This window comes from Lathyrus oleraceus, chromosome 4 (assembly GCF_024323335.1).
Source record: "Lathyrus oleraceus cultivar Zhongwan6 chromosome 4, CAAS_Psat_ZW6_1.0, whole genome shotgun sequence".
NCBI classification, from domain to species: Eukaryota; Viridiplantae; Streptophyta; class Magnoliopsida; order Fabales; family Fabaceae; genus Lathyrus; species Lathyrus oleraceus.
In genome coordinates this window covers 94,985,799-95,057,887 of record NC_066582.1, presented here as the reverse complement: position 1 = coordinate 95,057,887, position 72,089 = coordinate 94,985,799, and the positions used below count along the sequence as shown (strand labels likewise).

Sequence of the window (72,089 nt, the reverse complement as noted above, 5' to 3'; positions counted from 1 at the left end):
TTCTATCTAGTCCCTGAGCATTTATCTTCATCCCTTTCCCACCCAACTTTTTAATCTCTACATAAGTTAATGTTTCTTCTAATGTTTACTTTTCCTCCACTGACAATTCTTGAATTATATGTCTTTCATTATAGGTCTGTTGTGATTAACTTCTCTAAATCTTTCTTCAAAGAATCTATTTACTTCCCCTTTCACTTATTCTACTTTTTCAACCATTCTCATATTTGTATTAATTGTAACAATGACATTCCTCCTCCTTCTTGATCTCATTATTGAGTGAAAATATCTAGGGTTGAGGTCACGCTCTCTCACCCACTTGTGCTTGGACTTTTGTCTTATCAGAAATTGAATTGGATGCCTTCTTCCTTTCTTCCTCCCATTCATCATTAATTGTCATTTTATTATTTCCTATCAGTATGTCAAGCTCATTTATTTCCTTAACTTCTTCCTCAAACTTTAGTCCAAGTGAATTTCTTTCCAATCATCTGAACATTCACCACTTTTATGAATTCAATTAATTCATTAAATTCTTGAATTTATCCTAACTTTGTTTGATTACTAAATTTGTTTCTTTCCCTTTTGTTTCTAGTAGCATTAAAGCCACCTTCTAGACAACACTCATCATGCACCCATTTTCCTTTTAGGTTTATAAGTTCTTCCCACATCTTTATCTTTCTCTCAATGGTAAATGAGTAATTAATATCGACAAAATAGCATACCTTCACTTTCCAATATGCGCAGACTCCAATGTATCATTTCCTAATGAAGCTGGATTATGGTGAGATTGTTCCTAGTTTCCATAATATCATCATGCCTTCTGACATTCCTTGAAATCCTTTTGCATACCAATTAACATCTTTGTTTCCCTGCATACTAGCTTTACAACATCATTCATGACTTGTATTTTTGTCTCATGAAGACAACACATGTCTACTTTTCCCTTTTGAAGGATTTGTTGAATCCTCTTCCTCTTTGACAAGTTCTCACCCCTTATAATATTGAAAGACATAATATTCATTGTGTTTTTTTTGTTTGTCGTCTCCCTTCTTCCCTTTCATTCTTGATCTCTTGACTTCATTCCATGAATAGCTTCCTTATAGACTCCATCTATCTTCTTGCCTACTATACACATTGTTATGATTTCCTTCCATACTTTCCCCACTACATTTATCTCTATATTTTCTCATAAATGCCTATTACCTTGGACTATATCTAAATTTGTTGTCGAGTCAAAACATAAGATTGATCCTCCTAAATAACGGCCTTTAAACTCCTTCGAATTTGAGGGTGATTGAATATTTTTTGGTGGGACCATATTTTTTCTCGTTGAGTTAGGTTTGGTTGGAAGAAGAGCTACATAATAAGAGCATTAAGTTGCATAATTTGATTCATTTTCATCTTGGATTTGAATTTCATTGTGTTTGACTATTTCTTGGTCTGGGCCTTTGTGTTTTGGCCCACTGAGTTGTTATTGCTTGAGATAAGTGTTTTCCTCTGATCCCCTCCATTACTTTATCATATAGGAACAACACAACAAAGGACCAAGTAGAAGAAGTGACAATATTTTCCATAACATCTAATCCAAGTCACTTTTTTCGTTATCCATATCTTCAGGTTGTCAATGTCTTATCTCAGTAAACCATTATCCTAGCCAATCTCGTACTTCCACCGCTAGAGTCTTTAGTTCACCCCCTCACTCTCTTTCCTTTAGTAGGCATAAGTTTTCTCCAAGTGGAGTGATGTTTAATGAAACATATCCTTTTATGTTGAATGCTTCTTGGATATTGTATGTCATACCTGAATTCTCTATCACTCATACAAAATGAGTTTTTGAATCTTGTTAGGTCTTCTTCCTCCACGTTGTACTCTAGATGTGCAAATGGAGCTTTGCTTTTCCTTTATCTTCTGGCTTTTGGTTTTCTCTCATTATGGTGGTTTCCCATAACTTGTGCATATGATCATTTCCATCGTCTTACATTCCGTGGCATTTGGTGTTATGTTATTTTTCATGGCCTTGCATTCTTCACATCAACTTCACTCTTTTTTGCTCTAATAGTTTGATTTCCTACACTAGTTATCCCTTTCATTTCATATTTCCCCCTCTGAAACTTGGTATATTTGCATGGATTTTCCTACTCTCATGAAGATGTTATCTAATCTTGTTGCCAACACCCTTTCCTCTTACACATTGTTGAACCTAACAAAAATGTATATCTTCCCTCTCTTATCCCACTTTAGTAGAATCACCACTTCTTCAATCTCCACGTAATCCTTAAAGATAGAGTACATCTATTTTACACCAAAGTCACTATAGACTTTTGGGAAGAAGTATGAGGTGACATTCTTGAAATTCTTCACTCTTCTCACGTACCCTATATGTGTGTCTCATTTGGTGTTTACGTTTCTTCTATACCTTCCTTGTCTTGTTATCGTTTGTGAATTTGTTGTTGTTACAAATTTTGTTGTTGTTGATGAGATGAATAAATGTTGATGAAAGTGCATTACAAATGATGGTCAATGAAAACAACAACAATAATAATGTTATTATTGTTGGTGGTTCTGTTTTTGGTCTTTACAAAAATGTGTTTCGTGTTGGAACATGTTCTAACTAGGGATAACAAAAGAACTCGTATCCGCAAGTATTCACGGATAAAATCAGTCACGAGTACGGAGCGGGTAGTTTAACGGATATCCACATATTAAAAGAATGGATATTTAAATACTTGTTTTTTAATGGATCCAGATGCAAGTTTAATGATACACATGCCCATGGATATTCGTATCCTTTAGTAAATTATAAAAATTATTTTACCATCATTAGTTTATTATACTATATCTTTTTATCTTCTAAAAATTAGTCTTCTCTTTTTTTCAAAAGTTTTCTTTGCATTAAAATATTTTGCATTCCATACAAATCTTATTTAGTCCTTTCATATTTAAGCTTTTTTTATACTTCAGACCTCACTTCAACAATTTCTTCGTCCAACCAACCAATAACACCCTTCCTTTGTTCAATCATTGTTCAACCAGTGTCTCAGCGTCTCCCTTCCTACTCCTATGTCGTTCACGCTTCCACCATACCTCACAATCATAATATCTTTCATTTATTTTGATTAAAAATAGAATGTATAGATATTATTATATTTGGGTGTTATTATCTTTTTGTGAAAAAGAAGGAAATTAACATGATCAAAATCTTTGTTAATAAATTGACAAAAAATTGAATGGATGTTATGTAATCATAACTTTTTGTCTGTTTAAAAGAAACTATAAATATTTTTTTCTAAAAATAATTTTATAAAAAAAATGTTATTTATTGATATCGGTAAATATTAGCGAGTATTTTAAAATTTGCGGATTATCCATTTAATGGATACTTGCACGAATATGAGGATATGAGACAAATACATATATCATATTTATCCAATAAATAGAACATGAATTTCATACTAACCGCCCCGTAGATATCATTTAAATCCCTAGTTGCAACGTTGCTTTATTTTCAATAATTTTTAAATAATGATGTTTAAAACAATATATAGTAAAAAATATGATAAGCCATAGAAAAACAAAAACAAAAAATTAAGAGTTGACATTGTATATGATGATAATCTATGTATGTTATAAATTTATGTTATTTTAAAAAAAAAAATGTAAATTATAGTCCAAATAAAAACTAGATAGTTGAACTAACACAAGAGTTATTATTAAAAATTCTAATAAATAATAAATGTATAAAATACAAAAAATTAAATTAAAAGGTAAAATATATTTAAAGTTCTTATCGGGGTCGTCCCAATCAATTTGGAGGTCATGTTCTATTTTAAAATTAGATATTTAATAGATGAAAACACAACAAATTAAAAAAAATATATTTTATTTAATTGTAAATAAAATTAAATATATAGAGACAAAGATGATAAAAAATACTATGTAAAAATTTGATTTTTCATAAATCTATAAAATATATTAATAAAAAAAATTGATTAGGTTAATTGCGATATTAAATTTTAAATAAATTTAAATATAATTTATTTAGATTATAGGCCGATGGATAGGATATACTTTAATATATTAATAAAAGAAAATATTTATTAAATTAATTGCAACATTAAATTAAATTTAAAAACAATATAGTGGCGTTCTTTTATAAAAGTAAAAATATACATAAACCAAAACTTTCTTCTTCAACTTGACCATCGAATCCAAGTTGCATTACTACCAAAATAATATAGCCACCACTCAGCTACACTACAATCATATATTAAAATGGAATTAGTGATATATATTCGTTAATATTATATTTATATTGACCCTATCTATCAAATTCGATATCCTAAAAAGTCAGAGACCCTGTGCGGTAGTACTCCTCGCACCCCATAGGGCCTCCCCTGGTTCTTATATGTACAATATTAGAGTCAAATTCAATATATTCTTTAAAACTTATTCATTAACAAAATTATTATCAAAATTGTTATTTTTTATTTATTAAAAAATTCATCTCTCTTTATAACTAATATATTTTAGTTATTCATTTATCAATTAATTGCACTGAAGTTACAAAGGTACCGAATCCATTCCCATAATTTACCTAGTTTAAAGTTAAATAATATGCAAAAATGAACCGAACAAATTATACCACGCAATCGATAAAACATTCCACACACAAAAATTAATAAAATCAAGTTTAGTAATCTTTTTTGTTGTAGGTTCTGCAAGTACCATAATTTTTTAGTTAAATTATTTGGAAGAACATAAGGCATCAAAATGAAATTTCTTTTTGGAGTCATAACATCAATCACGTTGAGTCACACTAATGGTGATACACATTACAAGAGTTTTCAGATGAATTGCAAATAATTTTTGACAGTGGCTTCCTATCAGATGATCATTAACCAAGACTTTCTTCTTCAACTTGACCATCTACAAAAAAAAATGGTCTCAGTATTGTTTCAAAGAGTTATCTAAATGGAGATATATCAATTAAAATAGAAAACCAAACAAAACCAAAGGTGCTTTTTGGTTTCAATGCAATTCTCAATAATCAGAAAATCAAAGAATCAAACATTAAGTAAACCTGTAGAAACTCAGAAAACTCATTAAGTCTAACCTCCGAGATCAATAGCCTGGTTTGCTAGAGAATCAGCTGTAGTGTTATAGCTCTTTAACCATAAAAAAAACAGAAACATATTTGTTAACCGTGAGGCAGATACATAAAGAGTTGTTCTTAAATCAAATAGATAAAAAATCATAACAAAAAGTATGACTAAATAAACACCTCAGGAATGTGTCGCATGCGAAATGATTGAAAGCTATTCTTCAACTTCAAAGCCTCATCGCGTAGCATCTTTATATCTGCGTCACAGATTGTCCATAATCCCTGAAACTGTTGTTTAGAAAAGAAAATTGTATAAAAAGTGAAAACTAGCAACGGGTAAATCTCAACAATTTAGTGAAAAATTGGACTATGTATTCATTTTATCAACATTCACATGCAGTTTTAAGTTCAAGTAATGAAGTTGAACTCTCTGTTTTGCTATATAATAGAACGTACCTGATTGATAACAAGTGGTCCGTCTCCTTCAGCAATAATGTTCTTATATCCTTTCTTAATAGCTTGTTTCATTCCTAAAATCAATGCGTAAAACTCAGCAGCATTATTTGTTTGATGTCCCAATCCTTCGCGGAATCGATATAGCTACCAATAAAAGAAACATGAGAGTCAGCTACATCTGGTAACTAAATAATATAACATAATGCTCAGTTGAATTGTTGCATAAATTTGATACCACTTTCCCATCTTTAGCAAACAGTAAAGCTCCTGCACCAGCTGGTCCAGGATTTCCATCGGACGAACCATCGAATCGAAGGATATAAGAAGTCTGCAAATAAGATGTAAAGCGTTAAAATCAATCTCACTTGAAAATCAAAATCAACATCACTTGAAAATCAAAATCAAAAGCTACTCGATGCGTGTGTTCAAATTGCATTTTTCAGTGAAGGAAGAAAATAGCATAATAGCGTATGAAGAAGAAGATGAACCAAACTCACCTGATTTACACTGCTCATTTTCTCTATCTGATTTTCACTTCTTTTTTTAACTCTATTGTTTGAAAAAGTCATCTTACTAACTATTTATACATACTCATGAAGTTTATTACCACAAAAAGCGAATCGGCTACGGATTGTTGTAACAGAATGTAACAAGATTTCAAGTGTTTCAATAAAAAAAATAGTATTTGCTTTAGTTTTGATTTAAGTTTTAAAAGAGACGCATTAATAAAATAGAAGTAGAAGATTCTAGAGAAAAGGTTTGTAACAAATTTATTACTGTGCATAACAAATTCTTAAAAAGTAACTACGGTAAAGTAAAAACTAATTAGGTTAACTCTAGTTTGTACTATGGATGGTAGAAGTAATTAAAATTAACCTCAGTAACTGTAATGATTATTATGGTAGTAATCATACTAAATTAATTATTATAACTAATTTGTAAAGAAAAAGTGATTATAATAATTATTATTATAATTATTATTTGTTATAAATTATTTGGTAAAATTGGCAGTGTGTTATTTACATGGAAATGAAGTAGGGGGTTTAATGGGGAAAATTTTGGCGCAAATGAATGCTATTTACATGGAAACGTAACAATGAGTTAGGGGTTTACTTTTTCAGGTTTTAACGGGTATTTTTTATTATTTAATTTTTTTTATTATAAAAAGTAATTAAGGAGGGATCAATTATACTATTATTAGAGATGAGTTTATCATAACCATTTTTATAGGATATTATTTAGACTATTATTTTTTTCCCCTTTTATCTCTTGGGTTACTTAATATAAACACTGAATTGTAATCTTTATTTCATGAGAAACATAGATGAATAAATGTCTATAGTTAATCTTCAATATGACATTCGGGAATGGTCATTCCGATGATGATCAATCTGAGCACGAACTTCAATCCACCATCATCCCACCCAACCCTGCATACACTCTGAATAATTCTGATAATCCAGGAATCCCTCTTGTTTCTTCAATCTTGAATGACAGCAATTATCGTACATGGCTTCGAACCATGAAACTCGCTTTGCGCGCGAAGGTGAAACTCAGTTACGTTTATGGTTATATCAAGAAACTTGCCTGCAATTTTGCAGATTTTTACAGCTAGGAGAAAGCAGATTCCATGGTCATGGTCATGGATTATCAATGTGGTCGATCCAAATCTAAATGGAAGTATCTCGCACGTATCAACTGCCCACAAAATTTGGATTGATCTTGAAGAAAGATTTGTCCAGATCAACACACCATGCATTCATCAGTTATGGCGCACCATATGTCTTCTGCTGAAAGATTCTGACATGAGTATAACATAATATTACACCAAATTCAAGAGTCTTTTCTACGAACTTGATGAACTCCAACCGATACCGGAGTGCAACTGTGGAGCCTCCAAATCTTTAACCAAAAGAGATGATGAACAATGTGTGCATCTGTTTCTTGGTGGTTTTGACAACGACCAATTTGCTCAAATCAAGGGCATCACCCTCAACTTTGATCCCCTCCCACCGTTGTGACGTGTTTTCAACCTTATACAACGAGAGGAATCGCGGTTAACAACTGATACAGCAAGAATCGTTAACACCAATACAGGTTCAGCTTTTCACTCTTCCAAACATGACAAATCAAAATGGTGTGAATACCTGAAAGTCAAGTGTGATCATTGTGGTAAAAGTGGTCATGTCAAAGAAGAATGCTTTGAAATTATCGGTTATCCTTAACATTGGGAAACCAGAAGAACTCCAAGAAGAGACCACATCGCATTAGTTGAAAAATGTGATGTTGCAGAAGGTTCAACAACAAGGCATGCTTTACATGACACTCGCACCAAAAATCCAGTTCCTCATCTCGATAACATGAGCAATAATGTACATGCAACTCATACATGAATACTTGATAGTGGTGCATCTCATCACATGACTTTTTTACCATCTATTTTGCATAATATTAAGAAATTGTCAAAGTCTTTCCAAATCATTACAACCACTAGAACATCCACCCCTGTTAATTGCATAGGAGATGTACTTGTGTCCCCTAATTTCATACTACATAATGTGCCTCTAGTTCCTTCACTCAACTGCAACTTGATTTCCATTCATAGATTGACTCGTGATCTATCTTGTACGGTAACTTATGACCAAAATTGATGCATAATCCAGGACCCTCTAACAAAGAAGAGTATTGGATTCGGTAGCATGTATGAAGGTGTTTATATGTTCACAAAGTCATCTCAACATGGATTCTTAGGGGTAGCTAAGAAAGACTTAACTACTTTATGGCACACTAGAATGGGACACCCATCTCCTCAATCTTTACCACAAATTTCGTATCATCTTAAATGTACTTTTGACTCACATAAATCAGTCTGTTGTGATATATGTCATAAATCAAAACAATGTAGAAACTCATTTCCTTCTAGTAATAATAAAGCTATTGCAGCTTTTGATTTGATCCATTGTGATCTTTGGGGTAAATACAATACTGCTGCACATAATGGAGCATAATATTTTCTCACAATTATTGATGATTACACTAGAGGCACTTGGGTGTACCTAATGAAATCAAAAACTGAAACACTGCATCACTTGACTACTTTCTATAACTTGATCAAGCGACAATTCAATAAAACTATCAAGAAAATCCGCAACGACAATGGTACAGAATTTGTTAACTCCAAATTCTTAAATTTCATTCACCAAGAGGGCATAATTCATGAAACTTCTTGTGTTTACACCCCACAGCAAAATGGACGCGTAGAACGTAAACATAGACATATATTGAATATAGCGCGAGCATTACGCTTTCAAGCCAACCTTCCACTACAGTTTTGGGGTGACTGCATTTTGACTGCAGCATACTTAATCAATCGTACCCCCACTGTTGCTAATAAAGGCCTCACTCACTATGAGCTTCTTTTCAAAAAGGCACCCCAATATGATCATCTACGCAATTTTGGATTTTTATGTTACATGAAGAATGTCTCCAAACCACTAGACAAATTTGATCCACGAGCTAACAAATGTTTATTCCTTGGATATCCACAAGGACAAAAAGGCTAGAAAGTTTATAATCTTCAAACTCATACTTTCCATATATCACGAAACATCTTCTTCTATGAGGATACTTATCCCTTCCATCAAACCCATCTTCCACCAACATTGTTCACAATTCTGCAGAATACTATAGTGATGAAGAACCACAAATTGATTTGATTCCATCTCTTGTAGATATTTCTCCTATCAATTCACAAGAACTTAACACTACATTGATAAATCCTGACACTCCTGCTATTGACAATTTGCAATAGGACCATGCAAATCACTCACCAGAATCTCCTAGTAACACTCCTGCACAAGATGATCATAATCCAACCAACCCAATTTCAGCTTCCCAAATTTCATCCAATGAGGATGATGCGACTGAGGGGGAGCACACTAAGGACCATAATCATGCTGCAATAGAATTACCACAAAGAATACGACAACCACCACAACACCTCAAAGACTTCCATTGCTACAATGTGCATCCCAATATCAAATATCTTATTTCAGATTTTGTCAACTATGACAACTTCTCCCAGAATCACAAAGCTTATCTTCTCCCAGAATCACAAAGCTTATCTTGCAGCAATTAGTAACACTGAAGAACCGACATCATACACTCAAGCAAGTGTGGAGAAATGCCATGGCTCAAGAACTTTAAGCATTGGCAAACAATCAAACATGGGAACTAACCACTCTGCCACCAAATAAAAAGTTAATAGACTATCGATGGGTGTACAAGATTAAGCACAAAGCCACGGGATAAATTGAGAAGCATAAAGCTCGTTTAGTTGCAAAAGTATTTACTTAAACTGAAGGAGATGACTTCTATGAAACCTTTGCACCCGTTGCAAAAATGATAATTGTTCGATGCTTAATAACTGTTGCAGCCACTAAACAATGGATCCTCCATCAAATGGATGTTAGGAATGCTTTCCTTCATGGTGATTTAGATGAAGATGTCTATATGAAACCTCCACACCACTACAAAACTACACATCCTAACATGGTGTGGCGGTTGAAGAAGTCATTGTATGGGTTACGCCAAGCCTCTCGAAACTGGTATTCAAAATTATCAAAAGCTTTGATTAAATATGGTTTCCAGGAGAGCCATGTTAATCACAGCCTCTTCATGTTCACCCAACCATCCATTTTCATAGTTGTCGTCGTTTACATTGATGACTTAATCATTGTTGGAAACCACGAAGAAGCTTGTGTTAAACTCAAGCACTACTTGAGTCAATGTTTTCATATGAAAGATCTTGGCAAACTTAAGTACTTTCTCGGTATCGAACTAGCATACGGCCAAGAAGGCTTATTTATTTGTCAACAAAAATATACACTTGATATTCTCACTGAATGTGGCATGCTTGGTTCCAAGCCTTCCCCATTCCCTATGGAGGCCAATCACAAACTTGCATTGGCTAATGGACCACCCTACTATGATTCGTTAAAATATAGACGACTCATTGGTCGCCTCATTTACCTCACAATCACAAGCCAGAGTTAACATACTATGTCCATGTGTTGATCCAGTTCATGCAAACACCCCTCCAAGATCATTGGGACACAACCATGAGAGTCCTTCGATACCTTAAATCCTCCCCAAGTTAAGGCACTGCTTACCTAAAAACAATAACCTCCAATTGGTTGCCTTTTGTGATTCGGATTGGGCATCATGTCCCATAACACGAAAATCTACATCAAGATATTTGATGAAACTTGGAAACGCCCCCATTTCATGGAAAACAAAGAAACAAGTGACCATCTCTCACTCCTCTAGTGAAGTTGATTATAGAGCCATGGCACATGCTACAGGTGAAATTATTTGGCTTCGCAACTTACTGAATACTCTTCAAGTCCCTTGCACACATCCTACTCCATTATATTGTGATAATCAAGCATCCATTCACTTATCTGTCAATCCTGTCTACCACGAAAGAACTAAACACGTTGAAGTCGATTGCCATTTCATCAGAGATCATATCCAATCAGGCACCATCACTACGGCTCATGTTCCAACTCAACACCAACAAGCTGACATATTCACCAAATCTTTAGGAGCTAATATTTTCCATGACTTCTTGTCCAAGTTAGAAGTTCATAATCCCCACTCTCCAACTTGAGGGGGAGTATTAGAGATAAGGTTTATCATAACCACTTTTATAGGCTATTATTTAGGTTGTTATTTCTTTTCCCCCTTTATCTCTTATGCTAGTTAGTTTGTTACTATTTTTTAGGTCCAATAGCTTATATAAACAGTCAATTGTAACCTTTATTTCATGAGAAACATAGATGAATAAATCTCTATAGTTAATCTTCAATAATTATACTCTGAATCTTATGTCAGCTGTGCTATTGTTATTTTTGAAACTTGGTGTTGGTGTGTACTACTACCATTCGTGAGACCATTTTGCTTATTTAATTTAGGTGTTTTCATATTGAAAATTGCAAATAATGGTGTTTTCATATTAATATAATATAATTTTATCATGATATATATTTTTTGGTTATATTATCAAACTTGCATTAATACAATTTTTGTTTACATCATTTATAAGCGAATTTTATTTTTAAATTTATTAAATAATTGATGTATATGCTGTATAGATCAAATATATTTATAATATATGATTGTGTTGTTTTAATAAATATAATTGATATACAAAGTTAATTAATTATAGTTAACAAATTTTTAATTATGTATGAGTTAAATATATTTTAAGTCCTTCTAAATATAGGTTATTTCACTATTAGTTCTTCAAAAAAAAATCTTTAAATAATCGATCTTATAATATTTATCATCCATATTTTTTTTGTCTCTAACGCTTAAATGTTGGACTGAAATTGGTTAATGTTGGCTTAATATTTGGCATAGTAGCACTTTAATGTTTAACACTGAAATGTTGGCTTAATCATTTGAAACTTGTTATCATATTACAAGATAAATATACAACCACTCAATATCACAAATTCGGTAAGAACTAAATATAACATTGATGGTTTAATTTCATACATAGAGTACTAGAATTTTGATAGTACACAAAATACTTATAGTACCAAAAAGGATACAACCCAAAATGCTTATAGTATACAAAGCTGCTTAGAGTATAGAAAAGGTCTAATGATGATACATCATACTTAGAGTACAAACTAGATCACTATTAGAGTATGTAACTAGTAGAGGCTCAAGACTAACACATGTTAGTCTGAGCACTGTTCAAAACCTGTTATTGCAGGTCAATTAAATATGCAATATAAAAGCAGACAGTTGTAATGATTTGTAATTAACCAAAACAGAAATAAAAGTTAGTTAGACTGAAATGGAATCTCTCTCTCTCTCTCTCTCTCTCTCTCTCTAATATGGTATCAGATTAGCTCTGGTTGCGATCTAGCCTTAGATCATGGTGTCGCATCCGCGAAAAACAACCGGCGGGCTAAAACAAAACAACACAGAGCCGCCACCGTGCGTTATTTATCCCAAAAGAGGGAAAGGAAACACTCAGAGTAAACCTGGAAAAAAGCATGGTCTCGTGACCAAAGAGAATGGGATCGGGAGTCGGTTATGCGAAGGGAAGGTATTAGCACCCCTACGCATCCGTCGTACTCGACGGGATCCACGCTCTAAAAGATAGGTTAAGGTTGCTAAAACAAACATCACACACACACACACTGAAAACAACACAGGTGGAGGAAAGGGGAGAGGGCTCGCTAGGACGTCGCATCTTATGCCTACGTATCTCGTCTGGAACGAGAATCAGAGCTGCCGTAGTTCGGCTCACGCACGCCGAAACAAACACACGCAAAAACACGGGCAAACTTGGAATCCGAACGCCAATCGCTAGACTTACATCGGCTTCCGAACCAAACAAACACACTCAGGATACGGACAGCCAATCGCTGGTCTTACATCCATATCCTGGCACACGAGAAGAAACAAACAACAAGTTACTAAGGAGTCAGGCACTCGAGCCTAGCAACTGTCAAGCAAACACGCACAAAAAAGCAAAAGATTTTGCCCGGAGAGACCTCGCACGGTCTCCTGCCTACGTACCTCATCTGGTATGAGGATCAGGGCGACGTAGTTCCCCTGAACGGGAAAGAAATTCTAACCAGATACAAAGGGAGACACACTACTAGGGAGTTATACTCGAGCCTAGATGTTATCATGCATCATTGCCCTATGTTATGGTTTTTATCTACTTGCACAACAGCAAGCTAATCCTAACCAGGAAAAAGCAAAGCATGCAAGCATAAACAAAGCAAATCAAACATTCACAGTTAGCACACACTATATACAGACAGATGTGGCTCAATCAAGGGTTAGACTGCCAAAGCAAGTCAACTGTGTCAGGGTGGTGTTAGCTCTTAACCCTGACATTGAGAGTCAGGGTGAAGCCAGAGGAAAGGTGAGTGAAGATTAGACTTCACAGCTCTTATCCCTGGCCAGGGAGAGCTTCAGACAATGAAGTGTGGGTCCAGAAAGTGGGAACCCTTCTACACTTAAGACACTGACTCAACTGATCTTGGGTTAATATCCACAAGGCATCAACATGTGATGTGAGCCAAGGGACGACTCAACAGAATAGCAGGAGGTGGACTACACACCTCTTGTGTCTGCCAATTGCCTTAACAAAGGTCTTTTCCTGCTTGGGGACAAAGATAAACAAGCACAAACATTGCCTCTTAAGGAGGACTTCAGACAGGTGCCTGGCCAAGTAACAGGCCAGGTCTTCCAGACTACATGGAGTTAGTGATTCTACCTCAATTGGTTTACACAACCAAGCAGCAGCACAAGCGAGTTCTCAAGGAACTATTAGCAACTAATGTACCTGAAATCAATCAAATACAGTCAGTATACCAATCACAAAGTCCAAACAAACAGCATAAGAGCCAACAGACAATGCAATCAATCACATGTGCAAAGCACAAGCCCAAAGCAAGTGAGCTAAGCACCCTACAAAACAAACAAGTTAGTTCACAACAAGCAACCAAACTCAATCAACTTGCATTAATCTCCTTAAAGCATTTGCTTCTTAACCTGAAAAGCCAAACTCAAATATGAGAAACAAGACCACTAGGACAAGCCTAGGGTCAAAATGAGATCAAAAATCCAAAACAGCAAGTGAAAATTATCCAAAATCAAGATCAAACAATTAAGGATCAAACCCAAGTGGTTCCACATTCATATCATTCATCATTATCATTTCATGAAGGAAAAGGCATCAAACATGCAATTTGCAACCTCAAGGGACCAAACAGAATGATCACAATCAAATCAATATCAAAACATTTCAACAAATCCTCAAAAAATTCAAGATCAAACAGAATCCATAACAGGTCAAGCACACCAAATTTCAGCTCATTTGGATCAAGGGAAGTAGGTCAATAAAAATCAGAAAGTCAACACAAATTCAAACAAGCCAACATAAGGCATCAAACAAGCATCAACTTCAACCAATCATAAAACAGCAATCAAACATGATAAATGAATGAGACCAAAGCCAAAATGCTCTTCAAGATGTCTATAATACACATGCCAAATTTCACATCCATCCAATTAATAACCAGAATTTCACAAAACAAATACAAACATGTGTCACAAAAAGTCAAGAAATGACCAAACAGGGGAGAAAATTCCAATCAAATAGGAAATGCCATCAATAATTCCAGAAAAATTCACATGTATTCTCAACATCCATATGCTCAATCATGCAAAAATACAGCTCAATCCAAGGTCCACAAGCATGGCAAATAAAATCATGAAGTTGACATAACATAGTGTGACACACATTGTCACACTCAACTTGATCACATCATATCTACCAAACCAGAAACTCAAAAATAGCAAACTATACATCAAAATCACCAGGAAAGAGTCAAGAACATGCATGTAAATTTTCACACATTTTGGATGAGGCATCATTATTTTATGAATGAAATGGAAAAACATACACACATAGCATACATGATCAAAACCTCTAGGCAAAAGCAAAAATCAATCAGGCACAACATTTGTTATCATACCTAAAAAATACTAGAGAGAATTTGGAGATGAATGCAAAAATCCTCACTCAAATTGGATCATCCATGAATTAATTGTGATTTTTTGAAGATTGGTGATGAAATGAAATAATTATTTAACAATTTAAATGAATTAATATGAACTGAGTGGCAATTTTGTAATTAGCGTAGCCAGGGGCGAAACGCCCCGTTTCATTAAAGGGCGTGGCATCCTGTGAGTGGCCAGCACGCGCGGTAAACACCAAATTCAAAACGAAGCCAGGCAAAATGGATCAAATTACATTCTGGAGCGTGTTCTTGAGCATTCATATACATTCATCATTCCAGAAATTCAACATGAACAAATTTCAACCAAAATGAGCAAATGATATATCACTGTGTTCATCTCATCACGTACATCAACAATCCAATAACGATTTCACCTAATTCTTAACATATCAACCGGATCGAGCAAAAGAAGATTTAACATCAAACATTCAAAACAACATAACTAATTGGATATTGCATGAAATCGATATGTTCAAAGCTCAGTGTTCATGTCATAAAGAGATCTACAAGATGCACCTACTAATTGCATGAACTGTAATGGTCGAAATCTGACCTTTGAAGAACAGCAGCAATGGAATCTTCAGCTTCAGAGCTTCACAGGTGAAAACAGAAGTTCATCAATGCTTCAATGGATGAATGAAGTGAAGATCATGACTCAATTATGCTTCAGTTCCACGAAATCTCCAACTGTCATGGCTATGCCTCGAATGCAACAGATGCGATTTCCACTGATTTTGCTCAAAAATTGCTTCAACAGATCATCACTTGCACCTGAATTGGTGATTGGAATAGAGTACCTACAAGAAGAATCAAGGTTCGAAGCAAAAAGTTGAAGAAAAGCTCTTGAGGATTTGAGAGGATTTTGTGATTTTTTGATTTGGATCTGAAAAAGTGAAAATGTCATTAGGAGAAACAGTTATGCTTAAGGCTTTATATGATATGCTAATCCAATTTGTTAATCCAAATTAGCAAAATCCAAGTGAATTAGCAAAGTGCAATTTCAAGTGTTTTGGCCAAAATGCCCTTTTCTAATTCAGCCAATGTAACAGTGCAAAAACCATTCAAGCAAGTCCAAAATGATGTTTAGAATGTGTTGGAATTGGTTTTGTATGGAAATCACATGTATTTTGGAAATTGACCTTTTTTCCCACCAATTTTCAAAATGAACACTTGAAAAATGACATTTTTACGTGAAAGTTTTCAATGAAATGTGATGATGCAATGTGATAGTTCATGTCAAATGTGGTTTGCTCAAAGAAAGATCACCCAATTTGGCCATTCCATTCAAAAGTTATGCCACTTTGAATTTCAACATTTTCTGAAAATGATTTGATCATAACTTGCCAACCACACATGAGAAATTCATGTTCTTGGGCTTTTTGGAAAGGTGAGAGCAGGATCTACAACTTTCATGTTGGACAAATTTTCATTTGAAGCATTTTTGGTTACGTAATTTTGAGGAGAAAAACTTTCCATTTTTGGCAGTTTCCAATTACAGGTCACCTGCTATTTTTGGAAACTTTTCATCTGACTTTATTTTCTTCATTCTTGATGTTTGAAATGTCAAATGAAACTTGTTTAGACATGAATGAAGTGTCTCTAACCCTCTCCCACCTCCAAATCCATCAATTCAGACACAGTTGACCACAGTTGACTTTTCTGACTGATAGATGAATCTGGCTATGCACTGACCAAGTTGAGCTTCAATCTCCTGATGAAATGGCTCAATGATGAAACCCTAACTTCCATAAGCTCAATATAATCATGAAATGATCCCCATATCCATTATAGACCCCATCTCCTTGCCAAGCCCTGATTGGCCCAATACAACTGATTAGGGTTGACTAGTGGTCAAAACCCTAATCTCAAGGTATCTGATCAATCTCCTGGATGATATCAAGACCATGATGATGATGATGTATCATTTCAACCAAGATGAAGCTCAACCCCCTTGAGAATCAAGAAACCCTAATTTGTACCACACATCCTCAGATGATTAATGATCAATCCAATGAAACCCTTAGCTTGAATTTCAACCTCTTCATCTTCTGATCAAGACCTAGGAGGATGACTTGCTCAATGTAGCCACATGATATGCAATTATGCAATGCCTAATGACCTACAAATGAAATGCAATATGTTAAGCTAGTCCCAAGAGAGGAGGGCAAATTTTGAGGTGTTACAGCTGCCCCTATTCAATCCACTGTGAACCTGTCGATATGAACAGCCTCGACTTTCAGATGATCAGGATGAAGAGTGATTGAATACCAAGAACAGACGAACAATTTGCACTTTGATGGGAAAATAATTAACAATGCCTGTCAGAATCGGCAAAGAAACAATCTTGAAGAAAAAATCCGTCTGGTACGGAGAAAGTCGGCCGGATCACCGAAACAGAAACGTCGACCTGGATACCAAAATAAATGGTAACGCAGGGATAACCATGGCCTGGACACCACCCATCCGCTGGAGATTATCACCTCTTTTTTTCTTTCACTTTTCTTGAACCCCGAAATTTTCTCTTTTTTCGTTTTCTTGAACCCCAAAATTTTCTTTCGCGCAAATGATCCCGGATCACTGCATTTGAACCCCGACATCTTGTTTGCCAACATAATGAACCCCGATCTCCATTTGAACCCCAGTCGCCTGACGATAACTTGTGATCGCCATTGTGAACCCCATTCCCCAGAAAATGCCTCAACATTTCCTTTTCTCCGATTGAACCCCGCTCTCCAGAAAATGCCTCAACATTTCCCTTTCTCCATTTGAACCCCGCTCTCCAGAAAATGCCTCAACATTTCCTTTTCTCCATTTGAACCCCGTTCTCCACTCTCTTGTGATAATTCCGCTGGCAACGTCGGAAGTAACACCAAACACCACTCTGAGGGCGACATATCAGAGGGTACACCTTCACAAAAGGAAGGTAACATGTGTATCTCTTCCTCAGAAGACATCCATAACGACCTCCATTGGCCTCAGCCAAAGTCTAAGGTGACACATGAACAGAAGATAATCCTGAGGACCTCATCCTGGATATAATCTTCAACTCTAATCTCCATTTGAACCCCAGAAAATGCCTCAACATTTCCTTTTCTCCGATTGAACCCCATTCTCCAGAAAATGCCTCAACATTTCCTTTTCTCCGATTGAACCCCGATAGTCGCGCTGATCGCGTAACGTCCTTTGATTTCATTTCCATCTCCGCCCGACGGAAAAATTTCCTCCAGTATCGCACTACTGGGGAACATTGTTGATCTGACAACATGATGCTAAACTCCTCAGAGTAACATCTTCCAACTTCCGTCTCGCACGACAGAAATCTCCTCCAGTATCGCACTACTGGGGAACCTTGTTGACCCAACACCATGATGTTAAACTCTTCAGAGTAACATCCTCACCATCCAGCGAAACCAAATCTCAAGCGGTAACCACGGCTTGACTCGCGCTGATCGCGTAACACTTCCGTCTCTGTACGACGGAAAAAAAAATCCTCCAGTATCGCACTACTGGGGAACACCTTTGATTCGAAATCACAATGCTAAACTCCTCAGAGTAACACCTTCATCTTCGGGCAAAACCACCTCTCAAACAGTAACCACGGTTTGAGACTAGCCTATGCTTGCAATAATGATGCATGGTATTTTTTCAGCGTAATGCTCCATAATTATGGAAATGCTACACGATTTATTATGCGATATGCTATGCTATTTTTCATGATGAATGTATAAAAGAGGTATCCCCCTCAAGGGACTCTTCTGGGGAGCTCGAGACACTCTGCTGAGGAACTCGCCAATACTCCGATCTCCACCCTGCTGGGGAATAGTACTGCTGCTGGGAAAAAGGTAACCCTTGCCGGGGAAAACCTCCTTTGCACCCAATCCGCTCGAGGAATTGCTGGGGAAGGAACCACCAACGCTCTCTGTGGGGGAAACAACAGTCTCTGACTTGCTGGGGATGTAAATCCCGACTCTGCTTTGGGAAACCCTCACAGATACCTCCGCTGGGAAACAGCAACCTTCAGGCCTAGCTGTTGGGGAAGCATCAATCTAAAATCTGCAGGGGATAACCATCCTGACCCTGCTAGGGAAGTCACAGACCTTGAATCTGCTGGGGAATTAGTCCTTCTGACTCTGCTTGGGGAGGAGGACAGTCCGGTACTGAACACCCGACGACTCGTCGAACCAGGATATTCATATCCAACTCCCATGTCAGCTTTCCAATTTTGAGAACTCCCAGACTCGTCTGGACTTTTCTGCTCCATCATCTTGTACTCCCAACTGCTCCACGCTCGACGGAGAACGACCTCCTGGGATTATACAGACTTTTCAATTGTCAGACTTTGAAGAGTCTTCTTGATTAATTCTCACGTATCGTCGTACGTCTCTCGCCGTCTTTTCACCGTTCTTCCATTCATTCGCTCGTCCCCGATCGGACTCCATGGGGATTTGTTTTGTCAAAAGCTTCCACATCACAACCTGCAAGTGAGTGAAAAATACCTAACAGCACCTGCAAAAGCGATCGTTAGATAAACTCGTGCCCTAGGCGTGTCAAGATTTCAACACTTGGGTCGCTCAACCTTCCGAATAAGATTTCAAATTTTCAATCTTATAAGCATGCATTGGAAGGGACCTGTATGTCTTAAAATGCAAGATTCTTTATCACAATAATTGGATGTTTTTGCAATCAAAGCGGTAATGAAAAACAAAAACAAAATTATTTGACTGAATATGCATTTTATTGATTGAAAAAGTGTGGCTCAAATTGAGCAATACAAAGGAAGCAATTCCTGAAAAGAGGTAATTGCGCACAAAAGGAAAAATCTATCCTAATGGCAATGTGAAACCCGTGATCTCATCGAGTTCCAACTCGGTTACACCCCATATGTCCTCAGACTCTCCTTGATTTCCGCCTTCTGAACAAGACGATTCCGACTGATCCCTACCGGGTATTATCCATGATGCTTTAACCAAAGCAAAAACGATCATGCCAGACGCAGTTGTTCGTTTCAATCCCTCTTTTGCCTGGACCGCCCTTTCGAGTTTTCAGTCCACCGGGATGCCCTTTTTTGCCCAAGTCGCCTTTTCAGGTTTTCGACTTGCCGGGTGTACAATTTTTTTTATCTTTTATCCCTAATTTTTGCCCGAACCTTTCTTTCTGTTTTTGGTTCGCCGGGATGCCCATTTTTGCCTGGACTATTTTGTTCTTTTCGTCCAGCGGGTCTATTTATACGAAGTATTTTTTAACTGCGTCCGCATTCACAGGGGATGGAAAATCCTCGCCATCCATGGTCGTTAACAACAAGGCTCCGCCAGAGAAGACCTTCTTGACCACGAATGGACCTTCATAATTTGGTGTCCATTTGCCCCTACGATCGTTTTGAGGAGGAAGGATCCTTTTCAGCACCATATCACCTACGTGATATACCCGAGGTCGTACCTTTCTGTCAAAAGCACGTTTCATCCGCTGCTGATATAACTGCCCATGACAGATAGCCGCCAGCCTCTTTTCCTCAATCAGGCTCAACTCTTCGTACCGGGTTCTTACCCATTCCGCCTCTTGCAACTTTACGTCCATCAGGACTCTCAAAGAGGGAATTTGAACCTCAACCGGTAGCACCGCTTCCATTCCATATACCAAGGAGAAAGGCGTTGCCCCAATAGATGTACGCACCGACGTTCGATACCCATGCAATGCAAACGGCAACATCTCATGCCAGTCTTTATAGGTTACCACCATTTTCTGCACAATCTTCTTAATATTCTTATTGGTTGCCTCAACCGCCCCATTCATCTTCGGACGATAAGGAGAAGAATTGTGATGTTCAATCTTGAATTCCCGGCACAGTTCTGCCATCATCTTATTGTTCAAATTAGAACCATTATCAGTAATGATTCTCTCGGGAACCCCATATCTGCAAATGATGTCTCTCTGGAGAAACCTGGCCACGACCTGCTTCGTCACGTTCGTATAAGAGGCTGCTTTAACCCACTTGGTGAAGTAATCAATAGCCACCAATATGAACCGATGCCCATTCGAAGCTGTAGGCTCAATCTTTCCGATCATATCAATGCCCCACATAGCAAACGGCCATGGAGACGACATTAAGCTCAACGGATTTGGAGGCACGTGCACCTTATCGGCATAAATCTGGCATTTATGACACTTCCGCACGTAATTGAAACATTGGGCCTCCATTGTTATCCAATAATAACCTGCCCTCAGCAGCTTCTTCACCATTGCATTCCCACTGGCATGGGTACCGAACGATCCTTCGTGAACCTCTTTCATCAATTGGCTTGCTTCTTTATCATCGACACATCTGAGCAAGACCCAATCAAAATTTCTCTTATACAGAACCCCATCTTTATTCAGGTAAAACACCATGGCCAACCTCCGCAGAGTCTTTCGGTCCTTCTTAGATGCTCCCTTAGGATACTCTTGAGTTTCTAGATAGCGCTTGATATCGTAATACCACGGCTTCTCATCATCAGACGTTGTATCAACAGCAAACACATAAGCCGGTCTATCCAGACGTCCCACTTCAACACTGGGGAACTGATTCCACCACTGCACCTTAATCAAGGCAGCCAGAGTAGCCAAAGCATCTGCCAAAGGATTCTCCTCTCTGGGCACATGCTGCATCTTCACCTTGGTGAAAAACGTCAACAATCTCCTCGTATAATCCCGATATGGAATTAAATGAGATTGATGCGTATACCATTTTCCGTTAACCTGATTAACCACCAGAGCTGAATCTCCATATATGACAAGGTTCTTGATTCTCAAATCAATCGCCTCTTCAATCCCCAATATACAAGCTTCGTATTCAGCCACGTTGTTGGTGCACTCAAATGTTAGTCGGGCAGCAAAAGGAATGTGGGATCCTTTCGGCGTAACCAAAACAGCACCAACACCGCTTCCATTCACGTTAACGGCCCCATCAAACATCAGAATCCATTCGGATTCAGGGTCAGGCCCCTCCTCCGGGATTGGTTCCTCGCAATCTTTCGATTTGAGAAACATGATGTCCTCATCAGGGAATTCAAACCTCATCGGTTGATAATCATCAATGGGTTGCTGAGCGAGGTAATCAGACAATACACTCCCCTTGATCGCCTTCTGAGAGGTATACTGTATATCATATTCTGTCAAAATCATTTGTCACCTCGCAACCCGTCCGGTCAATGCTGGCTTCTCAAAAATGTACTTGATTGGATCCATCTTGGAAATCAATAAAGTGGTATGAACCAGCATATACTGCCTTAGTCGGCGAGCAGCCCAGACCAAAGCACAGCAAGTTTTCTCGAGCAGTGAATATCTTGTTTCACAATCGGTAAACTTTTTGCTAAGGTAGTATATGGCATGCTCTTTTCGACCAGACTCGTCATGCTGCCCCAATACACACCCCATAGACCCCTCGAGGACCGTCAAGTACAGAATTAACGGTCTTCCCTCCACATGAGGCATCAGAATCGGAGGCTCCTGCAAATATTCTTTTATCTTTTCAAATGCTGCTTGGCAATCATTATTCCACCTGACCGTTTGATCTTTTCTTAACAATTTGAATATCGGTTCACACGTGGCTGTTAGATGAGATATGAACCGTGAAATGTAGTTCAATCTACCTAAGAAACCACGAACCTCTTTCTCTGTTCTCGGTTCAGGCATTTCTCTTATCGCCTTTACTTTCGCAGGATCAACCTCGATTCCTTTCTCACTTACAATGAACCCCAGCAATTTACCGGACCGCACTCCGAAAGTGCACTTGTTCGGATTCAACCTCAGTCTGAACTGTCTCAGCCGGTCGAACAACTTGGCCAGATCTACCAAATGCCCCTCTTCTGTTTGGGACTTTGCTATCATGTCATCAACATAGCATTCAATTTCATGATGAATCATATCATGAAACAAAGTCACCATGGCCCTCTGATAAGTAGCACCGGCGTTCTTGAGACCAAATGGCATCACCTTATAACAAAAGGTGCCCCACGGTGTGATGAACGTTGTTTTCTCCATATCATCTGGCGACATTTTGATTTGATTATAGCCAGAAAAGCCATCCATGAAGGAAAACACCGAGAATTGAGCTGTATTGTCTACCAACACATCAATGTGAGGTAGTGGAAAATCATCTTTCGGACTAGCTCTGTTCAGGTCTCGGTAGTCCACACACATTCTTACCTTCCCATCTTTCTTCGGGACTGGCACAATGTTCGCGACCCATGGTGGATAATTAGTGACAGCAAGGAAACCAGCATCCCACTGCTTCTGCACTTCCTCTTTAATCTTCATCGCCATGTCAGGTCGAGTTCTGCGTAACTTCTGCTTCACCGGAGGACAATCTGCTCTTAACGGTAGCTTGTGCACAACGATGTCGGTATCCAACCCTGGCATATCTTGATAAGACCAGGCAAAGATGTCGACATATTCTTTCAACAATACTACCATTCTGCTCTTGACGCTTTCCTCCAAAGCAGCCCCGATTTTCACTTCTTTCTTGGCCTCGTCGGTACCCAGATTCACAACCTCAATCTGCTCTTCATGCGGCTGAATCACCTTCTCCTCTTGTTTTAACAACCTGGCTAATTCCCCTGGCAGTTCACAATCTTCTTCGCCTTCTTCTTCGGCTTGATAGATCGGATTGTCGAAGTCATACGAGGGTGTAACAGGATTGTTATCAATGAGATCTGGCGAATGATCGCATCTGCATGAATGTGGATTCATGCATTGCTTTAGAACCGGAACGAGACAAATCGAAAAGAAAAATGAAAACATTGCCATTTTTATTTGTTTTTGTTATTTTTATTTTTAAACTGCAAAAATAAATGAAAAACAGGGAACACCGCTTTTAACTGAAAAACATCCTTTTATTAATGATGCGAATTTGCAAATTTAAACATGAGGTGGCCCTTACAATGAACCATTACATGTCGGGCAACACGTATGGCTTTCATGCAGATAAAATCAAAAATAGGAAAAATATTACTCTTCGAGCAGAGTGACCGTGATGATCTTTTCAGCCTTCCAGTTCTGGATTCCCATCCATGGTGCACACGGCTTTATCCATTGGTCAATTTCACAGTCGCTATCAGTTTCATCACCCACCATGCAGATGTGATCTGGATCCAGCATTCCGGCACTGGTGAACGTGACTGACGTACGCCGTCCTCTGCCTTGTCCCGATGAGCCTCTGCCAGGCTGATAACCCACTCCGAAGCGGTCTTTCTTAGCGGAGATATCCATCATCCTACCCCAACCAGGAGCCTCTCCGTTCTTCACCACCTCAGTGGCCTGTTTGTACGACGCAACGGACGGTTTCTCTTCTTCTTTTGCAAACAGAGCATTCTCCACCTTGACGGTTTCAAATGCTTGACTCGGCGTCTCCCATATTTCGTCGTCCATCTCAACATACTTGAAGGATGAAAGGTGGCTGACAAAGATGTCTTCTTCCCCGCAGACGGTGACAACCTGTCCTTCCCAGATATATTTCAACTTTTGGTGCAAAGTCGAGGTTACTGCCCCAGCAGCATGAATCCATGGGCGACCCAACAGGCAACTGTATGCCGGCTGAATATCCATGACATAGAATGTCGACTTGAACACCTCTGGGCCTATCTTCACAGGAAGCTCAACTTCTCCGAATACAGCCCGCTTCGACCCATCAAATGCCCGCACTATCAGATCAGTGGGAGTCAGAATCAGCCCTTCACAATTCAGCTTAGCCAGAGCTTTCTTTGGCAACACATTCAAGGAGGAGCCGGTATCAACCAGCACATGCGAAAGCACAACCCCTTTACATTCCATCGCGATGTGTAGAGCCCGGTTGTGATTCCTCCCATCCACAGTCAGATCCATGTCTGTAAAACCCAACCCATGGCTGGCATGCACATTAGACACGACCGTCTCCAACTGATTAATGGTTATCTCTTGAGGAACATAGGCTTTCTTCAAAATTTTCAACAAAGCCTCTCTATGCCCCTCAGAGCTTAACAGCAAAGATAGGATCGAGATTTTGGAAGGAGTCTGCTGCAGATGGTCCACCAGCTTGTACTCAGACTTCTTGATGATCCTTAAGAATTCCTCTGCATCATCATCAAGCTTTTCTTCCGACCCAACAAGCGTCGGTGTCACCACTGGAGTACCATCACTCACCACTGCTTTCCCTTTCGCCCTGGCTAAAGCCTCGGCCTTTTCTTTTTTCTCTTTTTCTCCTTCTCCACCCCTCAACGCGTCCGGAGCAAACAATCTTCCACTGCGAGTGAAACCGCTGGGACCGGCATTATCCACCTTTGAAACGGTGGTTTCACTTGCAGTCTGGTCTTCTACCCTCTCTCCATTGCAGTATACTTCCCCACCATAATGCCAAGGCACGGCATCATCTTTGTCATACGGAATTGGTCCAGGTACCGTGATGGTAACTGGAGCCGCCTCCGCCAGAGTAGACAAATCCACCGGGTCAAAATAAATTGTTATGGTGGAGACTTCATCTTTTCCCATATCAGCCCTCTCAATCAGTATACTTCCATTGTCCATCAGTCCCTGGACAGTCTCTTTCAACAATTCACACCCATTGACAGAAATAGGGCACACAGCACAATCAACACCGCAGCCCAGATGAACCCCATTCAACAACAACTGCCGTTTAACCTCAGCCAACGGAGTCTTCAGTTGATCAACCCTCAACAACCCGATTCGGCCCTCCTCAGAGATAGCATTCACCCCCCTTTGACCATGCGCGGGCATGGGATTAGCATTGACGTTGGGCGAAGGTGCAAAGTTGATAGCTTTTGAATCCACCAGGTCTTGAACCACGTGCTTAAAAGCTTTGCAGTTCTCTATGTTATATCCGGGAGCACCCGAATGGAATTCACATTTTGCATTCTCATCATAATTGGCTGGCCTTTGATCAGGTCTCAAAGGTGCCAGAGTTCTCAACTGTACTAACCCCAAGTCTTGCAGCTTCTTTAACAAGAAAGAGTAAGTCACAGGCGGCCTGTCAAACTGCCTATCATTCATTCTTCCCCGCACCTGATAACCAGCCCTCTGAGGCCTCTGCTGAAACGGTTGTCTTTGCTGTTGAGGTTGCTGCTGTTGCTGTTGTGCAGGCTGATGCTGATTATCAGCAGGAATGGTTACTGCAGCAGTGTGCTGGAAGTAACGATCCCTACTGGGTCCTCTCTGAGCGTATACCGCACTGGTATCACCCTCTTTCTTCCTCTGGCCATTACTGAAGGGCTTCTTCAATCCTGAAGATGAAGCATTACCCTGTATCTTCCCGAGCTTCAGCCAGCTCTCTATCCTTTCACCAGCCACCACTATGTCTGAGAAATTGGTCACAGGACAACCCACCATTCTCTCGGTGTATGCCCCCTGCAGGGTCCCCATGAAGAGATCAGACATCTCTCTGTCCACCAGTGGAGGTTGCACTCTTGCAGCCAAGTCCCTCCACCTCTGAGCGTATTCTTTAAACCCCTCGTTATTCTTCTGAGACATACCCTGCAGCTGGGTACGACTCGGAGCCATATCAGCGTTGAACTGATACTGTTTAAAGAATGCGTCCCCAAGATCTTGCCAATTCTTGATATCTGAGGACTTGAGCTTGGTGTACCACTCCAGTGAGCCTCTGGACAGACTGTCCTGGAAGAAGTACATCCACAGCTTTTAGTCCATGGTGTATGCAGAGATCTTTCGGACAAACGCTTGCAGATGAGTCTCGGGGCAGGAACTCCCATTGTACCTATCAAATGTGGGCGCTTTAAATTTCTGCGGGATCACAATCCCCTCTACCAACCCCATATTTGACATGTTAACCACCCCAGGAGTGGCATAGCTCTCCAAAACTCGGATCTTCTCAGCCAGCAGCTGAATCTCTTTGTTCTGTGGTGGGGCACTGTATTGACCAAACGGTTCGTTGTGCATGGAGAATTGATCAGCCTCTCGGTCTTCCTCTCTGTCGTCATCAGCCCCGAAGAAAGGCGGGAATAGGCTATCCTTCATATTCTGACCCATCGGACCAGGTTGACCACCAGCAGCACCAAAACCGGCAGCATTATTTACCATACCCACCGTTGCTCTCTTTTCACCATCTCTCGAGCCACCCAGCCCCTGGTTGGAGACACCATCCAGGTTCACACCACTATTAGCCGCTGAAGCCCGCTCGAGCTTCTCAACCTTGTCAGCCAAAGCCTTCTGACCAACTACAAACCCTTGCATGATATTGATCAGCTCGTTTATCTTGTCTTTCAACTCGAGGATATCTGTGTTCGGGAGATCCATTAGTCTGGGAGTATTGCGTCGAGTGAAATATCTGTGAGGGCGTATTGAGTGCAAAGGTACAACTCTGCGAGCACGAGCAATGATTCCTGCAACAATCAAGCACGTTAGAACTGATACCTGCAAAATAAAAACACATTATTATGATCATGCGTGAGTGCAGTGTTTATCCATATGAGGAACACTCTATCTTTTGACCCTGGTTTCATCGAGACAGATAATATTTTGATATCCACATTCTGACATTCAAGATGTCTCTCAACCAGATTCTCAATCGATAATATTCCCCATATGGCTTAGACGTAGACTAGATGCAGATGAATGCAGAATGATGTAGATGTATGGATGCAATGCACTGTGCCATCCTCCGAGTCATCTGATTATCCACCATACTGAAGCCCTGGTGTCTGAACTAATCACAACCATCTGAGGTACTGAGCAACCCACAAATCCGACTTAGGGTTCCGAAATAAACAGAACTGAAAGATACACCACCATCATCATCAGACAGTCTCTGAGCACACAACCACCAGAACCTCTGAATCGGCCCGGGGAATCCTGAAATAAACGGATCCCCACTGATAAATAACGTGGACAGCACTCCGGCGTCTCAGAAATAAATGGCCATAAATCCGACTTATAAATAGGACTCTGATCAACGGAACCAATAGTCGCCATCAAAGTCACCAACTGTACCTGTAATAATGATCATTCCCTCCCCACTCACGGGTGTCATCTAGGCCAGGGTAAGGTCGAGAGAAACGCAGCATAAATAACCTTTCATAGAATATCATCATATACACACCCGAAGTATGCAACGATAATATCCCACCAGGGTCTGAACTGCTCGTGATATCAATGTTCCGCTAAGTGGCGCATACCACCCGCTTCCCATGAATCACTCTATTCCTAGGTTTCCTAGATTTCACTCATAGCCTGGGTATTGGGCCTTTTACCTCGAGTAACTCCCACCCCAAACAGAGAGAACACAGCACAGCCAGCAGATGAATATGAATGAATGCAAACATTAATGCACACATAAATGCAAACAATAAATTAATGAATGCAATAAATAACAGCAAATAGCAACCAAAGCCCTAACCTAGAGAGCGCTAGGAGAGACTCGCTTAGGGGAGATGGACCAGCGCAGGTCAACACCTTTTATGTCCCCAGCAGAGTCGCCAGCTGTCGCATCCGCGAAAAACAACCGGCGGGCTAAAACAAAACAACACAGAGCTGCCACCGTGCGTTATTTATCCCAAAAGAGGGAAAGGAAACGCTCAGAGTAAACCTGGAAAAAAGCATGGTCTCGTGACCAAAGAGAATGGGATCGGGAGTCGGTTATGCGAAGGGAAGGTATTAGCACCCCTACGCATCCGTCGTACTCGACGGGATCCACGCTCTAAAAGATAGGTTAAGGTTGCTAAAACAAACATCACACACACACACTGAAAACAACACAGGTGGAGGAAAGGGGAGAGGGCTCGCTAGGACGTCGCATCCTATGCCTACGTATCTCGTCTGGAACGAGAATCAGAGCTGCCGTAGTTTGGCTCACGCACGCCGAAACAAACACACGCAAAAACACGGGCAAACTTGGAATCCAAACGCCAATCGCTGGACTTACATCGGCTTCCGAACCAAACAAACACACTCAGGATACGGACAGCCAATCGCTGGTCTTACATCCATATCCTGGAACACGAGAAGAAACAAACAACAAGTTACTAAGGAGTCAGGCACTCGAGCCTAGCAACTGTCAAGCAAACACGCACAAAAAAGCAAAAGAGTTTGCCCGGAGAGACCTCGCACGGTCTCCTGCCTACGTACCTCATCTGGTATGAGGATCAGGGCGACGTAGTTCCCCTGAACGGGAAAGAAATTCTAACCAGATACAAAGGGAGACACACTACTAGGGAGCTGTACTCGAGCCTAGATGTTATCATGCATCATTGCCCTATGTTATGGTTTCTATCTACTTGCACAACAGCAAGCTAATCCTAACCAGGAAAAAGCAAAACATGCAAGCATAAACAAAGCAAATCAAACATTCACAGTTAGCACACACTATATACAGACAGATGTGGCTCAATCAAGGGTTAGACTGCCAAAGCAAGTCAACTGTGTCAGGGTGGTGTTAGCTCTTAACCCTGACATTGAGAGTCAGGGTGAAGCCAGAGGAAAGGTGAGTGAAGATTAGACTTCACAGCTCTTATCCCTGGCCAGGGAGAGCTTCAGACAATGAAGTGTGGGTCCAGAAAGTGGGAACCCTTCTACACTTAAGACACTGACTCAACTGATCTTGGGTTAATGTCCACAAGGCATCAACATGTGATGTGAGCCAAGGGACGACTCAACAGAATAGCAGGAGGTGGACTACACACCTCTTGTGTCTGCCAATTGCCTTAAAAAAGGTTTTTTCCTGCTTGGGGACAAAGATAAACAAGCACAAACATTGCCTCTTAAGGAGGACTTCAGACAGGTGCCTGGCCAAGTAACAGGCCAGGTCTTCCAGACTACATGGAGTTAGTGATTCTACCTCAATTGGTTTACACAACCAAGCAGCAACACAAGCGAGTTCTCAAGGAACTATTAGCAACTAATGTACCTGAAATCAATCAAATACAGTCAGTATACCAATCACAAAGTCCAAACAAACAGCATAAGAGCCAACAGACAATGCAATCAATCACATGTGCAAAGCACAAGCCCAAAGCAAGTGAGCTAAGCACCCTACAAAACAAACAAGTTAGTTCACAACAAGCAACCAAACTCAATCAACTTGCATTAATCTCCTTAAAGCATTTGCTTCTTAACCTGAAAAGCCAAACTCAAATATGAGAAACAAGACCACTAGGACAAGCCTAGGGTCAAAATGAGATCAAAAATCCAAAACAGCAAGTGAAAATTATCCAAAATCAAGATCAAACAATTAAGGATCAAACCCAAGTGGTTCCACATTCATATCATTCATCATTATCATTTCATGAAGGAAAAGGCATCAAACATGCAATTTGCAACCTCAAGGGACCAAACAGAATGATCACAATCAAATCAATATCAAAACATTTCAACAAATCCTCAAAAAATTCAAGATCAAACAGAATCCATAACATGTCATTCACACCAAATTTCAGCTCATTTGGATCAAGGGAAGTAGGTCAATAAAAATCAGAAAGTCAACATAAATTCAAACAAGCCAACATAAGGCATCAAACAAGCATCAACTTCAACCAATCATAAAACAGCAATCAAACATGATAAATGAATGAGACCAAAGCCAAAATGCTCTTCAAGATGTCTACAATACACATGCCAAATTTCACATCCATCCAATTAATAACCAGAATTTCACAAAACAAATACAAACATGTGTCACAAAAAGTCAAGAAATGACCAAACAGGGGAGAAAATTCCAATCAAATAGGAAATGCCATCAATAATTCCAGAAAAATTCACATGTATTCTCAACATCCATATGCTCAATCATGCAAAAATACAGCTCAATCCAAGGTCCACAAGCATGGCAAATAAAATCATGAAGTTGACATAACATAGTGTGACACACATTGTCACACTCAACTTGATCACATCATATCTACCAAACCAGAAACTCAAAAATAGCAAACTATACATCAAAATCACCAGGAAAGAGTCAAGAACATGCATGTAAATTTTCACACATTTTGGATGAGGCATCATTATTTTATGAATGAAATGGAAAAACATACACACATAGCATACATGATCAAAACCTCTAGGCAAAAGCAAAAATCAATCAGGCACAACATTTGTTATCATACCTAAAAAATACTAGAGAGAATTTGGAGATGAATGCAAAAATCCTCACTCAAATTGGATCATCCATGAATTAATTGTGATTTTTTGAAGATTGGTGATGAAATGAAATAATTATTTAACAATTTAAATGAATTAATATGAACTGAGTGGCAATTTTGTAATTAGCGTAGCCAGGGGCGAAACGCCCCGTTTCATTAAAGGGCGTGGCATCCTGTGAGTGGCCAGCACGCGCGGTAAACACCAAATTCAAAACGAAGCCAGGCAAAATGGATCAAATTACATTCTGGAGCGTGTTCTTGAGCATTCATATACATTCATCATTCCAGAAATTCAACATGAACAAATTTCAACCAAAATGAGCAAACGATATATCACTGTGTTCATCTCATCACGTACATCAACAATCCAATAACGATTTCACCTAATTCTTAACATATCAACCGGATCGAGCAAAAGAAGATTTAACATCAAACATTCAAAACAACATAACTAATTGGATATTGCATGAAATCGATATGTTCAAAGCTCAGTGTTCATGTCATAAAGAGATCTACAAGATGCACCTACTAATTGCATGAACTGTAATGGTCGAAATCTGACCTTTGAAGAACAGCAGCAATGGAATCTTCAGCTTCAGAGCTTCACAGGTGAAAACAGAAGTTCATCAATGCTTCAATGGATGAATGAAGTGAAGATCATGACTCAATTATGCTTCAGTTCCACGAAATCTCCAACTGTCATGGCTATGCCTCGAATGCAACAGATGCGATTTCCACTGATTTTGCTCAAAAATTGCTTCAACAGATCATCACTTGCACCTGAATTGGTGATTGGAATAGAGTACCTACAAGAAGAATCAAGGTTCGAAGCAAAAAGTTGAAGAAAAGCTCTTGAGGATTTGAGAGGATTTTGTGATTTTTTGATTTGGATCTGAAAAAGTGAAAATGTCATTAGGAGAAACAGTTATGCTTAAGGCTTTATATGATATGCTAATCCAATTTGTTAATCCAAATTAGCAAAATCCAAGTGAATTAGCAAAGTGCAATTTCAAGTGTTTTGGCCAAAATGCCCTTTTCTAATTCAGCCAATGTAACAGTGCAAAAACCATTCAAGCAAGTCCAAAATGATGTTTAGAATGTGTTGGAATTGGTTTTGTATGGAAATCACATGTATTTTGGAAATTGACCTTTTTTCCCACCAATTTTCAAAATGAACACTTGAAAAATGACATTTTTACGTGAAAGTTTTCAATGAAATGTGATGATGCAATGTGATAGTTCATGTCAAATGTGGTTTGCTCAAAGAAAGATCACCCAATTTGGCCATTCCATTCAAAAGTTATGCCACTTTGAATTTCAACATTTTCTGAAAATGATTTGATCATAACTTGCCAACCACACATGAGAAATTCATGTTCTTGGGCTTTTTGGAAAGGTGAGAGCAGGATCTACAACTTTCATGTTGGACAAATTTTCATTTGAAGCATTTTTGGTTACGTAATTTTGAGGAGAAAAACTTTCCATTTTTGGCAGTTTCCAATTACAGGTCACCTGCTATTTTTGGAAACTTTTCATCTGACTTTATTTTCTTCATTCTTGATGTTTGAAATGTCAAATGAAACTTGTTTAGACATGAATGAAGTGTCTCTAACCCTCTCCCACCTCCAAATCCATCAATTCAGACACAGTTGACCACAGTTGACTTTTCTGACTGATAGATGAATCTGGCTATGCACTGACCAAGTTGAGCTTCAATCTCCTGATGAAATGGCTCAATGATGAAACCCTAACTTCCATAAGCTCAATATAATCATGAAATGATCCCCATATCCATTATAGACCCCATCTCCTTGCCAAGCCCTGATTGGCCCAATACAACTGATTAGGGTTGACCAGTGGTCAAAACCCTAATCTCAAGGTATCTGATCAATCTCCTGGATGATATCAAGACCATGATGATGATGATGTATCATTTCAACCAATATGAAGCTCAACCCCCTTGAGAATCAAGAAACCCTAATTTGTACCACACATCCTCAGATGATTAATGATCAATCCAATGAAACCCTTAGCTTGAATTTCAACCTCTTCATCTTCTGATCAAGACCTAGGAGGATGAATTGCTCAATGTAGCCACATGATATGCAATTATGCAATGCCTAATGACCTACAAATGAAATGCAATATGTTAAGCTAGTCCCAAGAGAGGAGGGCAAATTTTGAGGTGTTACACATGGTTGTGACACCATCGTCGAAGAAGTCTCATACTTCTTCCGCTCAAAACTCACTGGTTTCAACGCTGGTCGTTGTATCAAAATTGGAGGAAGGTCTTCGCCTCTAGTTTTCGCTCAAGATTGCAAAAAAGTTCGATGAAAATAAATTTCATCTATGGCGTCAACAAATTGATCGATACATCAATGTGCATAGACTAACGGAGTTCGTCGTGTGCACAAAGATTCCACCTCAATTAGTGGATGATGAAGCTTGTGTCACCGGTTCCGTCAATCCTACGTACTCATGTTGGCTTCAGAAAGACCAAATGTTTCTCTCATGGTTGAAATCTACGTTGTCTAACGAGATCCTCTCTCATGTTCTTGGATGCTCGCATTTTCATCAACTTTGGGATTGCTTATTCAACTACTTTCAAAATTAGACACGAGTGTGTGCAAGATAATTGTGTGTGGAACTTCGTGCCCTAACTCTTGACAGTTCTACACTTCAAGAATTTTTTCTCAATGTGCGTACTATAGGGGATGCTCTTGCTTCCATTGGTGATCATATACCTGTAACACATCATATAGATGTTATTCTTGAAGGTCTTTCATCTGAATTTATGCATGTTGTATCTGTCATTTAGAGTAAATTTGGATTGATGGACTTGGATGATGTAGATATTATACTTCTTGCTCATGAACTTCACCTAAACAAGTTCAATAAGTCCTCTACTCCAAATCTCATATCTCTTAACTTGGCTCAAGCTCAAGCTGGTTCTACTCCTGTTAATGACACTCAAACTACTAGTGTTGATTCTACTCCAGCTCAGATTTCTCCATCTCCTGTTGAATAAGACTTTGGTCAATTTCGTGGCTCAAGAGGCTCATGTAGAGGCCGTTTTGGTAGAGGCAGAGGTAGAAACTCTAATGCTCACATTTAGTGCCAAGTTTGTTCCCAACATGGACACTATGCACTTAATTTCTCATACAAATTCAATCGGAATTATCAATCTTCTACTTCGCTTGGTAACTCTTATAACTCACAACAATGGCTTGCCACATCTTATGGCTACAAAAAATTTCCTCAGAATGTCTGGACAAGACCTCATATGCAGCCAAGAAGTGTTGCCAATTTCTCCCATGAACCAAGTGCCTTTGTTGCAAATTCAGTTCCCTCATCTTCAGCCTCGTGGTTTCCTGATTATGGTGCCTCTTTTCATATCACCAATTATGCCAAAAATATTCAACAGCTAGCTCCCTTTGAAGGTCCTTATCATATTTTCATGGGAAATGGTCAAGGTTTGGACATTCAGTCCTCTGGCTCAAGTGTCTTTTCTTCACCAATTCAACCCCACACACCACTCACACTTCACAATTTCGTGCTTATTCCCACTATCACAAAGAATTTGATTAGTGCCAGTCAGTTTTATAGAGATAACCATGTCCAATTCCTCTTTACTACTGACAAATGTCTTGTGCAATCAGAGATTTCTAAGGCTACCTTACTTGAAGGCAGTGTTGGCATGGATGGCTTATATGAATTCCCTTCCACCACTCTATCTGTTTCATCCATGTTGTCTCCTGTCTCATCTAGCCTAGTAATGAATAAGCAAATTGATTCTAGTGTTAATGCTCTTTTTGTCAATTCTAGTACACCTAATAAATGAAATTTAAGGTTAGGTCACCCTAATTCTCATGCCTTGAAACTTGTTATGCATGCCTGTAATATTTGTTATTTAAATAAAGATTGTGATACCTTCTTCTTAGCTTGTTGTATGGGTAAAACACGTAGATTACACTCTCCTGATTCACACACTACATATACTACACCACTTGAACTTTTGTTTAGTGATTTATGGGGACCTTCCCTTTATGCTTCCACCTCAAGATTCAAATATTACATGTCTTTTGTGGATTCCTATTCCAAGTTTACTTGGATTTATTTCCTTAAAACCAAAGCTGAAGCTTTATCTACCTTTCAACAATTCAAGAGTTTAGTTGAACTTCAACCTGGATGTCCCATTAAGGCCATCCAATCTGATTGGGGGTGGTGAATTTCAACCTTTATCTCAATTCCTCAAAGACCATGGCATCATACATATAGTGATTTTTCCACACACACATCACCAAAATGGTGTGGTGGAGAAAAAACATAGGCATATAGTTGACATGGGACTTACCCTACTCAGTCAAGCCTCTCTTCCTCTCAACTATCGGTATTATGCATTCACTACTTCTGTCTATCTCATAGTAGGCTTCCTTCTTCCCCTATTCAATCTCAAATTCCTTATGACATCTTGTTTCATACACAGCCTGATTACAACTTCCTCGGGGTCTTTGGTTGTGCTTTTTTCCCTCTCCTCGGGCATTATAAAAGTCATAAACTAGATTTTAGATCTCAAGAATGTGTGTTTCTATGTTACTTTACATCCCACAAAGGCTATAGATGTCTAGCCTCTAATGGAAGGCTATACATCTCTAAAGATGTCCTTTTCAATGAACTTAGGTTCCCCTATCCTGAATTATTTCTCAAGTATAGCTCTTTTGTTCCTCCTTCCACAAGTGTGTCCCTTCCAACTCTTTCTATGGTACCTACTTATTTCTCATCCCTCTTATCTAACCCTACATCACATCAGTCTTATTCAGGAAGTTCCACTTCTATTGTCCCTAAACCTTGTTCTCCAATGTCTTCCAACTCATCACTTCAGTCACAAGACCAATATGCACAGCGTTCCTCTAGTTCTTCTAGTTCTAGTTCACTTATTTCACACTTCATTGGTTCCTCTCATTCTCTCACTGATTCTGACATAGTTCAATCTGCTCATGCCTCGACTAGCCAATCTTAAACTGCTAACTTAGAAAACTCCTCATCTACATCCCAGTCCACTTCATCCATTGCCTTTGATAATTCCCTTGTAATCCCTGTTATTCCTCCCAAAGAAGTTCTTGTACTTCAACCTACCAACCACCATCAGATGCAAACTCGAGCCAAGTATGGCTTTGCATAGCCTAGACTTGAGCCAAGACTTCTCTTGGTGACCACTGAACCCAAGAGTGTCAAACCTTCTCTAGCTGATATGCACTAGAAAACAGCTATGCAAGAAGAATACAATGCTATAATCAAAAATAATACATGGGCATTTGTTCCCTTACCTACTCAAAGATATGTTATTGGTTACAAGTGGGTATTTAGGGTTAAGGAGAACCCATATGGCTTAGTCAATATATACAAGGCTAGGCTAGTTGCTAAGGGCTTTCATCAAAGTTATGGGTTTGACTTTACTGGAACTTTTTCACCTGTGGTCAAACCTATCACAATCAGACTCATTCTCACTATTTCTCTCACACACAAGTGGAAAATTCAGAAGTCATATGTGAACAATGCCTTCCTCAATGGCCTACTTCATGAAGAAGTTTATATGGACCAACCAAAAGGCTTTAAGAGTGACAATCTCTCATTGGTTTGCAAACTTAATAAGGCTCTCTATGGCCTAAAACAAGCACATATGCAATGGTTTGAAAGGTTTCAAACCACTCTTATCCAACTCAAGTTCAAACCCATCAAGTGTGATCTCTCCTTATTCACCTACTTTCTTGAAGGACGCACCATCTACATTATCATATATGTGGATGATATCATCATCACATGGGATTCTCTTTATCTCCTTCAAATTGTTATTTCTAAGTTGAATGCTACATTTTCACTTAAATAACTTGGTGACCTTGATTATTTCTTGGGCATTGAAGTAAAGAAGGTTTCTCAAGATTCTCTTTTGCTCACTCAGTCCAACTACAACAAGGACTTATTGTTGAAAACTAACATGCTTGAGGCATGTCCTGTCCAGACACCCATGAAATCTACCTGCAAGTTAACCAAAATTAGGTCTACACCATTTTTTAATCCCTCCCTATATAGGTCGGTGGTAGGTTCATTGCAGTGTGCAACTCTTACCAGGCTTGACATTGCACACTATGTCAACAAGGTCTGCCAGTTTATGTCTCATCCCTTGGAAACTCATTGGATGGTAGTCAAGAGAATTCTTAAGTACCTCAAAGGCGCCATATGCCATGGTTTATTGATTTCTCATTTGTCTCCTGTTGTTCCTCCCTCACTTCATGTCTATTGTGATGTTGATTGGGCTACTGACCCAGATGACAGAATGAGTACTTCAGGAGCTGATATCTACTTTGAGAGTAATCTTATTTCCTGGTGGTCCAAGAAACAACCTATTGTTTCCAGGTCTAGCTCTAAAGTAGAATATAGAAGTCTTACTCAGGCAACAGTTGATCTGTTATGGTTACAAACTCTACTCAAGGAACTATTTATCTCTTCCAAGATCCCTCTAATCCTATGTGATAAATTTATGCTAGCTCATGACCATATTATTCACTCAATAACCGAGCACATGGAGATTGATCTATCTTTTATCAGGGAGGAAGTGTTGGCCAAACAACTTCACATCACTCATATTCCCGGCATTGATCAATGGGTTGATGCTCTTACTAAGCCTCTCACATCCACTAGATTTCTAGAATTCAGGCACAAACTTAAGGTTGATTCCTCTCCTTAAGTTTGTGAGGGGGTATTAGAGTATGTAACTAGTATAGGCTCAATACTGACACATGTCAGTCTGAGCACTGTTCAAAACCTGTTATTGCAGGTCAATCAAATATGCAATATAAAAGTAGACAGCTGTAATCATTTGTAACTAACCAAAAATAAATAAAAAAGTTAGTTAGACTGAAATGAAATCTCTCTCTCTCTCTCTCTCTCTCTCACACTCACTCACTTTCTAGTAATCATTGATAGATCATGACAGAACTTAGAGTACATAAAACGTAAAAGTAGATAATTCATGACAAAAAACTTTTTCAAGATAATTCATGACATAACTTCATTTTCTTCTGAATCATTAAGACAATGCACTTTTGAATTTCATTCAAACTCTTCATTCTCTTAGTACTGCCACCAATTGATTCTTCTTCTTCAAGAATCACAAGTGGATCTTCAACATTCATTATAGGTGCCACCATGTCCCGTTTCTTGATCATCATAAACCTATCACTCTTTCCTTTTTGAGGTAGAACATGATTGACCTTTTTCCTCTTTGATATCATTCTTTTGACCTAATAGCATAGTTTTAGCATAATAATGATAATTGAAAGAAACTAAGTATAACACAATAATTACCATAACATAACTTACATGATCATTGATACTTGGCTTGTAAGTAGTTTCCTTGATAACTCCTAGTTGTTTGAATGCGGTAGACTTAGTAGACTTATATATGTTGACTCTTCAAAAACCGGTGTTCATATCCAACGTATTCCTCTTCAAAAACTTGCACAAGTCCCTGCAAGAATAACACATTTTCAGCAAACCTAAATAAAAAATGAAATAATAAACATGGACTATTAGGCATACCTTTTGTTGATAAAAAATGAAGCATCATCTACTATCACCAATATCTTTAAATAGTAGCTTAATAAACCAACTCCAAGTGTCATTTGTTTCATTCTATACAACTCAAAAGTAATAGGCAAATACTGGTTATTAGGATCCCTTCTAATAACAATCAACAATATTTTACCATATTTGTTCTTTAAGTGACATCCATCTAAACCTATAAAGGGTCTATAAGCTAGTGTCAATGCCTTTTTTGTCCCATCAAAACACATGTAACGTCTCCTAACCCTTGGTTGCAAGTTGGTCCAAGTCTACTAATGTTTAAATTGAATGTGTTTTCTGGTGAATCCCTTATCATTTCAGCTCCATATGACCATGATAGACTATATTGCTTACTTGACTCCCCTTCTATAATTTGTCTAGCAAGATGCCTAGCTTTAAAATCCATACAACCAGTAATCTTAGTAGCAAACCTCAACCTTACATACAACATTACTTCATTTAACTTCATCTTATTATTGTTCTTCAACTTGTCTACAATTATTTTAGAAACCCAATCAACCTTTGCACTTATATTAAAGAATTGTCTGCCACATTTAGGTTTGTGAAACAAAGTCTTAACCTTTGTGCTTCTTAAAACCTCGTTGCATAAAACAGTTTAGTTACAATACATCTTATGCTTACGTACAACCCTACACCTCATGACATCATTTTTGAAAATCTAATCTCCATATCATTCAAAACATTGTGTTCTAGTATAACCTTCTTGAATTGCTTCAGCGGGGGAAACTCCATTCCAACCTTGAATGTGAAATCCTTTGGCATTACTTCTTTTTCATTAAACCTAATCATTATAGGCATGTCCTCATGTATTTTCATCTGCCCCACTATCAAGTTCATCAGTCATGTAATCTTATTCTATGACATGTCATTTTCCATCTCTTATGTGGCAAAACTAAGGTTGGATGGTTCATTGGTGGCAGCATCATCAACATCTTTTCTCCCATTATCACCTTCATCCAACCCAAAACTAAACTCTTCATCAAAATCATGCATTCTCTCTTCTTCACTATCTTCAAAGTGTATATCATTGATAGTTTCATCACTTAATTCACTACATTAACCATCATTCTCATCATCTTCAACACTTTGCTACCCCTTATTTTTTTCTCTTAACCTCTCCATATATGTGAACTCACATGTAGGTAGTTTGTCCTCTCTATAAATTTTAACTTCATATTGGTTGACGCGTAGAACTTTTTATAATGACAATACATAATAATTAATTTTTTACAAAAATTATATTATACCTCTAATTTATATAGTTATAATTTCTAAAAGATGAGTTCATAATTCAACCTATTTATGTTTATTGAGTCTTTGGCGCATAAAAATTTATATTTAAATTTTTTTAAAAAATATTATCAAACTTTTATAGGAGAAATATTTATAATATTCTAAACATGCCAGCAAATATTATGATTTTTTTTTTAAATCTAGATGATTAAACTATACTTATAGCTCAAAGAAAAAAATGATTTTTTTACCTATAATTGAGAAATGCAAAAATTTGTTTGATTAAAGCTCTATTTGGTAATATTAAGTTAAAATCTACTCTTTTTTATTACAAGTCACTTTGGAAAAATATTTTGTACCACAATATAAGTCGTTTTGTAATATCAATGAATCATTAATGTTATTTTTTCTATTATACCCTTAAATATTTATTACTCTCACCTTTCAATTATATCAATTTGTCTTTCCAATATAATTAATGAAACACAATTTTGTAAAACTCTTTATAATTTCTCTTTTTTATATCATAATTATTATATTTTTTAATACGTATGAAAAGTCAAAAACGACTTATAATAAAAAACGGAGGAAGTAATATTTACTATACCAACCCATTAAGCCTTTAATGTAAATCTAACGGTACTTATAATAAAAAAATGGAAGAAGTAATATAATTTAACAGCGGTGTATATCTATATCTGATAAACAATTTCGGAAATAACTATCCGAAAATATAAATATAAAATTTAATTCTCATATTTTTTATTAAAAATGGTACAGAACTTAATAAAATTACGTTCTTATCTTCTAGACATAATTTTGAATAAACTAATTTTATAAAATTATTTACTTAAAAAGTAGTCTATATTTAAATATATTTAGGTAAAAATGAATTGAACATTAAAATATATTAAAATCACATTTATATTTATTATAGATTATGTTATAATTATTTTTTTTTAAAAATCAATTTTAATCAAAAATAAAATATATTAATTAATTATACACATCTTCAACAATTATGCGTATAATTTGTTTAAAGGTGGCGAGATTTAAATGAATTGATTTTAGTTGAATAGACATTTATGTAAAAGTTAATTGAAAAAAAAATTTAATATAAAAATCACGTTAAAACTAAAAAAAAATTACAGATCCTATCTTTAATTAAAAATCAATTTAAAAGCAAAATTAATTCTACTTTTGAAAAACCAATCATGTCAAAATCAATTTTTACACTTTGACTCTTCCAAAATGAAAACCAACCATAGTGGAGCCAAACATACATGATTTCATGGTGAGAAGCAGTGTTCTTGGATCTTCTAAATTTAAACGAAGTTTAACAATAAAATGGAGTTTGACTACAATAGAAATAACTAATTCCAACCTGCTGGTACAAAATTTCTTCGCACAGATTTAGCATGAATTGCAAGAGTAACCAATGATATTTCTAATCATACATGGGGAGCCAGTGGACATTGTGAAACCGCTTAGCAAATAAAGAGACAACACATGCTACAAAAATTGTTTCATACTTTTTGATATTTTTGGTAACAACTATTTACCATCAAGACTTCCATTTGTAAGCTGTCCAAGACTCCCATCACCATCACTCTCAAACATTACTGAATCAACTAGAGCCTGCAAACCCCATTAAAATTTACTCAGCATATGTTACAAGCACAAGTTAATCAAAATCCATCTGGGACACAACAATGAGGATAAACAAAGTTAAGCTGCATAAAAAGAATCTTAAGACACAAACCTGGAATTCTTTTTCACTGGTTTTAAGTCTTTCTGTCGAATCCTGCACTTTCAGAAAACATTCATGCAGCTGAAAATCATTTGCCAAAGCCCAATGTTAGCAATAAACAAAGAATGGTTGTTAAAACTTAGAATGGGGATTCCAATCGTCTAATGAATGATTATGATAACTAGATATTACCTTGGTTAATTGCATTTGGCGATATAAAGATTGTTTCTTTGCAGTAATCACCGCATCCTCCAGTTTCTGCAGATTGTATTCAAAGGAAGAATATTAGAAGTTTAGTAATCAAGCTCAAAATTTGATGCTTGGATATAAGTGAGAAAGTACCTTAGAGTGTTTTTGTAACTCTGTAACATTAAGTCTTCTTTCTTCCACTCTCTCTTCCAGTTTAGAAACCTGACAAAACTTCATGTTTTAGCACCACCGACACATAAAAGAGGAGAAAAACAACATAAAGAGACTAGAGGGTTTGTTGAAATTGGATGGCAATTATTGTATGAGATGTCCTAAAAGCCTTAGTATACACATACATGCAGGTGGAGAAAATGAAATTATTAGAGCAGGCATCATGATTTCGAGTTTTCTGAGGAATTTCTATAGCTCATTAAATTAGTTCTGAAAAGAACACAAACCTCCTTTTTTAGTTTATCAAGTTCTTGCATTGACTGCTCTAACTCATCTTCTGCCTGAAGATCACATAAGCAAGTACAAACACAATAAAATGTTTCACAATCAGTCTTAATTTATTTTATGACAATATATTATCTTAAAACAAATGCTCACATTAAAAAACTCATAAATGATCACAATGCATTACCTCCTCATTGTGGTCATCGGTAGAATCTGATGGACTATTTTCATTTGTCACATTCAAACTGCAGGAAAAAACCGACAAAACAAATATGTGTGCGGCGTAAGTCAGCCAAAGAGACAAAATTGTAAATCAACCAATGTCAGGAAAAATGGAACGAGTAGATCTTACTCTATGTTTCTCCTTGACGGTTCTCTTTTAGGTTCATCAAAACTTTTATCATGGTCACTAACCCTGTCCATTTTTCTGTCGGCGCCCACGTCCAAGTTATGGTCCCTATCCACATCTCCACCATGTACCCTGTTGTTTTCTTGTTGATTTTCAGCCCTATCATCATCACGATTCCAATCATCATCTAACATGCTTTCTCTAGCTTGATCACCATAATCTTGCACATGTTCGACTCTCCTATCCCTAACCCTGTCATGATCTCGTGATCTATCACGATCCCGAGACCTTTCACGGTCTCGAGACCTATCACCATGTCGATTCCAGTCACTGCCTCTACTCCTGTATCCATCTTTCTCAATACCATGATCATAATTTTGCTCTCGAATATGATCTCTGCCACTGCCACGACCATAATCTTGATCTCGAATCTCTCTATCTCTGCCATGATCCCAATCTCCATTCCTTTCATCATTATGATGATAATAACGTTCTCTTTCTCTCCCAAAATTTGATCTACCGCCACTGCCGCCGCCGCCGCCACCACCGCCGCCACCCCGAGACTTCACCCCATTAACTTTGACCACACGCCCACTAATACTCTGATTCATAACAACAGTGTCAAAGACCTAACACTCTTAAGGCTTAACCACAACAGTGATTAACAAATGGAGTATAACATAAATAAACTACATACTATGAAAACATGACAAGAACATAAATTACATACTCTTCCATTCATGTCGTTGATGGCATCAATTGCTGACCTAGGGTTTGTGAAAGTAACAAAACAATAGCATTTGCCTACAGTACGTTGGTCATTGATAATCTGAAATTAAAATGAAAAATAAAAACTTAGCGATAAAATTGAAAACCCAATAACTTCAATTGATTGTTAAGGAAAGAAAAATAAAGAATTAAAATGGCGTTGATTAAAACCCTAAAATTGAAAGAATTATGAAGGTTTTGGTTAATACCTTGACATCAAGGATGGCGCCATACAAATTGAAGACGGTGCGAATGGTATCTTCAGTGGCGTCGTAGGGAAGACCTCCAACGTATATGGAGCTATCATCGTCCAGCGTCATTTTTTCTGCTATGGAATCGACCTTACTTCACTTCAACTCTTTTGCTTCAAACTTTCAACTTCACTTCTTTAACTTGCTCTTCGATTATTTACCTCCAATCGATTTTAACTTTTTTTTATTATTTTATTTAATCTGGTAACCCGTTGTGATGACTATATTAATCTTGTAAAATTTTAATTATTTTTAAAATCCATAGAAAATTATCTAAGAGTCATACCGAAAATTTTAAGTCTTTGAGGAAAATTTTGAAAAAAGAGTTTTTTTTTGGAATTCAAAATTTTCAAAAAAAAAATTAGATTTTAATTTCAGAAATTCTAGTATTTTTATATGTTTTTTTTTTAATTTTGAAATTTTTGAATTATTTTTATAATTTTATATTTGAAATTTCAGAATTTTTCACAATTTCAAAAAGTTGAATTCTTTTTGGAAATTATAGAATTTTTAATGATATTTGAATTTTTTTTGAAATTAAAGTAATTAATTAATTTTCCTTTTCTTTGTTTTCATTTTGCAATATAGTACATTTGACTTCCCCACCTAATTCTGGAGGGAGAAATGTCATTCATACTTCACTTGAGGTTCGTCGTCCTCGTCGCTCGCCTGCACACCACTCTCGAAGAGAAGAAAGGAATAGTGCAAATACACCATCTTTAAGCAAATATGTGGTGTCAAAATCTATTGGATCCTGAACCTCTAGGCCACTGACACTTTTGGTGCTCCCGAACTCTCCGATAAGTGGTATTAAGGTCATGATTAGACTTAGTGGGAGAAGTGTGATCCTAGTATGGATCTATACTAGTAGTGGTGATTCACACTCGTGGGATAAATTATTGAATTCAAGTGTGAGTGGTTAAGTCCAATATCGATTACAAATGGAATAAATGTTGAATTTATAAGAGAAATGACGCATACTTCCATTGTCTTAAGATTTTGGATTGATATATGATGTCAATGTCTCTTAGATCCTAAATATATAGTTCATTGACACTTTGTACGTTCCTCGAACTCTCTAACATCTTGTATCTTGATAATCCAAACATGCAAATAATTTTTTACAAAAGAGTCTATGTACCCTCTCGCCTATGAATATTCTAATCAATATTAATTATACTGAAAAACTTTGAAACATGAAGGAATTGAACTAGTTTGAAGTTATGAAGTGAATCAAAATATATTTTTTTATGTGTGAATCATCTTTTATATTCTCTTTAGTAACATTATATATTCGATAACTCTTCATCCTATTGTTCGTATAACAAAATTCATCGTTGGATTGAAAATTATTATCATATAGATCACGTCTATAAAAAAAATTCATCAATCAAATATCATTTGATAAAAATTAACGGTTTCCATAAAATTTTATAAAACGTTAATTTTTATGTATTTCGTTAACATGTCAAATGATTTCCGATTGAATTTTGTTATAAGAATATATGGTAAAGAGTTATTGAAAGTGTCATATTATTAAGTTTGATACCTCACTGTCATTTAAAAGAGATGTTTATATATATATATATATATATATATATATATATATATATATATATATATATATATATATATATATATATATATATATATATATATATATTGTGATTCACACTCGTGGGATAGATTGTTGAATTCAAGTGTGAGTGGTTAAGTCCAATATCGATTAGAAATGGAATAAATATTGAATTTATAAGAGAAATGACTCATACCTTGCCTTAAGATTTTGGGGTGGATATGTGATGACAATGTCTCTTAGATCCTAAATGTATAGTCCATCGACACTTCGTACATTCCTCGAACTCCTTAACACCTTGTATCTTGATAGTCCAAACGTGTAAATATTTTTTTTACAAAAGAGTCTATGTAGCCTCTCACCTATGAATATTGTAATTAATATTAATTATATTGAAAAACTTGAATTGAACTAGCTTCAAGTTATGAAGTGAATCAAAATATCTTTTTTATGTGTGAATCATCTTTTATACTCTCTTTAGTAACATTATATATCCGATAACTCTTCACTATATTGTTCGTATAACAAAATTTATCGTTGGATTGAAAATTATTATCATATAGATCACGTTTATAAAAAAAAATTCATCAATCAAATATCATTTGATAAAAATGTTTTCATAAAATTTTGTAAAACGTTAATTTTTATGTATTTCGTAACATGTCAAATGATTTCCGATTGAATTTTATTATACAAATATGCGGTAAAGAGTTATTGAAAGTGTCATATTATTAAATTTCCGATTGAATTTTATTATACGAATATGCGATAAAGAGTTATTGAAAGTGTCATATTATTAAATTTGATACATCAGTGAAATTTAAAAGAGATGTTTGATATATATATATATTGGTTGATATTGGCAAATTAAAAGAGATGTTTTTTTTCAAAATATAAAAGAGAGGTATTTTGAAACAGATTTCAAAATACCTCAATTGTTGTGTTGTTATAATGCTTTCAAGTGCTATCTTATATGCCAGTTTCGATCCCAAGAGTTGAAGGTAGAAAGAAAATCAAGGATTCAAACCATCTATCCAACAGGTGAAACCGACAATAGTTTTTCTCCTAACATTATTATATTTAATCCTTGCGTAGTTTTATCAATATATATCTACGGACAAAGTTTATGACGTAATCCTTGGTAGCTTTATCAACATTTTTTCTGCAAACATTATAATTAAGTGTGCAAAAGGTCTATCTAGTAAAGTTTTTTAAAGGAAATAATATTCGAGTCATTAAAAAACTGGTTAATTTAATTTAATATTTGAATTTTTTATGATGTAAATGAAATCGATAAAGATTGAGTTGATTTAATTTGGTTCAATTAACTTTAAAGAAAAAGGTTTATTTCTAATTTTAGTTTTTTATTTTCATTCTTTTTTTATTCCTTATTTTAAATTTAAAATTTTGATCCCTTTATTTTTATTTGTTTTTATTTTTATCCCTCTATTTTAAAATTTAGAATTTTAGTCTCTCTATTATAAAATTCAGAATTTTGGTCCTCTATTTTTATTTTTTTATTTTTTATCCATATATTTTAAATTTTATTTTAGATTTGAATCCCCTTTTTAATTTGGAATTAATTTTTAGGAGGATCAAAAGTATAAAAAAATGAAAATAAGAGGACCAAAATTCTAAATTTTAAAATAGAAGGACTAAAAATAAAAAGAAATTGAAAATATGGGGAAATTCCGAATTTTAAAATAAAGGGATCATAAGTAAAAAAAATGAAAATATGAAGACCAAAATTACAATTAAGTCAAAAAATATGGGTTCAATTAAGTTGGCATTTAAAAAAAATTAATAAACATATCATTTTTTGTAAAACTATAATTTATCAACTTTTTTAAAAGACTAAATATTTTTTATATTATTATAATAAGTACATCAAATAATGAAAAAATAATGTGAAATGATTAAAAAATACTATTTTAATATACGTTTAAATAATAAAATAACAAAAATATAAAAAAATTCTTTTGCTAAATCAGATGGGATTGATTTTGCTAGAAGTGTATTATGAACAAGATCATATTAGTGTAAAGAGTTATGTCGATTGTCCTATTATCAAGACTCTTGGTGTTTAAGGGTTATTATTGAATGATTATGGTTTATGTGAAGGTGTCTGCTCCGACCCGGTTAGGCATCCAATATGGCTTATCGACATAAATAGCAATTGGTAGCATTTTATCATGTAATGGATTGGAGTGTGAACGATGTGGTACAGTGTTTATCCTTGTGATAGGGAGGTCATATTAGGGTTTACAAGCATATGTGTTTTTGGACTCGAGTCATGATTTGAGGAACCCATGGTTGAGCCACAGTCCCTAATAAATGTGAGTGCATTTTCCTATTAAATGTATTTCGTATGATGTCAGAACTATGATACTTTAGCGTTTATGTATATTTGACAGTATTCTCCGAGTCTTATGGTGCATCTTAGCATTAGAAAATATAAATGTTGGAAATGATTTAGAAAAGGTTTCATGCATTAAAAACAGGTTTTTATGTGGAAAAACAAGTTTATGTGTCGACACAAACATGCTATGAGTCGACACATGTGGATCATTAGGATGTAGCTTCTGTTTGATGAGTCGAAACATAAAGTATTTCAGGTCGACACATAAAATAAAAATTCTTCTATGAGTCGACACATACGAGTTATGAGTCGACACATGTAGGTCATTTTTAAAGTCTATAACTTCTGTTTGATGCGTCGTCTGTATGAGTCGGCACATGCATCGAATGTGTCGACACATGACTTACATAGGTCGTCACATGCATCAAAAATCTTGAAAATTTTACATTTCTTCTAAACCATTTACTTTCCTTTTTGCCTCCAACTTCCACAGATATATATACTTCATACATGTATCTTTCAAAGGGGGTTGTGGAAAACCATATATGAAACCATGAATATACAAAGAGTTATTTTCATCTTCAACCTATATTTTATGCATACACACACAAAAATTACACATAATCATTTTTTGTTTGAATGACATCTAGAATCAGTCTTGATAACGTCCAATTTAGATTGTTGAATTGTAAATTGGATTGAGGATCTTTTGGGGTTTCAAATAAGAAAACCAAGTTGGGGTTTTCCTTCAAGATCAATTGGGAATTTTAAGGTTTTGGACAAAATTACACAAGTTGGATTCGATCGAGTGAAAACTTTGAAGAACTGGGGTTTCTTGCAAAGGAGTAGCGTGAGACGGTGGATCATATTGGTAAATCTTGGGTGACAATAATTCATAATTTGGATTCGATTGAGTGGAAACTTTGAAGAATGGGGGTTTCTTGCAAAGGAGTAGCGTGAGACGGTGGATCAAATTGGTCTTGTTGGGTTACTTGATAAAGCTCATATCAAGGAAAGAGAAAGTGTTAGAATCAACATCAAATATAACGTTTTTGGGGTTGTATTGCTACATTTCTCTTGTAAACCTACTTTTGCAAATTAAGGTTAATTTTCATTATCTCAATTCAAGTTCGAATTGAGGGCAGATGTACCCATAGCGAGGCCAATTAGGGAACTACCTAAAAAAAACCTTGTACTCTCTCTCTCTCTCATATATATATATATATATATATATATATATATATATATATATATATATATATATATATATATATATATATATATATATATATATATATATATATATATATATATATATATTCATTTACAAATTGTTGAATTCGTCGATTGTGCGATCAATATGTTTGGTGAAACTTTTTGATAACCTTTTGAAAGAGGTTTTGTTGAGTTGATTACAATCTATTAGATGATTGTTGAATTTGAAAATCAACAAAACCATACAAAATTCTAAACGAAATTAATTGCACATAAGGTATTCTATAATTTGTCTCAATTTCGTTTTTGTGTATTTTGTCATGGGAAATAGACTTTACTTAGTGTAACATTCAAGTTATTGTTGTTAAAAGTATTTTGATCAATTTTTCTCATTATCATAACTTGATTCTATATATGTGGTTCAGTTTAGACGATTCGATCCAGGTCACTTCCGCTAGCCGTTAAATTTTTCAAAATAATTTTTGTAAAGTTTTTTTAACTTGGGATTTATTCACCCCTTCTAGATAAACCGCCTTCGTCTAACAAGTGGTATCACGAGCTCCAATTAATTTCATACTTCAATATTCGCTTATTAGAAAATGACTATCGGACCTAAAGGGGCATACAATAGAGCGCCTGTCTTTACCGGTGAAAATTGTGGCTATTGGAAAGCTTGTATGCGTATACATATCAACTCAGTTGATAAGGGTGTTTGGGACTCATCACCAATGGTTCTAATCAAATTACAATGACCAATCGTGAAGGTGTCGTCGTACCAAAACCGGAAGCACAAGGAAATGTTAATGATACTTAGAGGATCTCATCCTAGGACCTTTTCTTGGAGGCATTTTCCTTATCTTTGTGATACTTGGTTTCAACTTTGGATTTCATCTGTAACTTACATACCGGTTGTAATAATGGCATCATGGCACCACCGTAGGGGGACATGTTTGTAAGACCATTATCCTTTATTTAGCTTAAGTCACTTTTGCACACACAAGGCTTTCTCTTGGGCTACCTTACAATGAGACCCTTTACTTTCTTGTTGGTTACTTTGCATACATGTTGCATTGCACTAGCCAATTTCATAATCAAATAAACAAACCTTTGATTCAACGTCAAGCGGCATTTTCACAATCAAACTCAAAAACACAATAAAACTACGATTAATATTGTATGCCACGGGCCTTAAGTGGTGGAGAATGACTAAGAATGGAACATTCATACCCTTACTCTGATTATTTTGGACGCAAGACGCTTGCCTTGTTGTCTGAATTTTTCACCTCCGCCCATAGACTTTAGTGTAATCTAATCACAAACATTCTTTTTCATAAACCCTTGTTCAAGGTAAAATCAACACGATCCATCAAACCTTATTTGTGTGCCTTAGGGCACCACTCCGAAAACCCTTTTCTCAAAGGTAAAATCTACTAACACACAAACATTTCCTACTCCGAACTATAGAGCTCTGATTCCTCATCACCTAATGAGTGATACATAGGCACAATGGCCACAATCCTTAGCGAGCACAATAACAAAAAACCCAGAGTCCTGTCACTCTTCTTACACTTTTGAAAAATAAAATAATAAATGAGATAAATACCCACATACGTAAGCAACCCAAATGGTTAGCGAATCTCTAGGAGTCAATTTAACGCAACTTTTGTTGTAGTATGCTTTTGAAATAAACACTACTTCAATTCGATCTTTTGAGGTTTGTAACGTGACTTGGTTCACAGTTTTAGAACAAAAATATATAAGGCTAAATATTTTTATTTTAACCCACCCCTTCTTCTTGATGATCTCCAGTCATACGTTCAGTTAATTCGACACACACATTCAATTTCCAAGAGAGATTGAAGGTGTAAGGATAAATATGAAGACTCAAGATCTAATGAGATTTTCTTGAAATGGCAGTCACCTTATTTTGTTTTTATCAAGAATGTTGGTGACCCTTCGACTCTTGATATGGTGATCACCTAATCTTGTTTTTCTTTATTTTTATTGAGGATTTGAACACCTCTTTTGATTGATTTTTTTTCTTTTTATCCCTAAGTTTTGTCTGGACCGCTTCTTTGAAGCTTTTAGTCCATCAAGATGCCCTGACTTTTTCCTAAATCGCCTTTTCTGGTGTTCGACTTAGCGGGATTTCTTTCTTTTCTCTTGTTTTTTTCTTTTGTTGAAAGATTGTGACTTTCTCGTTAACTGTTGATTTTTTTTCTTTTTATCCATAATTTTTGCCTGGACCGCTTCTTTGAAGCTCTTAGTCCACCGGGATGTCCTAACTTTTTTCTAATTCTCCTTTTCTGGTGTTCGACTTAGCAGGCTTTTTCTTTCTTTTTTTTTGAAAGATTGTGACTTCCATGTTATTGGTTATTGAGGAACAACCGATGTAAACTTTTGTCTTTTCACGACTTCTTCGACACTTCAAGATGTATGCAAAAGAGAGCATGTGGTTGATCCCCATACGAGATGTTTTCTCTTTCATTTTGAATGCTTAGTTAAACTAACTGAACAAATATACCATGCCCATAGTTAAGCGTAAGGATCTTTAGTTCCAAATAAACATCAATTTCTAGGTTCAAAGTGGTTGACTAGGGACTAACTCCTTATCTCTTAGGTGTTTGGGGATTTTAAACAATGCCTTACATCATCAGCAAAGTTTTAATCGAAAGCATACCGTAGCATTTTCAGGTATTTTATTTTTCATCATTCTCCCTCCAATCTTTGCTTAAACAAGAGTTTGATAAGGATAAGTTAAAGGGAGAAATATGATTTTTTTTGTTTTTATGCGATTAAATGAAAATTAGTGAATACGAAAGAATTAATTCAAAAGATGCATACTCATTTCATTAATATTACCATTAAAAATAACAATGTTTAAAAGCAAATAAGTGTTCAACATGCAAGGAAATTACAAATGAAAATGATGGAATACCTAAATGATCAGTGTTAAGGATCAATTCTCATGCTCGATAAGCTTCCTAAAGTCCCCACACTCATTCGGGTAAGGGGTTGTTCATCACATTAGGGTTTCCTTAGAAAGTAAACATCCCACTTGTGAAGGAGGATAGTTAGGGGGAAGACCGTACATTGGGTTAGTCACCATGGTAAAGCCTGATGCAGGGCCGACATTCTCCGTAATAGCATGTTGAAGATTGTTTTTTGACATAGATAGTAGGGCTTCCAACATCTGGTCCACCTTGTCTTTCATGGCGTCTATAACCTCTCTCAACCCAACTTGATTTTGTTTTAACCGCTCAATTGTCCTTCGGTAGCTACCACTGATTCAATATGGGTGTCGGGAGGTCAGCTTGCTGGTTATGGACATAAGACAGGACGAGTTTTGTTTTTTTGTTGAAAAATTATATATGCATGCTGATGAATGCAGATGCAAAAGTTTTTCTTTTGATACGCAAAATATGCAATGTCATGTTTATGCATGTTTTTTATTTTTAGGAAATATGATTTTAAAGGTCCGAGTATGTATGACGAACAGTTCCGATTGCTTTTCGCATAAGGTTTTCACCAGGTCAGATCTAGGGTTGTAATAAAGGGCCCTAGAGTCATGGATCCAACATAAAATTATTGTCGTCTACGACATACTTGCCGGACAACAACACCCTCAAAAGAATCTCTCCTAGGTGAGGTTTTCATGTCAAGCACACGAGATATACATCTCGCGGCCAACACTATGCAACCATAGACTTCAGGGTTATAGACACGGTTCCCATAGTCATGGATTCGACATGAAAATATTTCCACCTACATCAAATTACTTATTAGACAACAATACATCCAAGAAAATCTATTATGAGTGAGATTTTCACGCTAACCCCGCGAGGTATACTTCTCGCAGGCCAACACTACGCAACTATCATTCCAGTATGTCATGGATTTGATGTTCTAAAAAGGTTTTTAGAGTCACAAACTCATTATGAAAATATGGTCGCCTACGACAAATTACTTGACTGACAACACTACACAACCATATAGTCGCTCAGGTATATCCTTAAAGTAAGTTACTTATATCAAGTAACCAACTATTAGTCAACTAACAAACTACCATAGCAAACATAATAACCCTAACAACCATAATTAGATTATATTACAACAAGGTTCACATGTGTGTTTCACTTCACCTCACATCCTCTTTTCTTCTCATTTTCACATTTTTCCTAATGTTGAACACTCTGATATCCTTAAATTTAATTGGGTACTAATACCTTCAATCAATTAAATGCCTTGTCAAACCCTCACCTTTCCTAACCCAACAAAAGCAGAGTAAGTAACCTGTTGGAAAATGCACTGAAATTAACCTTTGTAGCAAAAACAGAGACAGCACCACTTTTAAAATCTGGCTTTCTGTATCATTATTATCAAGTTTCTTTTTATATTTCCCATCAGATAAAAGCTCTCATCGAAATGTAATACAGTAGCATGCTTTGATGCTACAAAAAGCGCTTATCTCAGAACTCATTCATCTTTTGAAGTTTCTTTCTTAAAGGCAGCGAAGCATTGTCTTTCGCACATGTTTTATCAAATCGCAGAAAGCAAAGCACCTACAATCTCTTGCGTTGTTGCAAAAAATAATTAACTGCGTCTGCATGTGTCGTAGTAGTAGTAGTATAGAAAACATTTTAGTGGCTATATAGATAGATATAGGTGCAGTTTTGTTGAACCTTTGAACCCTTAATTTGTAACAGTATTGTCCATTTGCATGCATGGATCAGAGTGTAGAAGGTGGTTCAGTTAATAGTTAGTTGAAGTTCACATAGTTGGAGCTTTCTGAGTTGCAGTTGCAGACATTAAAATATAGATGGCGTAAAGCACACGGTATATATGTTTCTACTAACTGCTCTCACTCATGTACACGTTTTCTATACCTGCCTCATTCTCTGCTCTACTAAAAAACTCTACATAAGCCGTAATTAGTAGCACACTTTTTACTTCCATTGCAGGCATATTTATTTCTCCTTCAAACTCAAATTAGTTACTAGTACATCTTTTGGTTCATTTGTCAACAAAACAGCTATAGGATTTTTCACACTAACCTAAGAAACAGAGAAATTTGGCTGCACTGCACCATCAATATACAACTTAATGACTCTTAACCAATCTTATTATTTTCATTTTGCCAATACATTTAATTTAACTTCACCTACAACTAACTTTTACTCTCAATCAATTCATTCAAAATCAATTTTCTTCGTCGCAGAACTAAACGCAACTTAATTTGATGCATGACACGTGATACAATGAGCCTCTGAATTATTCACATGGGTGTTGTATTGTATGAAACAAGTGAAAGGGACATAACATAACACATGATATATCAGTATCTGACTTGAGCCAATATGATGTAAGTCATTTAGAAACAACAAAATTGCGGTTACGCTGCAAACCTTGATATTGCGGCGAAATGCAGCTGCAATAGAACTTTTATGTTGCGACTACAATTGATGATTTTGCTAAGTTATTGTGTGTGTTTTATGAAGGTTGTTATAACTCCTGAAGTTAGCTCTAGAAAAACAAGAAAAGCTATCATAGGAGAGTTAGTGAAGGTTCATGGAAACACCGAGTTGGAAAAGAGACTCCCGGCTAATGATGGTGAGAAGAATCTTTACACTTCCGGTCGGCTTCCGTTTACACAGAAAGTGTTCGATATACTATTGAGTGAGGAAGATGAGACAACTTGTAGTACAAGGTAATTGATTATTATTCAAGAAAAACAAAGTAAATTTTTTCTTTCAAATTTTGGATTTTGAAACAAATGAGTTGTAAATTTTGTGTTCAGGGAAAGAAAATTTGAGGTTCAAATCAAGTTTGCAGCTCAAGTTAGCATGCATCAGTTACATGAGCTTCTCAGTGGGAAAAAAGTGGATACTCCACAAGAAGCTCTTAATATCATTGACATTGTATTGAAGGAGTTTGCATCTCATAGGTGCAGTTTTTATTTGTTCTTTCAAGTCTTAACATATACTACTATCATTCTATTATTGTTTCTTACACGTTAATCTGCATGTTTAGCTATGTATCGTTTGGGAGGTTATCCTATTCTCCGGATTTAAGAAAATCGCATACGCTGAGTGGTGGATTGGAATCATGGCGCGGTTTCTATCAAAGTATAAAGGCTACTCAAATGGGATTATCACTAAATGTTGGTGAGAGTTATCGGGTTCTTCCGAACAATTTGGCCTTAACTGAAATTGATTAATCACATAATTCATGCTAAGCTGAAGCTGCATTTCATTGTTTTTCTTCTGGTTTATTTTTTCTGACAGACATGTCATCCACGGCGTTTATAGAATCGCTCCCCGTGATTGACTATGTAGCTCAAATATTAGGAAAAGATGTGCACTTAAAGCCATTATCAGATGCAGATCGCGTCAAGGTAAGAAATTTATTTTACTATAGGAACTTGAAAGTTACGCACTATTTTCTGACCGAGAAATGTTTAGTGTGACTCGAGCAGATTAAGAGAGCCTTAAGAGGTGTGAAAGTAGAAATTACGTATAGAGGAAGTGTGAGAAGGAAGTACAAGATAACAGGATTGACATCACAACCTACAAGGGAACTCATGTATGGTTTTGTAGTTTTTTTTATGCAAAAAGTTGCGAATTTAACGTATTTGACATTTGAGGTAATGGTTTTTTTTTATCGTTTTCGTTCCGATAGTTTCCCTTTGGATAAGGAAATGAAAATGCAATCAGTAATTGATTACTTTCAAGAAAAGTATGAATATACAATCATGTATCCCCATTTACCTTGCCCTCAAGTAGGAAGTCAAGAGAAGTTGAACTATTTGCCTATGGAGGTATAAGCTTTTGTTTTTGTTTGAATTTTTTCAAACTTTTTATTTCATTTTTAGATTTCATTAAAAGCTTATGTGAAAGCTGTAGTAGGTGTGCAAGATTGTTGGAGGTCATAGATATTCAAAAGGGCTTAATGAGAAGCAAATAACTTCTCTGCTAAAGGTCTCATGCCAGAGACCACGCGGAAGAGAGGATGATATTCTACAGGTTATTGTCATTTTTTTGTTCGAGTCTATGAAGCACAAGCATTAGACATGACACTAACCAATTAGAATGTATTCGTGTTGTACACTGACGCATGTCAGACACCAGACACGCCTACAATTTGAAGTGTCGTTACTGCATAGGTTTGAGTCAATTATGAACTGAACGAATAGCTCATGTATTGGTGTTGATCTTGTTTTTAACTTACAGACAATTCATCAAAATGATTATAATTGTAATCCTTATGCAAAGGAGTTTGGTATCAGTGTAGACAACAAGCTTGCATCAGTCGAGGCTCGGGTTCTTCCTGCTCCTTGGGTGATTTTCCTATTGTTGAATTCATCATTTTTTGTTGTTTGTTGTCTTTTGGCATTCAAATGGTAATAGTACATTTTTGCTGTTTCTTCATAGTTGAAATATCATGACACTGGAAGAGAGAACAAAATCCTGCCACAAATTGGTCAGTGGAACATGATGAACAAGGTTAGCTTTAGACACACACACAGATTACAGTTTGTTTTAACAGTGGATTTTCATTCTTATTATTTCAATGCAGAAAGTTGTAAATGGAGGAAAAGTAACAAATTGGACTTGTATCAATTTCTCAAGAAATGTCCAAGAAAAATTAGCTAGTGCATTTTGCCAAAACATAGTTCAGGAATGCCAAATGTCAGGCTTGGTAAAGTCTTCAATTTTGGTTTATATCACTTTTCCGATTATCACTTTTCCGATTATAATGACACCTTGTTATTCAGTATAATCATAATGTACATTTGTAGTATACATGATTTTTTTTTATCCTTTTACAGGAATTTAGTACGGAACCGGTGATTCCTGTATATTCAGCAAGACCAGATATGGTTAAGAAAGCCTTGGGGCATGTACATTTTGTTTCTCGAAACAAACTTGGTGGGAAAGAGCTAGAGTTGCTCATTGCTATTCTTCCTGACAAAAATGGCTCTCTCTATGGTACGACGCTCAAAAAAGTTCTTCTCCCGGCGAATCTGCTTCTTCTAATGTTTACTTGAAAACATGTGGCGAACACTTGTTTTTCACATTTTTGGAGCTGATGTAGCTCATCCCGACTCCGGAGAGGATGTTTGTCCATCTACTGCAGCCGTAAGCATTTCCAAACTCCTATAACACATAGCGATAGCGCGTCCTAAGTTTGATCTATTCTGATTATTGTTATTCAGGTTGTAGCCTCTCAAGACTGGCCAGAGGTGAGCAAATATGCAGGATTGGTATGTGCTCAGACTCCTCGGGAGGAGCTTATTAAAGATCTTTTCAAATGTTCGAACGATCCACAGCATGGTATCGTTTATGGCGGCATGATCAGGTAATTTAGTAACACATTTGCTAAAATTGAAATTTCATGCGCCTATTTGGATCCTAACATTCTGTGCTGCTGCAGAGAGCTCTTGCTCTCATTTCAGAAGGCAACAGGAAAAAAAAACACATAGGATAATATTTTACAGGGATGGGGTAGGGGATGGACAGTTCTACCAGGTTTTGCTATACAAGCTCGACGCAATCCGCAAGGTACTTACTGCTGAGTTTGAGACATAATATCTCAAAACAGTTATATTCGTTTCTATTGATTAAGAATTTTGAATATGTGTAGGCTTGTGCGTCTTTGGAACCTGGTTACCAACCTCCAGTAACATTTGTGGTGGTTCAAAAACGGCATCACACTAGACTCTTCCCGAACAATCACAACGACAGAAACAGCGCGGATAGAAGTGGAAATATCTTGCCAGGTAAAACGCCTATACACATGATTGCAGAATATTTGGAATGCTCGGAATTGTGACTATTAATGCAGGAGTTGAAACGTTTCTAACCGGTTAATGTAGGTACTGTGGTGGATTCAAAGATATGTCACCCTACGGATTTCGACTTCTACTTGTGCAGTCATGCAGGAATTCAGGTATGACAATGACATCCACGTCATTACGATAGGAAGAACATGACATTGTTGGATTGGTTTAACTAACATTAACGGATTTTTCAGGGTACAAGTAGAGCAGCACATTATCATGTTATATGGGACGATAACAACTTCAGTGCCGATGAGATTCAGTCTTTAACGAACAACTTGTGCTACACGTATGTAAATAAACTCTTATCATCTTAAATATATGTCTCTATTCTTACAATGAAATAATCTCAGCATGTATTGATCACAGTTACGCGAGATGTACACGATCCGTCTCTGTAGGTAAGTCTTAGTTTCATGTTTAAAGACAAGTACATGAAAATGTCACTACATTTATTGTCTGATATATGTGTGCAGTGCCTCCTGTGTATTATGCTCATCTGGCTGCTTACAGAGCTAGATTCTACATGGAACCTGATGTGCATGAAAATGCAAAATCACACGCTACAAGATCGAATATCGAGTCGGTTCGGCCGCTGCCAGCTCTAAAAGAGAATGTCAAGAATGTAATGTTTAACTGCTGAATGAGGAGTGCAGTATATGATGGTTTTCAAGTAGAGGCAGCAGTATGAACAAGTTTAACCCTGCATGTATATGTTGTAATTTATTAAATACAAGTGTGTTCCAAAATGACAAATGGTGGAAGTGAGTTAATGTTAATAAATACATGAGATAACTCTTCATGAATTTTGAATTTTGAATTTTGAATTTTGAATTTTGAATTCGGAGATTGTAACTCTTCATGAGATGTTGCAAAGGCGAAACCATGCAACTGTTGGCGAAACATGCTGCAGGTCAACCATTATGATTATTGGAAAAGGACATTGTTTCACCAATGGTCGCTATCTTGTGAAACAATATCAACATGGCCTATAAAAGCATAAATCCGGATTCAGAATACAACACACAAAATCCGAAAATCCTCTAAATAATTCCAGACGCACTTCGCTGCATTCGGGTTTTCGCCGGTCTTGCGCAAACTCGATAAGGCTGAATTATCCTGGGTATTCCTGCATCAGAATTCTAAGACAATCGAGAGTGCTTGAAATACTATAAGGAAAGTGTTGCGTTCACGATTCAGGCCTGGATCCCTTTAATCTTTCCGAAATTTCTAACAGTCTTATAGTATCTCAAATCATGGTCACCGACGCTTCTGTTTCAAGCATCAAACTGATGAATCGGGACCTTGTTAAGTTAGATCGTTTCAATGGAACAAACTATACCCGCTGGCAAGACAAAATGACATTTCTCCTGACCGCCCTGAAAATTCAATATGTCTTGGATCCTGATCTGGAGGCAATTCCAGAACCAACTGAGAATGACACTGATGAAGTAAAAAAAGGAGAGAAAGAAACGAAAAGTAGATGAACTGCTTTGTCGTGGACACATCTTGAACACATTATCTGATCGTCTTTATGATCTCTACACCAATACTGCATCCGCAAAGGAAATCTGGAACGCACTCGAATTCAAATTTAAGGCCGAAGAAGAAGGTACGAAAAAGTTTTTAATATCTAAATACTTTGATTTTAAGATGTTGGATTCCAAGTCGATTCTTGCACAAGTACACGAGTTACAGGTTCTCGTGAATAAAATAAAAGTCATGAAAATTGACATTCCTGAAATATTCCAAGTCGGTGCAATAATAGCAAAATTGTCACCTTCGTGGAAAGGATACAGAAAGAAATTGTTGCATAGTTCTGAGGACTTTTCTTTGGAGAAACTTCAGAAACACCTTCGTATCGAGGAAGAAACGAAGGATCGAGAAAAAACTGAGTCTGCTAGATTTGCTAAAGCAAATGTTGTTGCCGCTAAAGGAAAGAAAAAAATATGATGGCATGAAAAACCATCTCGGCCCAATGAAAGAACACAACAAGTTCAAAAATTCTGGCGGACCAAAAGGTACTAAAAATCTATGTTGTCAAGATCGCGATCCAGATCGTGGAATCGCACGATTTTGCGATCTCAATCATCTCCACCGATCTGGATCGCAAGCAAGATCGTTTTGTGCAAAAATCACGGCAAAAATCACGGCAAAATTAATTGGTTTCGAAATTTGAAGGTAGAATCTTGTAAATCTGGGCTTAGTTATCCGGATCAAGTGCGACCCGATTTACGATCCGTGTGTTATAAATATCGTAAATACCTGTTTTTTTTCAATAGCTTTGAATCCTAATGGTTAATCTTATGTAAAATCGGCGATGACACAGACTTCATCTTTCTCAAATTTTGCTGTCGAAGAAGAAGATGTGAGCTGCTCTGTGTTTACGTTTTCTTGTTTATCTCTTCTTTTTCTGCACTTCATCTTTCTTGTTTATCTCTTCTTTTTCTGCACTTCATCTTCCAGCTTGGCAATGTGTAAGAATGATAGGACGTGACTAAGATAGGATAAGATTTTCTTATTATCTTTATGATTTTCTTATTAGCTCTCGGTAGAAATTGGTTATGATAACTTAGTCACGTGACTAAGTGGGAGACTTTATAGTTGATAGGATAAGGTAGATAGAAATTGGTTATGAGTCATGATTTACTTTAATATAATATATATAATATAATGTACTCCAATATAATATATATTATTTTATAGTGTCCAATGTATATTAATAAAATATAATAGTCGATGAATTTTTAAAGATGTTGCACTATCATAATTATTACAGTATATATCCCCACTGCAATTTTATTTCTTTAGATCACATGTTATTTTTAAATTGATTTTATTAATAATATAATATAATATATAAAAAAATTATGTTACAAGTAGTAGTTAGAGACATTATATTGTAACATTTTATTTGTTAAATTATATTACAAACACATAAATATAGGTTAGAAAAAAGTTATTTATTTTTTTAAATTTGTTTATTTATTTACTCTTTTTATAAAAATTGTTTGTCTTTTTTAATTTATTTATATATATATTTGTAAGATATTTTTTTACACTCTTTTATGTTTGTTTTATATTACTATATGTTTTAATTTTCAAAAAATATTTGTATTTTTAAATTTTTTATATAAAAGTTATTTGTTTTAGTTTTTTAATAGGATAAATGGTTGGTGGTAGTAGTACGTCGCTTCCTCCTTCAACAAACCCAAGTGTTAGAAATGTGAGAAATAAGAAAGTTGCCAAAAATGCTCCTGGTCAAAGGCAAGATGTGGCATGGGAACATGGCACTCCCGTAAATGATGGATCAAGAAAGATCAAGTGCAAATATTGTCATAATGAGTATAGCGGCGGTGCTTTTCGATTTAAGCATCATTTAGCAGGGACAAATAGTAATGTTGAACCTTGTGTGTCTGTTCCAGATGAAGTTTGCAAACAAATGTGGATCATTGTTCATAGATTGCAAAGCAAACTCATCAAAAAGAGAACTCTAAGTGAAGATGTAGTAGAGGTTGATGTGGAAGATTGTAAAAGAAAAAAAGTTGAATCTTCTGGTCTTGCAAATATTTTCAAGAGGGGGATAACTTCTCAATCAACTATCAACGATGCTTTTAAAAAAAAGAGAAGGAGGACACTAACTTACAAGTTGCAACTTATTTTTACAACAATGCTATCTCTTTTAACGTTGTAAAGGATGAAGAATTTATAAAGATGTGTGAAATGATTGCCCAATATGGTAAAGGATATAAACCACCATCTTACCATGATATTCGAGGTAAATATTTAAAGAAAAAAGTTGAGTCTATAAATAGCATATTGGTGGAGCATAAAACTGCGTGGAAAAAGTTTGGATGTACAATAATGACGGATGGATGGACTGACCAAAAGAGGAGGACTATCATAAACTTTTTAGTCAATAGTCCTATGGGTACTTTCTTTTTAAAATCAATTGATGCATCTAGCATTTCAAACACAGCTGATAAAGTTTTCAAAATGATGGATGATATTGTTGAGGAAGTGGGGGAAGAAAATGTTGTCCAAATTGTAACAGACAATGCTGCAAACTACAAGTTGGTTGGACAAATGTTGATAGATAAAAGGAATAAGCTTTATTGGACACCTTGTGCAGCTCATTGCATTGATCTAATGTTAGAGGATTTTGAGAGCAAGATACCTATGCATAAGGAGATTATTGCTTCAGGTAAAAAGATCACAACTTACATTTATGCTAGGACTGGTCTTATAACTTTGTTGCATCATTACACTGAAGGAGGTGAGTTGATAAGACCTGGCATCACTCGCTTTGCAACATCATATTTGTGTTTGGGTTGCTTGAATGATAAGAGGGGAGGATTGTATAGGATGTTCACTTCCAAGCAATGGAAGGATAGTCAATTTTCCAAGACAAAAGATGGAAAATTTGTTGAAAATATAGTCACAAACAAGGACTTTTGGAAGAATTTGATTATTTGCCTTAAAGGTGCTTTTCCATTACTTAAAGTCTTGCGTATGGTGGATTCTGATGAGAAGGCAGCCATGGGTTATATCTATGAAGCAATGGATCAAGCAAAAGAGGAAATACAAACTAGCTACAATAATAATAGAAAAAGGTATAATTTTATAGAATATCATAGATTAATTTATTTGATATAAAAAATATATTAGTATTTATTTATGAACTAACTTAATCTTTTCTTTCTTAAGCTACCAACCATTATGGAAAATTATAGATAACAGATGGGACAAACAATTGCATAGGCCTTTGCATGCTGCAAGCTATTATCTTAATCCAATTTTGCATTACAAACCTAATTTTAAAGTAGATAATGAAGTGAAACAAGGAATGTATGCATGTTTAGAAAGAATGATGGGAGGAGACATGGATATGGTGAATAAAATTGATGGTCAACTTGAGGATTTTAAGAGTAAAAAAGGATTCTTTGGGAGTGAAATAGCTCAACGTGGACTAAAAAACAAGACACCAACTCAATGGTGGGAATCTTACGGTGATGCACACCCAGAGTTGCAAAACTTTGCTATTCGTGTTTTGAGTTTGACATGCAGTTCTTCTGGCTGTGAGAGAAATTGGAGTGCTTTTGAAATGGTATATTTTTTAAATTTATCATATATATTTTTCATAGCTACTATATGTTATGCATTTTAATTTAATATTTCCCCTTTTTAGGTTCATACAAAGAAAAGAAATCGTTTGAAACAAAAGACTATGAATGATCTTGTGTATGTGATGGTAAATACAAGATTGACCAAGAATAAGGCTGAAAGGAAAAAGCGAGATCTAACAATTGATGATTTCCAAGATGATGACGATTGGTGGTATGTTGCTGAGGAAGAAAATGCAGGTGGTAATAATGTAAATGTGACTGATTTAGATGAAGATTTGATGCAAAGTACTGGTGCTAAATCAACTGGACATGTAGATGAATTTGATGTCCTTGAAACTATAGAAAGTGACAATGAAGAAGGAAATGCAGATGAAGGTGATGAAGGAGATGATGAGGGTGATGGTTATGGTGGAGGAGATGATGAGATTAATGAAGATGAAGGAGTTGACATTATAGGGAAAAATCCAAACTATCGGCGCCTTTGTGATTTGTACTAACCTCTATGATTTTGAGTATTTTATTTTATGGAGTTTGTTATTTTAAGTTAAGATTTGAGATTTTTAATTTTATGGTTAAGATTTTTCAATTTGATGGTTTGTTATTTAATATGCAAACTTATATACTATTTAATATAAATAATATAAAATATTTTAAGTATTTTTTTAGTAAAATCTTACTATTTTGATTACGATCTTATGTTTTACGATTTTGTTATTCCTTCTCGATCTTATAAAATTAATTGAGTAAGATCTTTCGATTTTAATTACGATTTTATATCTTACGATTTTAATGTCTCCTCCCGATCTTATGTAAGATCTCGATCATGACAACATTGCTAAAAATGGTTGTTATGTATGTGGCAAACCCGGACATTATGCTCAAGATTGCAAGCACAATAAGTCCAAAAATAAGGTCAATGTTGTTCATGCCGATGATGACATAATCGCTACGGTAAGCGAAATTATGGCAATCAAAGGCAAAGTACAAGGATGGTGGTATGACACATGTGCAACTGTGCATGTATCTTATGATAAAACAGCATTCAAAACCTATACTGAAGTCAATGATAGACAAGAAGTGTAAATGGGAAATGAAGTGCGATCTAAAGTCGTTGGAACAGGATCCGTCGAACTCAACTTCACTTCCGGAAAGAAAGTCACTCTTGTTAATGTGCTTGATGTTCCTGATATGAATAGAAACCTTGTTAGTGAAGACTTATTGGGAAAACCGGGTATTAAATTTGTATATGAATCGGGCAAATTAATATTGACCTGTAATGGTATATTTGTAGGAAAAGGATATTCTGCTTGTCATACGGTGAACTGACTTTTTGTGTTTTTTAATCGCAATGTCGCGGTTAGCAAGAGTCGCCACCGACTTTTCTTTTATCCAATAAGGAAAGGTGGAAAAGAACAGGAAAGACCTTAATTTAGATTCTTAGGTTCGGGAGGTACATTATACAAAGGGAAGGTGTTAGCACCCTTTGTATCCAGGGTTATCCATGGGCTCTTAATTGCTCAATCATTTATGTCTTTCTAGTTTGAAAAAAAAGTGGTTGAGAAATGGGTAGGAAATGTTTTGAAAAAGGAGAATTTAACTTTGTATTGATTCTTGAATGAATGTATACAAAGTGGTTATCTCGTTTAGTTTTGAAAATAGTTTAGAAAAATATAACTCGGCAATGACTCTAGTGCGAATGTATGCCAAGTGGTGATTCTCTAATGGAGGTTTTGAAAGGTGTAAGGTGTGAAAAGTAGTTTTAAATTATGAATAAGCAATTAAGAGTTATACCTATCCGAGGTCTTTCCGGGCATTTCCTTTCCTTATGAGGGTAAAACTGTCCTTACTATTGAGAAGTAAGTAGTTTTATCCTCTGGATGTAGAAGGGTCATCGTAGGGTCATCGACTGGTCATTGAAGGCAACAGTTGTGAGGATACCTTAGCATTCGAAGGGACTATCATCATTTAACCGTAGGCTACACCGAAGGGTCGTCGAGGGACAGAATCGTAATTTCGAAGGCAACATCCGAGGGACCATGATTTATTTTATGATGATTTAACCGAAGGGTCTTTGCTAAGGGTATCCCCATATTCGCGGGACATGACCATATTACGTAATCGGGGGTAAAAGAGAGGTCCGATATTATTTATTTAAAGTCCATATTTTAAAGTCAATTAGGTGATTAGGATGAATCTCCACATTAAAATCAATACATTAAAATTAATACATTAAAAATTAATACATTAAAATTAATTAGGCAATCAATATGAATCTTCACATTAAAGTGAAGTAATTTAGAATCCATCTCCACGAAGGTCTCCCACACGTAAAGTGGAGTACCTAGCCGGCCGCTTCATTGGGGATATGGAAGCTCTTACACCATTCAACACACGGGTTAGAGCATTAAAATAAAATATGATTTGACAATTGCACCATAAAATAGACATAACAGTTATGAGTTCAGGCCAGGTGAGACAAAAATCGCAATTAGATAAACATAAGATAGAACAGCAAAGGGACAAAGCAGCCACTGTCCCATTCGCCTCTGCTTCGCCTAGCGAAGGCTCGCTGCAGGCTCGCTTAGCGATGAGCTAGCGAGCGGCCACGGGCTTGGAGTTTGACAACAGCATGACTTCCGAAAACCTGCACTCTTATGGCATTCGATCACAGGCATAGCATAGACAATTATACAGGATGTTCATACTTAGATTCACATACGAAATCGAATTACATATCAATACTTTAATCGGAATGCATCATGTATGTAAAGAATATCAATTGGAAACGTAAAACAGCGATGATACGCAAACCTGTGTGCAATTGCGATATTGAAAGGGACTGGTTGCTTGGAAGCCGGATTGAGTTGGGCGGCGGTAGCTTCGGAGCGGAGAAGCGGCCTTCAGGGTTTCTGCACTCGGAACTTTCTAAAGTAGCCTCCAGGGTTTCTGTGCCAGGGTTTTCGTCCCTCTTCCTCCGTTTTTCGTCCTCCCTTTTCATTACTGAAGTGCTGGTATTTATAATGCTCTTTTTCATGACCTAATGGGCTCAGAATGAAGCCCGAAATTTTCTGTTGTCTGTCAGCTTCGCTAGGCGAGCTGGTAGCGAACGTTTGCTTCGCTAGGCGAGCGTGTAGCGAACGTTCGCTAGGCGAGCGTGTAGCGAGCGCGTAGCGAACAGGCCAGTTTGGGCCATTTGTGAGCTGGGCCTTCGTTCCTTTGAGATCAGTGTCATAAAAATGAGTCGGAATGCCCTGAAGAATGTCTTAAAATATTAATGGGCAAATTTTGGGGTATGACAGCTGCCCCTGTTCAATATTCTTGAACCGAGAGAGTAGAATGGTATGTGCACCATTCGTGGTCTGGAGGTGGAAGATTATTGAACACTAAATGCCCAAAAATTTGCGCTTGTCAATCAGGAGCTAGTCTTGATGGAGATGGGCTTAAAGATGCCATCCAGGGAATTTGATGATGAGAACTTCAGGGTGCATCGTTCATTAGACGATATCTGAAAACATGGACGCCGTACCGAGTCATACGATAGACCGGATAGTGAGTCATCCATTATGCTGTCGCCTTCGCTGGAGAGTCAGAGTGTGTTATACGCTGCTGGGGATAAGGGATCAGAATGGATCATACGCTAGACCGCATCTGAATACCAGAGTGAGTTGTTCATTGGGCGGATGACTTCGCCGAGGATGAAAAATCAGAATGGATCGTACGCTAGATTGTCTCTGAGTTGCAGAACGACACCTCCATTAAGCGGGTGATTTCATTAGGGATAGAAGATCAGACCGGATCGTATGCTAGATCGTATCTGAGTTGAAGATCCAAATGGGTCTTATGCTAGCCTGTATTGGAGTTGCAGGATGAGTCGTCCGTTAGGCTGTGTCTGATGATGAAAGGGGGTAGTCGTACGCTAGACTACAATTCAGAAATGTACCTGTCACTAGGTAGCATCTGAGCAGATGAAGGTCTAACTTGGTCGTACATTAAACCGTATCTGAGCAGAATGAGCCGTCCATTAGGCTGAATCTGACGAAAAGGGAGCAGTCGTATACTAGACTACAATTCAGAGATGTACCTGTCACTAGGTAGCATCTGAGCAGATGAAGGTCTAACTTGGTCGTACATTAAACCGTATCTGAGCAGAGTGAGCCGTCCATTAGGCTGAATCTGCTTAAAAGGGAGTAGTCGTATACTAGACTACCATTCAGAAATGTACCTGTCCTAAGGTAGCATCTGAGTAGATGAAGGTCTAACTTGGTCGTACATTAGACTGTATTTGAGCAGCATCTGGTCTAACTTGGTCGTACATTAGACTGTATCTGAGCCGCATCTGGTCTAACTTGGTCGTACATTAGACTGTATCTGAGCAGCATCTGGTCTAACTTGGTCGTACATTAGATTGTATCTGAGCAGCATCTGGTCTAACTTGGTCGTACATTAGACTGTACCTGAGCAGCATCTAGTCTAACTTGGTCGTACATTAGACTGTACCTGAGCAGCATCTGGTCTAACTTGGTCGTACATTAGACTGTATTTGAGCAGCATCTGGTCTAACTTGGTCGTACATTAGACTGTATCTGAGCCGCATCTGGTCTAACTTGGTCGTACATTAGACTGTATTTGCAGAATCTGACTTGAGGGTCTAACTTGGTCGTACATTAGACTGTATTTGCAGAATCTGACTTGAGGGTCTAACTTGGTCGTACATTAGACTGTATTTGCAGAATCTGACTTGAGGGTCTAACTTGGTCGTACATTAGACTGTATTGGAGTTGTTGAAGGTCAGAATGGATCGTATGCTAGATCATATCTGAGTTGTTGAAGGTCAGAATGGATCGTATGCTAGATCGTATCTGAGTTGTTGAAGGTCAGAATGGATCGTATGCTAGATCGTATCTGAGTTGTTGAAGGTCAGAATGGATCGTACGCTAGATCGTATCTGAGTTGTTGAAGGAGTCATATGTTGAGCTGAATCAGAATGAACCGTACACTAGGCTATATCTGCTAGTATTTGTATATGTTGTATTTGCAATGAATGTCTGGGATGTACTTATAAATGCCATCGTTAGGAGGATGTCAGAATGAATGTTGACATGGAGTATATCTGAAAGATGTATCTGAAGAAGAAAGTAGTCGTGCGCTAGACTACACCTCGGAATGTGCCGTGCGCTAGGCAGTATCTGAGGGATATAGTTAAATCTTGAATGTAATAGGTAAAGATGCCCGTCTGAATGGACCTTTGTTTTGACTGTGTCAGGAGGATAATTGACCTGCTAAATAAAGTTAGCTTCATGCCATGTCATGATGCATGAGATGCAAATGTTGTGTGCATGCGTGTGCTGTGAAATGATGTAATGAGTGAATTATGCGTCTGGAATAAATGAGAGCATTGTATACATGTGTATGTTATGAAATGATGTAATGTATATGATGCGGAATGAAAATTGTATGTAGGTATGTGATGTGAAATGATGTAATGAATGCACTATGTGTCTGAAACGTTCTTCCAGGGGACTCTACTGGGAAAATAAATCTCAGTCTTCTGGTCGGAGATATTCATATTGGTGACCCTTCCTTAGCTAGGGGTATTTGACTTTTATCCGATGGCAGAGATATTCAACAGAGCCTGACTGGGGGTAGAAGAGATGACCAGTCTAGTGATGCCACTTTCTTCCGGGGGATAACTGGCGTTGCCGGGGAATTGAATTAGCAACGGATTCATTGGGAAGCGTGATTAGACCTTCTCCTCGATCCTGAAGTCGTGTAGTAATTGCTATTACTATTCTAGGCATGCATTTTTGGTAAACATTGATCATATTCAAATGCATATATCAATTCAAGTTAAATCAATGGACGTTTACGCAAACAAAACAGAGAAAGTAAAACAAAAGCATCTTTTTGGAAATGAAATTGTATTGATTTTGAAAGAGGGCCTATAAACAGGCAATTTGTGTACAAGGAGACAGAAATCCTAGTAAGAGGAAATTGTCAAGAAAACAAAGAGAAAGCTATGCCGAAAACGTCCTATTGACTTTAACTCCCCTACTGCCATTATGTCTTCAAGCCTCTCATCTCCTGCTGTCGAATAGAAGTGATTAGCTTGTTCAGTCCTTTGAACTTGGATGAAGCTGCCTGAGAACGGGACATAGCCTTACGCTTTAATCCCTAATTTTGCCTGGACCACCTTTTCAGGTTTTCAGTCCACCAGGATACCCTTTTTTGCCCAAGCCGCCTTTTCAGGTTTTCGACTTGCCGGGTGTACGTTTTTATATGTTTATCCCTAACTTTTGCCCGAACCCTTTTGGTTCGCCGGGAGGCCCTTACTTTTGCCTAGATACGTCGACCTAGCGGGTCTCTTTTATGCATAGTATTTTTTTAACTATGTCCGCGTTCACAGGATGCGGGAAATCTTCGCCGTCCATTGTAGCAAGCATCATGGCTCCACCAGAGAATACCTTCTTAACTACAAATGGCCCTTCGTATGTGGGAGTCCCTTTGTGGTAGAATGATACGCTTGATAACTAAGTCGCCGATTTGGTACACTCGTTTCTTGACCTTTTTGTTAAATGCCTGGATCATGCGCTTCTGATATATCTGCCTATGACAAACAGCCGCAAGTCTCTTTTCATCAATCAGATTTATCTGATCGAGTCGAGTTTGAATCCATTCATCCTCATCTAAGCTTGTCTCTTTCATGATTCTTAGAGAGGGAATCTGAACTTCCACCGGTAAGACGACTTCCATTCCGTAGACTAAAGAGAAAGGAGTTGCCCCTGTCGAAGTGCGTACTGAAGTGCGATAACCATGAAGAGCAAACGGTAACATCTCATGCCAGTCTTTGTACGTTACTGTCATCTTTTGTATGATCTTCTTGATATTCTTATTAGCAGCCTCCACGGCATCGTTCATCTTTGGCCGGTACGGAGAAGAGTTATGGTGTTTTATTTTGAACTGCGTGTAGAGTTCGGTAATCATCTTGTTGTTCAGTGATAACTCTTTCAGGAGACAACAGGTTTCTCAAATAGATATTTGATAGAATCCATCTTAGAAGTCAATAAAGTGGTATGATTCAACATATACTGTCTTAGTCGGCGAGCAGCCCAAGCCAAAGCGCAGCAAGCTTTCTCGAGCTGTGAGTATCTTGTTTCACAGTCGGTACCTTTTGCTAAGGCAGTGTATGACATGCTCTTTTCGACCAGACTCGTCATGTTGCCCCAGCACACCCTATTGAATTTTCTAACACGGTCAAATACATAGTTAGAGATCTTCCTTCAACTGGTGGTATCAGGATGGGAGGTTCTGGGAGATACTTCTTGATTTTGTCATTCATCATTCCATACCATCTCTCGATTTTTCTTTTTTAGTAATTTGAAAATGGGTTTGTAGGTAGCAGTCAAGTGTGGAATGAATCGGGCAATGTAATTCAAGGGTCCCAAGAAACCTCTGACTTCTCTCTTGTCTATTTCAGTACCCAGATTTACAATTTCAATTGATTCCTCATGCGGCTGTATGGTCTTTTCTTCTTGTAGTACCAGTCTGGCAAGTTCTCCAGGGACTTCACAATCTTCCTCGCTTCCATCCTCGGCTTGGTAGATCGGATTTTCAAAGTCATAATGAACAGTAGCAGAGTCATTACCAACAGGATCCAGAGTGGATATGGATCGGCAAATTGTTACGTGAGTGTGTGCAAGAAACATAGCTTGTTTGAAAAATGACAGGAAAGATAAAGAGCGCAATATTTGAATGCAAAAAGTCCATTGATTCATTGAATGTGAATATGCTTATGAAAATGACAAAACCCTTGAAAAATTAGCTATTGTGCCCCGGGCATAGACACAATGCTTTGAAACACTAAAATAGCAATAACAATTACTCATGACTAAAGGAAATCGGGATAGTGTCTTCAGCCTTCCAGTTATTGAGTCCGTCACCAATTGTTGGGTAGACCCAGCTATCCAGGTCGCAATCGCTGTCAGCATCCTCTATAGCATTAAGAGTTTTGTCATGATTAGGCAGAGGAGCGGTGATGACCTTAGGAGTCTCAGGCGGATCCAATTCAAATTCTCCGGCGTCGATCATATCCTGAATTTTATTCTTCAATGACCAACAATCGTTCGTATTATGCCCGGGGCTATCGGAGTGATACGCACACCTGGCGTCGGGATTATAACTAGGAGAAGTAGTGTTGGGTTTTGCATGAGGATCTCTGAGGGTAATTAAATTTGCTTTTAGCATACCCTACAGTGCTTGTGCTAAAGTCATATTGATCTTCGTGAACTGCCTTCTTCCCGGGTTAATGTGCCTCACAGATTTCTTGTCTTTTTTCTTCTCGAGCAAGAGAGCCTTCAGTTCTTCCTGCCCCTTGGATAAGTTCAAGATCATCTCCTGGAGTTGAGCATTCTGAGCATGGAGATCTTTGACAGTCTGTTCGAGGTCCATTTTTCTGTTTGCATGAAAACCGTGAGAACATTGATCCCTTTAGAACACCTGTTGTGCAATGTTATGCTATGCAATGTATGAAATGTTTTCAAAGACTTTTGGAATCTAACTTTGCATAAACTACCAAAAAAAGGAAACTTTTTTCTTTTTTTTTTCTTTTTTTTTTTTACAAAATAGAGCAAAGTTAAATCCCTAAGTCCTCGAAATGGTTAGTTCAATGCCATGATGTTATGATGATGTTATGATGTTATGATGTTAAGTAAAGCACAAGCAAGTCACACAACCATCATTCCTAAGTTTTAAGGCTTGCATGAGTTCCATAGGTAAGTACCCTCCCCACTGAAGTTTGGTTGGTTCAACCTGTCCTAGAATAGTAACCGGGTTCTAGAAGGATCTCAAATCATCGACCTTTCTTTAAGTCCACTTCAGTGTAACACCAAGTGGTTGACCAAAGCTTCCCTAAAGTCCAATCTCAAAGAGTGTAGTATCGAGTCTCAACCAACCCCAGTCGGAACCGAAGTCAGTTATCTCACTACTTTCTAATGGCTAGGATGAGTCAATTAGGGTTCTAAAGGTCTGGTTAATGCTTTGATGACACCACGCGAA

General features: G+C 37.1%; 3 protein-coding genes and 1 pseudogene across 3 annotated transcripts; 2 read left to right on the top strand and 2 right to left on the bottom strand.

The window, feature by feature from the left end:
• Positions 1 to 4,762: 4,762 nt before the first annotated feature.
• LOC127073621 (uncharacterized) lies at positions 4,763 to 6,204 on the bottom strand. The gene is made up of 6 exons (XM_051014795.1): positions 6,052 to 6,204; positions 5,790 to 5,882; positions 5,555 to 5,698; positions 5,279 to 5,386; positions 5,111 to 5,162; positions 4,763 to 4,923 (listed from the first exon to the last, which is right to left on the bottom strand). The coding sequence occupies exons 1-6, from the start codon at positions 6,121 to 6,123 to the stop codon at positions 4,892 to 4,894; spliced, it is 501 nt and encodes a 166-aa protein (XP_050870752.1). The 5' UTR covers positions 6,124 to 6,204; the 3' UTR covers positions 4,763 to 4,891.
• A 35,291-nt stretch (positions 6,205 to 41,495) lies between these two features.
• Positions 41,496 to 44,116, bottom strand: LOC127073620 (zinc finger CCCH domain-containing protein 25). Its single transcript, XM_051014794.1, has 9 exons — positions 43,882 to 44,116; positions 43,635 to 43,733; positions 42,908 to 43,506; positions 42,743 to 42,800; positions 42,558 to 42,611; positions 42,253 to 42,321; positions 42,103 to 42,168; positions 41,923 to 41,991; positions 41,496 to 41,798 (listed from the first exon to the last, which is right to left on the bottom strand). The coding sequence occupies exons 1-9, from the start codon at positions 43,990 to 43,992 to the stop codon at positions 41,715 to 41,717; spliced, it is 1,209 nt and encodes a 402-aa protein (XP_050870751.1). The 5' UTR covers positions 43,993 to 44,116; the 3' UTR covers positions 41,496 to 41,714.
• A 5,556-nt stretch (positions 44,117 to 49,672) lies between these two features.
• Positions 49,673 to 58,608, top strand: LOC127136165 (protein argonaute PNH1-like; annotated as a pseudogene).
• A 2,473-nt stretch (positions 58,609 to 61,081) lies between these two features.
• Positions 61,082 to 63,535, top strand: LOC127136164 (uncharacterized). Its single transcript, XM_051062757.1, has 4 exons — positions 61,082 to 61,469; positions 61,538 to 62,525; positions 62,620 to 63,019; positions 63,101 to 63,535. Exons 1-4 carry the CDS (start codon positions 61,082 to 61,084, stop codon positions 63,533 to 63,535), a joined length of 2,211 nt encoding a protein of 736 aa, XP_050918714.1.
• The last annotated feature ends 8,554 nt before the right edge of the window (positions 63,536 to 72,089 follow it).

Excerpts from the sequence above, each read along its gene's own strand:
- LOC127136164 (XM_051062757.1), top strand. The coding sequence starts at position 61,082 with ATGGTTGGTGGTAGTAGTACGTCGCTTCCTCCTTCAACAAACCCAAGT. Across the intron at positions 61,470-61,537 it reads AAAAAAAGTTGAATCTTCTG|AGAAGGAGGACACTAACTTA; the intron begins GTCTTGCAAATA and ends TTTAAAAAAAAG. Across the intron at positions 63,020-63,100 it reads ATTGGAGTGCTTTTGAAATG|GTTCATACAAAGAAAAGAAA; the intron begins GTATATTTTTTA and ends TCCCCTTTTTAG.
- LOC127073621 (XM_051014795.1), bottom strand. The coding sequence starts at position 6,123 with ATGACTTTTTCAAACAATAGAGTTAAAAAAAGAAGTGAAAATCAGATA. Across the intron at positions 5,883-6,051 it reads AAATGAGCAGTGTAAATCAG|ACTTCTTATATCCTTCGATT; the intron begins GTGAGTTTGGTT and ends TCTTATTTGCAG. Across the intron at positions 4,924-5,110 it reads CCAGGCTATTGATCTCGGAG|ATGGTCAAGTTGAAGAAGAA; the intron begins GTTAGACTTAAT and ends TTTTTTTTGTAG.
- LOC127073620 (XM_051014794.1), bottom strand. The coding sequence starts at position 43,992 with ATGACGCTGGACGATGATAGCTCCATATACGTTGGAGGTCTTCCCTAC. Across the intron at positions 41,992-42,102 it reads GCCAAATGCAATTAACCAAG|CTGCATGAATGTTTTCTGAA; the intron begins GTAATATCTAGT and ends AATGATTTTCAG. Across the intron at positions 41,799-41,922 it reads CCAGTGAAAAAGAATTCCAG|GCTCTAGTTGATTCAGTAAT; the intron begins GTTTGTGTCTTA and ends TGGGGTTTGCAG.